We start from the raw sequence: 67,464 nt of genomic DNA, 5'->3' as shown, positions 1-67,464 counted from the left end.
AGTGGGCCAGACGGACATCTAGACATCATGACTACCCTATATGCCCATAGTTTGGTGCCGATTTGGGTGTTTTGGACGCCTGGATCGGTCCGGATAAATTTGATGACTTCTATTGGATGGCTTAAAGTGACTGGGCTCCTCAGTCCGGACATTTACGGGCGATTTGATGATCCACATTGGAATTGCCCTAAGCATTCACCACGTGGCTGCAACACACATGGGCCCACGACCCGCCTCTTTGCATTAATAATTGGCATGCATGTCTTCTACTCATTAACACACATGGGCCAACAAAAACACATGGAGTACATCTTTCGTCTATACTAATCCTTTCTAGTACATCCTTCAAATCATTTGTTCCTGAATACAAGAAAATTATCGCATGGAGGTAGTATTATATTCTTGTTAGTAAAATCCTATTTACTAAGGAACAAAGTACGTGCCCATTTAATTGGCACGTACGAGCTCCATCATTGGTACTTGTGAGATTGCGACTTTAGGTGTGGCATGGGGTGTAACTGTGGCAGAACGAGCTCCATCATTGGTACTTGTGAGATTGCGACTTTAGGTGTTAGCATGGGGTGTAACTGTGATAGAGATATCCTTACCCCTTCCCCCGATCTCATGAATCAAAATCTCCCTCGACTGTAGCTCATCATTCCCACTCAAATATTGTTTTAAATCTGCAATGTTAAATATGGGACTAACCCCAGATTCTATAGGAAGATCAAGCTTATATAAATTATTATTTTTTGCCACCTGAAATGATCCATCCGCACGAGACATTAATTTTGAATTGTGTAATTTCTCAAATGCAATCACACTAAATCACCTGGCTCAAACACGATGCCCTGACTACCAGCAAGTTCATACTTGGCAATCATGTGTCTATATTTTTCTTACTTGTCTCATGTATCTTTAATGCTAACTCAGTGCATTCTTTATGATCAAGATTTACCTTCTCTGAAGATGGAATAGGTAATAAGTCAATAGGCACACGAGGTATAAATCCATAAGCAATCTCATCTAAAAAATGGCATAACTTTGTGGTAGAATGAAAATGATTATAAGCACACTCTACATGAGGTAGACATTTTTTCTAGATCTTTAAATTCTTTTTCAAGACAAGTCTGAGCATATAGTAGACAATGTACGATTAACCACCGCATTTTGACCATATGCTTGAGGATGACATGCAGTACTAAATAAAACCTTATCCCCCAATTTTGTCCACAACACCCTCCGAAAGTGGCTAAAAAATTGGTGTCACGATTAGAAACAATTCTATTTGGCACAAGATGTGAACGAACTACTCTAAAGAACAAATCAGCAATGTGAGTAGCATCTTCACTTTTATGACAAGATATAAAATGTGTCATATTAGAGAAACTATCGGCAACCACAAATATCGTTTCTGTTATCACAAATACACTATCCAACCCTTGTCTTGTCCAAGGCATTCCTAATACAAAGTCCATGGATATATCTTCTCATGAAGAGCTAGGAACAATGAGAGGCATATACAAAGCATGTGGATTTAATCATGACTTAGCTTAGCTTTTTGGCGTGTCGTGCATCGTGCAACATAACTCTCCACATCTGTTCTTATTTTCGACCAAAAGAAGTTATCAACAAGGATGCCTTCTGTCTTCTTGACACCAAAATGTCCCACGATCGAGTCCTCCATGCACCTCCTGTAATAACAAAAGACAAACAAAAATATATGGGATGCATAGCTTATTAACACGAAAAAACTGTCATTAACGACGAAGTTACTCCAAGTTCTATCCTCTCTACAATCGAGTAATATATATTTAAACTGACACTATTAGCATATTGTTGTTTTATAGTTTCAAGTTCAAAAAGATTGAAATCTAATTGTGATAACATGGTATAACGTCTAGACAATGCATTAGGAGTAAGATTTTTTTTCTTCTCTTCCTTTTGGAAATGCAAGGTTGCGTTTCGAGCTTTTACTCTCTGGTCAACATGGAAGAGATGAAACTTATCTGAATTTGAGAGAGCAGTGTTACAATCGAACAAGGCAGCAACTACCTCTCCATGCACTGAACAATGAACAGGTTGTAGATTTGGATGAGCTTTGGTTAAATAATCAAAGTAGATAGCAACAGATAAAGTCAACTGCCTGTGGATACGCATCGTTCATGCGCTGTGCCATGTTCATCTCCTCGCCCGCGTTCAACTGGGAAGAGAGAATGAAAGAGGAAGAGAAGAATGGTTTTAACACCTGAGTTTGACTTCCCGCTAAAAAGAACACCTGAGTTTGACTATCTTCAAATGGATCAGCCCAAAAGAATATGACATTTGCAATTGAAATTAACGCACGTGGTGAAAAAAACGTCACCACCATGTACGTATAATTCTCTTCCAGAACAAGACACGGATAAGAGGACGGTTATATTGGTCTCATTTTTTCAAAAAGGAGGATTACCTGGCCTCTGCATCGATGCACATGGTCATCTTTATTAATTATTCACTAGAGTCTGAAAAAATGGATACAATGATCAACCAGAAGCCATCTTCTAGGTGAACAAAATCGCTACACCTACAAGTATACAGATGTGCCATGTCCGCATAACAGATACAATCTAATCTAGTGGTCTTAATAACATCGGGACTGGGTGTCCCATAACGTGCACCGCCTGCGCATGCTTTAGGATCCGCCGCCATCTTCCGCCATCCCGTCTTTAGGAGGAATCACTGCAAAGATCCTGCAAGTCCCATCTGCCGTCGACGTCACCATGACACCAGACAGCGCCACCAGCCTAAGCGCGTCGATCAAACCGCGTCCAACACTGAGACTCCACTGCTCCACGCCACCGAGACCCACCATCTTCAATGCGGTCGATGTAACACCGCTTCACCTGTTGGCCTCTCCAGTGAACCACTGCTCCAAGACGATGCCCCCAGGAGGGAGAACGGCACCAAAGTCTTCGTCATCATCCGATCCGAGAGATCCAGATCTAGGGTTTTCCCCGGAACAACTGCCACCTGCAGGAAGAGGGGCACGCCATCTGCAACTGTCGGCGTACCCAAGCGGTGCCCACCGCCGCATAGCTCTCACGACGACGCCAAGAGCGTCGTCGCCGCCCTAGGGTTTTCACCCGAGAGACCGTGATGTGGGAAAAGGTGGGGCGGACCCGAACGATGTCTCCAGGAGGAAAAACGGCACCCTCGAGTGTCGTGGCCGACAGGAGCCGACCTGAGAATTATCCCAATCCGGATCCCCACCTCCCGCTCCGTCCCAACCCGGTAACCGGCTAGCAGCACGGCCATGTCCGATAAGACGGAGTGCACGCAACATGGGTTGGAGGAAGGAGTAGGTCAACACCGTTGGCCGTCAGGGCAGCAAGCCACAACACCAACCCACCGGTGAATCGCCGGCCACCCGGTCCGATCGCCGGCAGCCCACCGCCCCGTCGCGCCACCAGATAGGGACGCTAACCCAGGGGCCGCCCTCCTTGATCCAGGGCCCTACGCCATAGATCGGGAAGGGTTGCGCCAGCCCTGCCACGAAGGCCACCACTAGGACGCTGGCTGGCCGCCACGCCGTCATTGTCCATTAGGGCACCTTGCTCCAGGTCGACGCCGCCACGATCCAGATCAGGATCACACCCTCGAGATGGGGCGTCCCGCGCCACCCAAGGACCCGAGAGAGGAGGCAGTACCTCCGCCGCCGGCGTCGGATGCACGGACTTTGCCCAGCTTCGATCACCAACGACGGCGGAGGGGAGGGAGGGGAGGCTGGGAGGACCGGCAGCTGGGGCTGGGGCCCCTCAGTCGTCCGTGCGAGGGGCGACGGAGGGAAGGGGAGGCCTTGGGAGCGTCTTTGTCGACGAAACAAAATGAATGGTCTTTGCTTTGCCTTTTTGGACGAGGCTAAGAACAAAACAAAGAAAAACGCTAAAGCGAGCATTCAAGAGCGAATCTGTGCTCACCATCATGCAAAGTTGTCACATCCATCCTGAAATACAGGGATGAGCATGGATCACGTTGCAATCCATCGTGTGATGCCGCCAGGCCACAGGTTGTCGCAATTCACCCACAGGACTGAAAGTTCAAAACTAGAGGCCCAGATTTACGTTATGTTCCAGGCCGCTATAAAATGCTCATCTATTTTTCGTGGCGTAGCTGTGACGAGTGGGTCTACGTCAGTGGCCCAATCTGACCTCTCATAAACTTTGTCCATTCATTGGTTCACCTTTTCTTTAAAGAGTGGTGCAAGTTTTCCTTTTTGTGGTGGAAAAGGTGGTGCAAGTTGCCATGGAGCTTTGTCCTGAATAAGTAGATGCACTGAAAATGAAATGTATGAAGGATGAGAATAAATCTGTATTCTGAGATACAAGAGATAAACATGCGTAAACTTACCTGCTGCGGCGCTTCCTTGTCAGGACTATCCGGAGGCAGGTTGGTCGCAATGCTGCGGCGGGACACGTGACGTGGGCCCGGCCCGCATCTCCGCCTGGATCTCCGCACGCTGCTCCAGCATGAGCAGCTTGTAGTAGGTTATCTTACTGCGGACCATGGTGGCGTCGGCGTTGGCGAGCCTCCAAGGGGATGAGAATAGTGAGAGGAGGGGGCAACGGTGGCATGGACGAGAGGAATGAGAATGAGACGACTTAGGGTTGTCTTGCCATCTAGCTTAAATAGCTGGACTTGGTCCCTCAAGCGTCATGTCAGAGCAGCGCCACATGGCACAATGAACGCATCCTCGCCTAAAATTGGAGGAGCCGCCCGTCGGACCGATGGGTTTCCGCGTAGGACCCGCCCTCTAGTCTGAGGTGGCGGCCGCATCCAGGCGCGTCCAAACGTCCCTATATCCGCCCCACATATGAGTTGGATATGGGGTGTCGGTCATTTTTGACAGGTTGGGTAGCATTTCCCTGTCTGGGCTGGCCGTCCAGACGTTTGTGGCGGGTATGGGGGCTTCGGTTGTAGATGCTCGGAGAAAAGGGTCTAGTAAGGGCACATCCTTAATTATGTAAAATATTGCTATTTTATAATAAATAAAAACATGACAGAGATGTTGCACAACGAAAATGTCACCACAATTCAAGACACAATCTTATTCCACAAAGCACGTTTAAGAGGACGACTGCCCTCTTTTCTTTGAAAAGAAACGGAGAGTCTTTGTCGACGGAGAGAAATAAATGGCCCTTGCCTTTCTGGATTAGGGAAAAACAAGGATATCCTTTAAACAGCCAAAGGAGCAATCAAGAAAGAACCAATGCTCGTCATTTTTGTCACATCAATGGTGCAAAAGGTAGATAAGAATGGACCAAGTTGCAGTCAAGCGTGTCATGTCACTGGTCGCCATTAACGTACAGGAGCTCCATCACCCATATGCTGAATTGAAACGAGAGGTGCACCTGCCATCTCCATTTCCTTTTCCCCGAATCAGTAGGAAAATGAAAATGAAAGAACATTTATGTGGTGATAGGCGAGCCTGCTAAGTCTCCGTGCCACACTGATTTCTGATTATTTTTTTGCCAAAAAACTTCCAATCTATTTATCTTCAATCATGGTAGTACAACGAACAGTAGAAATAATAAAAATTACATTCAGATCCGTAGACCACCTAGCGATGACTACAAGCACTGAAGCGAGCCGAAGGCGCGCTGCTGTCATCGCCCCTCCCTCACCGGAGCCAGGAAAACCTTGTAGTAGTACAGTCGAGCGCCCCAAACCCACCTCAAACGCCCGGGCGAACAGCCTGGTCACTGATCGGTCACAAAAATTTGACCCAGACGGATGCCTCAAACCGGCCTCAAACACTCGGGCTGATCGACACCCCTCATATCTAGCCCACATAGGGGGCGGATATGAGGCAGCCCATGCACGTCTGGGCGTGACTGGGCACCCCGCTCCAGATCATAGCGGTCCCACCTGCAGCCACCCAAAACTCCTTCCTCTCTTATCTCTGCACCCAAATTTTAGTCTCACCTTGCCGCGAACGCCAACCAGCTTAAATAGCCGCGTGGGCGGATGGCGGCAAGCTTCTCTGTCGTTGCATAGGTCGATCAATTCTCACTATGTAAACGAGGTAGCTTGACACTAGATTACACTTTATCAATTGATGGTTGTTCATAGAGTGTCAAATTCATCTCGTTCATATACCTTGATAGGCCTACGATAATGAAAGAGTAATTTATCTTGTTCGTCGAATTTTATTATTAGCTACACCCAAAAAGAGTTGTGCAAACATCAATATTTCATTTGTGAAGGAGATAGACCATGACTATGAATTTTCTTTGTTAAGCAAAGAAGATTCACAGTGACAATATATCTCCTTAACAAAGAATGCAATGATGATTGAAGCTTTGCTTCTGGACGACTCGGCTGTTTAAGCTGGTCGACTAGCTCCTCGTGCTGGTCGACTAGCTCCTCATGCGGCGAGGTGGGACTAAACATCTGAAACCCGGCTATTTGGTGTTATCACCTGATCAATTCTAGCTAAACAGCCCAGCCATCCCAACATGATCGACATGCATGCGTTTGCATGTATTAGATGTTTTAGATATAGGGTTTGTGGTTGCAAATGACCAAATCCGAGGCCCGCCCGATCACTGTCTGTGGGCTGGATGCTTGATGGCCCAAAATTGCAAGTTGCGGCTGTAGATCTTTTTTGGAGCCAGAGTTGCGGCTGTAGATGCTTTTACGTGGTTCATATTTATATGCTTTAAAAGTGAGAGAGAGAGAAAGCGAACTGAGCCTAGCTCAAAAGGTTTGGTTTTTTAATGGAATCAACCCATCACGATTCAAGTCATAGATTTAGCACTGGTGTCCGTATTTTTCTGGATTTATTCTAGGATTTTCAACGATTCTCGCTTAGTGGGAGGAGACATTCCAGTCAGCCATGGAGGCATTGTGGTGGCTTCACCAGTCACACAATGATTCCCTCGAAGGTACTCATAAGGGCAGTGTCGTGGTTTTGTCACGGCAGATGTCCTAAGGAAAGGACTTAGTCGTGGAGCCATCGCGTGGGTTAGCTTAAAGGGGTTAAAGCGGACAAGGGACGCCGAGAGTTTATACTGGTTCGGCCCCTTGCGGTGAAGGTAAAAGCCTAATCCAGTTGTTGTGGAATTGCTAGGGTTTCGATGACCAGGGAGCGAATACGCTTTGCCTGAGTCTCGAATTGTTGTCTGTTGTCCACAAACCGCCACCGGGTCGTCCCCTTATATACATGGGTTGACGCCCGTCGGTTTACAAAATCCCGAGGCCGGCTCATAAACGTGTCCGGCCCGGTCTCTACTCTTTCTATCTTACAACACAAGTTTACATATCAACGCCGGTTTATGTCTACAGACCTTAAACCGGCTTTTGGGCCCTGGACCTTCATAAAGCGTCACCGTCTTTGTCTTCATGGGCTTCAGATACAGTGAACCATTATGGGGCTAACCCGGCCACTCCTGGCCGGTTTGCGCCCAGTAGTAATATCCCCAACATTAGGCCCCAGATTGATTTGAACTGGTTCATGTCAATCCTCAATATTTAAGAAGAATCTTCTTCAGCACCTTCACATAGTCTTGTAAACCACCGTGACGTCACCTTCCAGGACCATGATAAAATCGCCATGACGTCATCTGTTATTAAAAACTGCGTATAACCCACCTTCATTGATGGTCCTCCGACAATCGAGGCAACAGAGCTGTCACATATCCCATTTTTTCGGGCTCCTTGATTCTCGCGCCTACCTTTTATCCATTCACCTTATAAATAAGGCCGAAGGGTCCCTTTCACTTTCCCCCTCGTGCCTCTTCGCGTCATCTTCTTCCTCGCGCCGACCGACCCTCAAGCTCTGCCGCCGTCATCGTCCTTCGCCTCTGCCTCAACGACGGCCGCTGCATCAACCTGACCGTACCAGAGAAACGCGACGATCCTCCGCTGCTTCCTCAGCACCAGTAAGTTCCTTCTTTCCTCACTCCAGATCTACCATTAGGGTTCGGTGTTCTTCATAGCTCTTCAAAGTTCTTGAAACTGTTCTTCCTTGTTCCTCTTCAGTAATACCAATGGCTAGTTAGATCTGATTTCTCCAGCCCCCTTATGGTTTAAACTCCCTTTTTCTTTGTTAGGGCTTAAAACTCATCTGAACTTGCTGAACTCTTCAAACGCTTGAACTAGGTCAGAATATATTTTGATTTTCCAACACACGGTAGATCTGAAATTACCATGTCTCGTCGTGAAACTTGTTTTTCCTTCACTTACGCACCTTTAGACATATATCTTCAATACCAGATTAGGCGGTTTAACCTCATAGAAAAATGATGACCCAGTAGATACCATTAGTCCCCTGTTGAACCGCCAATGCATTCGTCATTGTACTGTCTCTATTGTCAAACTCCGGTTTACCGACAACAAACCCCTGTTTAACAATATGCTTACGTCCTTGTACTGCTTTTATAGCTGTTCACTGTGTATTTTAAACCGGCAATAATCATGTTTCAGCTTCTCACTGCAATGGCCAAGCAAGTCTATGAATGCAACTAGGTTCCTTCCCGGGTCACGGAAGATCAGTTAAACAGATGCGTCATAACGGGCGCTTTGGCCAAAAAAGATGTCATCCACTGGAGGGCCCCTGGCCCGGAAAATCCTCCTACACCCAAGGATAGAGAGGTAGTCGTTTTTGTTGACCATCTGGGCCGAGGCTTTAGCCCTCCCGGTTCAAAATTCTTCCGAGATGTACTGGCTAATTTTCAACTCCGCCCTCAAGACATCGGTCCAAATTCTGTGACCAACATCTGCCACTTCCAAGTCTTTTGTGAAGCTTATCTGCAAGAGGAACCTATAGTTGAACTGTTTAGGGATTTCTTTCACTTAAACCGTCGCACAGAGTTCACATATGGACCCAATACTGAATTGGGCGGAATGGCGGTTCAGAAAAGGAAGGAAGTCACTTTCCCTCATCCCAAGCTCCACAGTCACCCCAAAGAATGGAACCAGACCTGGTTTTATTGCAAGGATACATCTCCAACTGATGAAAACCCCCTGTCGGGTTACTGCCCTGAACGCCTTAGCAATACACATCCTTTCCCTCAGAGGTTAACAGCAAAGGAAAGGGCCAACTATGCCCCACAGCAGTCGAAGCTTAGAGCCTTTATGGCTAACGGTTTAACAGGTGTTGATTTTGCTCGTTGCTGGATCGGCTGGAGCATCCTACCCTTAAGCTGGCGCCCCGGCTTGATGTGTGAATATACAGGGAGTTTGACCGACCCTCAACGGCACATTAATATTCAACTGACAGAAGCTGAAATTACTGAGGCTATCAAGAAAATGTTAAATGAACCGGAGGCCGTCTGCAGCCAAACCGGACTAAGTCCTTTCTGTACCTTTAACAAACCGCCATCTGTAAGAATTATCTAACTTCCTTACTATAAGTTACCTCTTTTCAGCATATTTCCTGAGAGTTTGTCTGATTTTGACAAGGTGATGATCCGTTCTGAAATAAAAAGCCACAAGACAAACCAGCAAAACCGCAAGACAAACCGGCCAAGCCAGTTCGCCCAAAGACCAAGGTTGTTAAAAAACCTGCCAAGAAAAGGACCACTGCATCCTCCGAGCCAAATGCTGATGACGATGTGGGTAACCCGGAATCAGAGGTAGAACTTGACTCTCTTGGTTCATTTTTCGTACACCTCATTGACAATGATTATTATCAGGACGACGCTGAAGGCAGTCATGCTGATGATGTAGAGGTAATCATTCTTTCCTCCGATTCAAATCCTCTGCCAACATCAAAAATCCGTCGAGCAAACCGAAAAGTAAAATTTTCTCACCCCTTGCTTACTTGGACCCAAACTTTTTTTTGAAGACGCAGCAGCACGAGGCTCGCCGCACAACCCGGCACAGCGGCCAGGTAGTTACCTCCGCCGGTTTACCAAATACTCCGGTTCAGAAACGCCGATCAGAGGTCTCTTATACCCTTGACACTTCATGCCCCAAAGCGGGTTGTTTCCGCCAGCCTCTTAATCCATCTGATTCAAATTATCAGGGTACTTCCCACTCATCTTCTGGCGAGTCATCAGCCACAAAACTTCCACCCCTCAAAACAGTTCTTGGGTGAGCTATACACTTGTTTTTATCCCTGATGTGTTATTTTTATAGACTGTACTGATCCTCATATTTATGTTTCTCAGTGCCAAGCCCAGACCCAGCAATAAGGCTCGGTTGAATAAATCGGCTGATGATAGCGTGGCTGTTGAATCGGAAAAGACTCCAGATCCTGAAGAGACCAATGCTAATGCCATGCTCAATGATCCGCCGCTTCAGGACCAGGACTTGTTTACTGAACAAGTAGAATTGACACCACAAGCCATGCTGAAAATCCGTCCAGCCCGGCCCGACCTGATGATAAACCGGCCAGCCCAGCTAAGGACACTGACAAACCGCCAACTCCCGTGAAAGCTGCTGAAGATAAAGAGGATGATGTTATAGTTACCGGCGTGGGCCACACCGCTCCTGGCAACCCAGTCGCTTTATCCAAACATAGCGCCAAGGACAAGCTTTCTGCTATGGGCAAGGGCAAATGGAGCACCGATTTATCTAGCTACACTCATCTCAGCACCCAAGACATTCACTCTGGCTTCTTGAATCGTCTGTACACCAGTCGTGATCATGAAGCCGGTTTAGTAAATCTGATGAAAGAGCGATATGAGGTAACCATACAACTATGTCTCTTATGTCCATTTTCAAGTATCAACTCCAGTAGCCCCCAAGCGACGGTTTATGATACCAATCTAAACCGGGACTTAGTAACAATCTTTATATTTGCAACACTGCATTTCTTTTTTCACTGGTGTAGCCCCCAAGTGACGGTTTAACTTTTATAAAGATGAACCGGGACTGTAGAAGAATTCGCATATCAGCAGTTATGAGCAAACACACATTAGCCCCCAAGTGCCAAGATTAATACATGTATTGTGCTTGGGACTTGTAGAAATTTCTGATAAGGAGCAAATATGCATTAGCCCCCAAGTATCAAGGGCAGAACTTGTTATGTCCTTGGTACTTCAAACATGTACTGTCAACTCATTATATATCTGTCTCTTTATAGGCTGAGCTGAGCAAGAAGGAAGCTCAAACCGCTGATCTGCAAGAGAACATCAAGTCTCAGCAAGCCGAAACCTCCAAAGCCAGGGAAGAGTTGACTAGCGTTTTAGACGCTATGGAGAAACTGAAAGAGAGCTTCAACAAGGAGCGGGCGGATTGGGAGACAGAAAAATCCGCTTTGCGAAAAAGGGCCGAAGACGCAGAAGCAGCTCTTAAACCGATGGTAGATGAACTGACTGGTGTAAAGCGGCAGATTCATGCCATGACTGTTGCTGTGTTCGTTAAACATCTTTTCCTTATGCTTTCAACATATCTTCCCATGTGTTGCCGGTTTACTGATGTTTACAATGATGCAGGAACTCGCATTAGCCATCTGGGCTCTGATGTTCAAAAGAAGCTGAAGGCTGCCTATACTCTGATAGAGCAGTTGTATACCGGTGCGCAGCGGATCATCTACACCGCTTCACACAATAAGCCTCCCCCCACTTTAATCAAGGAAACCTTAGAAAGGTTATCTATGCTTCCTGCCCGGGTAGAAGAACTTAAAAAGTCTGCTGCAAGAGCAGGCGCTCTGACCGCCCTAACCCGGGCAAAAGCATGGGTACCTGACTTGGATCCAGTGGAAGCGGCCAAAGGCTATCCCAGCTTGAAAGAAGACGGATCAGAATTCGGCAATGATGACCTCCGAGCCATAAACCGGGAAGTACGTCCAATGGCTTGTCAACTGGCTGAAGAGGTGGATCTCTCGTACTATCAGGCGAGTTATGATGACAAGAACAGACGGGTTGTTGCACCAATTCCGGAAGCGCAAAATCTTATCCCACCAATCCGTAGGCACACTTATGCCCCTGACATTGAACCGTCCACGCTTATAAGCGATGAAGCTGTATTCCAAGCCCTAACTGGGATCGACTGGGCAACTGTTGACTTCCAGCCACTGGGTAGAGAGGAGGGAGTTGAACCGATGCAAGATGATCCGCAGCCGTCAGGCCAAGCTGGTGACGAATCCTGATCCGGAGGCCAGTTTAGTCTTCTACATGCCGCAATACTTATTGTGCAACAATTATCCTTTTGGGCACTGAAATGCCTTGTAATAGGCTAGTTAAAACACTTGATCTGATATGCCTTCGTGCATATTTATGTGTGCCTGACATTTGTTGATCCGCCATGCTTGAAGACATATTATGCTCATAACTCATAACGATTTACTCAAGCTATTCCTGCACACAAGAAGTAGATAGTGTCCTGGCGGTGTACCGCCGGACGGGTCATGATGCCCAGATATATAGCTAAGGTGTATAACCGAAGCTGAAAAAAGATGATCAAATATGAAAAATAATTCATACCTGTGACCTTAGGTTATAATGTTGGCTGACCAACTATTGTAATGAGGGTAACAACCCTAATCCGGAGCATTAGTAACTCCTATTATATGATGTCGGTTTACAATAAAATCGTTCCGGGTTGTGATAAACACCGGTTTATTCAATACTGGTGACTTTTAGTCTAAACCAGACCGGGCTGATAGTCTCCGGATTATAATTTGATCATGTACTGACAACTTGGAGTTGACAGCCTAACCGGGTTGATGAACACCGGTTTAAAAACATCACAAATCTTGTCAAAAGAGAGAAAACTTAGCAAAAAGCGAATAAAAACCCTTGTAGTCGAGGCTTTTCATGGGCTGCTAGGCCCCAAATTCGAGGCTTTTCATGGGCTGCCAGGCCACTGAGTTAAACCATTTCACAAAGCCTTTTAAGATGGTCCTCAATCCTTAACCAATCATCGTTTTAACTTGACAAGTTCAGGGTCTTTATTTTAGAGTAACTTGTCAAAGTTCGAAGGGTCATACCAGGTTTACCTGGGCGGAGTGACTTACTTAAATAGGCAGGTTAACCTGGGGTTTTAGGTGTATACACCAGGCTTCCAAGCCATGGCTTGATAGCCTATTACAAGTGTAGATTCTTTGTTCATTTCGACAGCAAAGAATCCCCAAGTAACATTTTGAGCTGTGCTCAGTGGGTGCCCATGTTTGAGTTGTTGTTTTATAACACTCTCTTTGGCCCCGGATTGATTTGGCTTTGAGCCGATCAAGAGGTGTGACTATGGTTCGGATACGACCAAGCCCCCAAGTGATGTAATATAAAGCTTTGAGAAGCTGAATCAAGGGGTAAACCAGATGCCGCTTTATAAACAGAAGCTCCATGTAACCACACATGATGTAAGAAAAACAACAGATACACCGCTTTAGCTGAGGTTCCGATTTATTATATTGATCATAATATATACATTGTCATAATATGTACATAAGCATAGCCTATGGCTCAAGTATAGTAGGGCCGAAGATGAGCAATATTCCACGACCGGTTGGTCTCCTCCTCCGATTTACGTGAGTCTTTGCGCTCTCGAACATCGATTAGGTAGTATGACCCATTGTGCAGATTCTTGCTGACCACAAAGGGTCCTTCCCAAGGGGGGGATAGCTTGTGCATATCCGTCTGATCCTGGATGAGTCGAAGCACCAAATCGCCTTCTTGAAAGGTTCTGGTTCTAACCCGGCGGCTATGATAACGACGCAGATCTTGCTGATAAATCGCCGAACGGGCTGCTGCCATGTCACGCTCCTCATCTAACAAGTCAAGAGCTTCCTGCCATGCCTTCTCGTTGTCAGCTTCAACATATGCCGCTACACGAGGTGAGTCATGACGGATGTCACTAGGAAGAACCGCTTCCGCTCCATAAACCATGAAGAACGGTGTGTACCCTGTCGATCTGTTGGGTGTGGTATTGATGCTCCATAACACAGAAGGTAACTCCTCAACCCAACAACCCGGCGTCCGTTGCAAAGGAACCATAAGCCAAGGATTGATGCCTCTCAAGATCTCTTGATTGGCCCTCTCCGCTTGACCATTGGACTGGGGGTGAGCCACTGATGATACATCAAGCCGGATGTGCTCACGTTGACAGAACTCCTTCATGGCACCCTTTGACAGATTGGTACCATTGTCTGTTATAATGCTGTGTGGAAAGCCAAACCAGAAGATCACCTTTTTGATGAATTGAACCGCCGTAGCTGCATCACACTTACTGACTGGCTCTGCCTCCACCCACTTCTTGAACTTATCAACCGCCACCAAAAGGTGGGTCTTCTTGTCCTTGGATCTCTTGAAGGGCCCAACCATATCCAGCCCCCAAGTTGCAAACGGCCAAGTGATTGGAATCATCCTCAATTCTTGAGCCGGTACATGAGCACGTCGTGAGAATTTTTGACATCCATCACACCTTTTGACCAAGTCCTCGGCATCAGCATGAGCTGTTAACCAATAAAAACCGTGATGAAACGCCTTGGCCACCAAAGACTTTGAACCGGCGTGGTGACCACAATCTCCTTCGTGGATCTCACGCAAAATTTCACGGCCTTCTTCAGGAGACACACAGCGTTGAAACGCCCCTGTCACACTGCAATGATGTAACTCTCCATTGATAATAGTCATGGACTTGGACCGCCGGATTACCTGCCTGGCCAAAGTTTCATCCTCTGGTAACTTGCCCTGGTTCATATACGCCAAATATGGAACCGTCCAATCCGGAATAACTGAGCTTCCGGATCAGGAATAGCCAAATCCTCTTCTCCAGGGAGCTTGACGGACGGATTATGCAACACATCCAGGAAGACATTAGGTGGAACCGGTTTACGTTGGGAACCCAAACGGCTTAAAGCGTCCGCCGCTTCGTTCTTTCGCCGGTCCACATGATCCACCTGATAACCTTTGAAGTGACCTGCAACAATATTGTTGGGGAACGTAGCAGAAATTCAAAATTTTCTACGCATCACCAAGATCAATCTATGGAGTAATCTAGCAACGAGGGGAAGGGGAGTGCATCTACATACCCTTGTAGATCGCGATGCGGAAGCGTTGCAAGAACGCGGATGAAGGAGTCGTACTCGTAGCGATTCAGATCGCGGTTGATTCCGATCTAAGCACCGAAGAACGGTGCCTCCGCGTTCAACACACGTGCAGCCCGGTGACGTCTCCCACGCCTTGATCCAGCAAGGAGAGAGGGAGAGGTTGGGGAAGACTCCATCCAGCAGCAGCACAACGGCGTGGTGGTGGTGGAGGAGCGTGGCAATCCCGCAGGGCTTCGCCAAGCACCGCGGGAGAGGAGGAGGAGGGAGAGGGGTAGGGCTGCGCCGAAAGAGAGACGTTCTCGTGTGTATGGCAGCCCCAAAACCCCAATATATATAGGGGAGGGGGAGGGCTGCGCCCCCATCTAGGGTTCCCCCCCCCAAGGGGTGCGGCCAGCCCTAGATGGGGCTTGGGGGGCGGCCAAGGGGTGGAGAGAGGGGGCGCCCCACTAGATGGGCCTTAGGCCCATCTGAGACTAGGGTTTCCCCCTTTCCCCCCTTTCCTGCGCCCTGGGCCTCTTGTGGGGGGGCGCACCAGCCCACCTGGGGCTGGTCCCCTCCCACACTTGGCCCACGCAGCCCTCTGGGGCCGGTGGCCCCACCTGGTGGACCCCCGGGACCCTCCCGGTGGTCCCGGTACATTACCGATATCACCCGAAACTTTTCCGGTGACCAAAACAGGACTTCCCATATATAAATCTTTACCTCCGGACCATTCTGGAACTCCTCGTGACGTCCGGGATCTCATCCGGGACTCCGAACAACATTCGGTAACCACGTACATACTTTCCCTATAACCCTAGCGTCATCGAACCTTAAGTGTGTAGACCCTACGGGTTCGGGAACCATGCAGACATGACCGAGACGTTCTCCGGTCAATAACCAACAGCGGGATCTGGATACCCATGTTGGCTCCCACATGTTCCACGATGATCTCATCGGATGAACCACGATGTCGGGGATTCAATCAATCCCGTATTCAATTCCCTTTGTCTATCGGTATGTTACTTGCCCGAGATTCGATCGTCGGTATCCCGATACCTTGTTCAATCTCGTTACCGGCAAGTCTCTTTACTCGTTCCGTAACTCACATCATCCCGTGATCAACTCCTTGGTCACATTGTGCACATTATGATGATGTCCTACCGAGTGGGCCCAGAGATACCTCTCCGTTTACACGGAGTGACAAATCCCAGTCTTGATTCGTGCCAACCCAACAGACACTTTCGGAAATACCTGTAGTGCACCTTTATAGCCACCCAGTTACGTTGTGACGTTTGGTACACCCAAAGCATTCCTACGGTATCCGGGAGTTGCACAATCTCATGGTCTAAGGAAATGATACTTGACATTAGAAAAGCTCTGAGCAAACAAACTGCACGATCTTGTGCTAGGCTTAGGATTGGGTCTTGTCCATCACATCATTCTCCTAATGATGTGATCCCGTTATCAACGACATCCAATGTCCATGGTCAGGAAACCGTAACCATCTATTGATCAACGAGCTAGTCAACTAGAGGCTTACTAGGGACATGGTGTTGTCTATGTATCCACACATGTATCTGAGTTTCCTATCAATACAATTCTAGCATGGATAATAAACGATTATCATGAACAAGGAAATATAATAATAACCAATTTATTATTGCCTCTAGGGCATATTTCCAACAAATATCCACCTCATGACGATATGTCGCCATGAGTGGGTCCTTGGAATCCCAAGTGCCGGACACTTATTGAGCCACCAGGTCCAAGTCACCGAAGCACTTAACTCGGCTTAGGTTCATCTCCTTAGCCATCCGAAGACCATGGAGTAAGGCCTCATATTCAGCTGCATTGTTAGTGCAAGGGAACATTAAACGGAGAACATAACAAAACTTATCACCTCGTGGGGAAGTTAATACGACTCCAGCCCCCGAGCCCTCCAATTGACTGGACCCATCAAAATGAATAGTCCAATAAGTATGATCCGGCTTCTCTTCTGGCGCTTGTAGTTCTGTCCAATCATTGATGAAATCCACAAGTGCCTGAGATTTGATCGCCGTTCGGTGTATGTATTTCAACCCGTGAGGCCCAAGCTCGATGGCCCACTTAGCAATCCGGCCAGTTGCTTCCCTGTTCTGGATTATATCCCCCAAAGGAGCAGAGCTGACCACCGTGATGGGATGACCTTAGAAATATTGCTTAAGCTTTCGGCTTGCCATGAAAACTCCATACACCAACTTCTGCCAATGCGGGTACCTCTGCTTGGACTCAATAAGTACCTCACTGATATAGTAAACCGGCCGTTGAACCGGATATTCCTTTCCGGCCTCCTTGCGCTCCACCACAATAGCCACGCTAACAGCCCGGGCATTAGCTGCCACATATAACAACAATGGCTCTTTGTCAACCGGAGCAGCGAGAACCGGCGGATTAGCCAGCTGCCGCTTTAAATCCTCAAATGCTTCATTAGCGGGGTTACTCCGGACGAAGTTATCCGTTTTCTTCAGCATCTGATACAAAGGGATGGCCTTCTCGCCAAGGCGGCTGATAAACCGGCTCAACGCGGCAATCCGGCCAGCCAGCCGTTGAACATCATTGATACACTTCGGTTTGGCCAAAAAAGTAATGGCTTTGATCTTTTCCGGATTAGCTTCAATGCCCCTGTTAGACACCAAAAAACCCAAGAGCTTGCCTGCCGGTACACCAAAAACGCACTTGGCCGGATTAAGCATCATTTTATAAACCCACAGGTTATCAAAGGTCTCCTTCAAGTCATCAATCAATGTCTCCTTCTTCCTTGATTTCACCACAATATCATCTACATATGCATGAACATTGCAGCCGATCTGATCATGAAGACAATTCTGCACACACCGCTGATAGGTCGCCTGGGCACTCTTTAGCCCAAAGGGCATAGACACATAACAGAAGGCTCTAAAAGGAGTTATGAAGGTTGTCTTCTCCTGGTCCTTAACTGCCATTCTGATCTGATGGTAGCCAGAATACGCATCCAGAAAGCTCAAACGCTCGCAACCCGCCGTAGCATCAATGATTTGATTAATACGAGGGAGGGCAAAAGGATCTGCTGGATAGGCTTTGTTGAGATCTGTGTAGTCCACACACATACGCCAAGTGCCATTCTTCTTGAGCACCAGCACCGGATTAGCCAGCCACTCAGGATGAAATACTTCAACGATAAATCCAGCCGCCAAGAGCCTGGCTACTTCTTCACCAATAGCCTTGCGTCTTTCTTCATTGAACCGGCGAAGAAATTGCTTGATCGGTTTATACTTGGGATCAACATTGAGAGTATGCTCAGCGAGTTCTCTCGGTACACCTGGCATGTCAGAAGGCTTCCACGCAAAGATGTCCCGATTCTCACAGATGAACTCGATGAGCGCGCTTTCCTATTTCAGATCCAAGTTAGCGCTGATGCTAAACTGCTTGGACGAATCGCCGGGCACGAAGTCAACAAGCTTAGTCTCATCAGCAGATTTAAACTTCACGGCCGGATCATGCTCTGTAGTTGGTTTCTTTAATGAAGTCATATCTGTCGGATCAACATTGTCCTTATAGAACTTCAATTCCTCAGTTGCACAAACCGACTCAGCGTATGCCGCATCGCCTTCTTCACATTCCAAAGCAATCTTGCGACTCCCGTGCATTGTGATAGTCCCCTTATGACCCGGCATCTTGAGCTGCAGATAAACATAACAGGGCCTTGCCATAAACTTAGCATAAGCCGGTCGTCCAAACAGGGCATGATATGGGCTCTTGATTTTCACCACCTCAAAGGTCAACTTCTCTGATCTTGAATCATGCTCGTCGCCAAAAGCAACCTCCAGAGCTATCTTACCAACGGGATATGCCGATTTACCAGGTACCACACCATGAAAGACCGTGTTGGACGGTTTAAGATTTTTATCTGTTAACCCCATGCGACAGAAGGTTTCATAATAAAGGATATTGATACTACTCCCCCCATCCATGAGTACTTTGGTGAACTTATAACCTCCCACCTGAGGTGCCACCACCAATGCCAGATGACCCGGATTATCAACCCAGGACGGATGATCCTCTCGACTCCACACAATAGGCTGTTCAGACCAGCGTAAGTATCGGGGAACCGCCGGTTCAACGGAATTCACTGCCCTTTTATGAAGCTTCTGATCACGCTTGTCCAGGCTAGTGGTGAAGACATGATACTGCTCGCTATTCAACTGCTTCGGGTTGCTCTGGTAACCCGACTGCTGCTGTTGCTGTTGCTGATTCCCCTGATTATTATAACCACCTTGGTTGCCCTGATTGCCTTGATTACCCTGTCCACTCTGGTTGCCGTGAAAGCCTGAACCGGAACTACCTCCACCGTAACCCGGCCCATGAGATCCGGGGCCTGAACCGCCACCCGGTCCACGATCATACCGAAAAACATCAGAGTTTTTGAACTCTTGCATGATGTAACAATCTTTCCAGAGGTGCGTGGACGGGTTCTCCTTCGTCCCGTGCTTTGGGCAAGGCTGGTTCAACAGATAAGACAGGCGGTCCGGATTAGGACTTGGTCCTCCACCGCGCTGGGGCGGTTTACCTTTACGCCGTTGGCCTTTGTCCTGCGCATTGGTATTAGCCACAAAATCCAAGCTATTATCCACTTTACGCTTACCGTTGTTTCCATGGCCTGCCGGGTTGTGCTACTGCCCCTTGGTATGTCCGCTCTTCTTTCCCTTCCCTGTCTTGTCATCGTCAGACTCGGGGTCCTTGGTACCATCAGAGTCGGCATATTTCACCAGAGCAGCCATGAGAGTCCCCATATCATTGCAGTGGCGTTTGAGCCGTCCCAACTTCAGCTTCAGAGGTGCGAACCGGCAATTGCCTTCCAACGTTAAAACTGTTGTGTCAGCGTTAATGCGGTCCGATGAATGCAAAATCTCCGAAACCCGGTGCACCCAATGGGTTGTTGATTCTCCTTCCTCCTGGACACAGGCAGCTAGGTCCACAATTGACATGGGCTGCTTGCACGTATCCTTGAAGTTCTGGATAAATCGGGCCCTCAGCTCGACCCATGACCCAATGGAGTTAGCTGGTAACTTTTTCAACCAAGTTCGAGCCGTTCCTTCCAACATCATGGTAAATTATTTAGCGCACGCCGCATCGTCCACATCCAGCATCTCCATTGCCATCTCATAGCTTTCCACCCATGACTCGGGGGATAAATCGGCGGTGTAATTTGGCACTTTTCGTGGGCCTTTGAAATCCTTGGGCAGGCGCACGTTGCGCAGTGCTGGGACGAGACACGGTACTCCCAAAGAGGTAGAGGTAACCCCTGGTTCCACCGATGTGGTTGGACGAACCGGAGTAAGTTGGCGGGCCTCATGCTGTGCTGCTAACTCGGCTTCTCGACGAGCTCTAGCGCGATCCACCACATCCTGAGCATCACCACCACCACCCGCCGGGTTATGGCCACGGGCGGATCACGGTTCCGCGCATTGCTTGATACTGCCGGTTCATCCATACGCCTGTTGTAGCTCCGGCTTGGGCGGGGACTAGAATGGATCCTCTCGCGACTATATGAATAAGCCTGCTGCTGAACCAAAGCTGTCTGAAGAAGCTCCCTAGCCCGTCGCGTCTCGACTGCCACCAGAGACTCGTCTTCGATCGGAAGGGCCGCCGGCCGTGAAGCGGCAGCGACAATGTTGTCCATCAGGTTAGAGTAATGACCCGGTGGTGTTGGGACATGCTGTGGCAAAACGTGATTATGGCGAGGCGGATCCACCAATCGTGGCTGAACCGGCGCCCCCGCTCCAGGTGCCTCCGCCCGGTTTACCATCGACGGATTACTGGTCCCTGCTCCTGGGGTTAGGGATGGCAGCTTTGCCCATGGGTATGGGTACCCGCGGGTACCCTACCCGAAAACAACGGGTATGGGCAAGACTGGAAGAGATTTTGTACCCATGGGTAATAGGTATCCATACCCGCAAAATATATGGGTAGGATATGGGTATGACATTGCGCCCATGGGTAACCCAATGGATACCCAGAAACAATTAATAAATGAAAATAACTCCTATGACATGTGGGGTCATCATCCAACTCCTATGGCCCATCCTAAGTCTCGATTCATTAAATTTTCCATAGCTCATAGGCCCGTAATCACCTGCTCGCCACTCCTCATGCGTCCTATGTGACTCGTTGAAAAGTTGAAAGCTTGACTCTTTGCTACCAGACTCCTATCCAACGCTCGATCCAGCGATTCCCCATTCCCAGCACGACCTCCCACTGTACCGGGTTTCTACTAACCGCCCGCTCATACTCCCTTGATGCCTCCAAGAGGCCACCCACCATAGTAGCTCGTGTTAGTGATATACTACTCATCCATGATCACTTGAAGTTTAAACCCATTTCTCTACATTTTGAAATTTTAAATGCTATAACTATTATATCCACTGGATACCCATTGGGTATAGGATACCCGATGGGTATGGGCATGGGTGCCAATTTATGCCCATGGGTATTGAAATGGGTGGGTATAGAAATTTTCTGTGGGTATGGGTTTGGGTAGAAGAAGGTTGTACCCGCACATACCCTACCCATTGCCATCCCTACCTGGGGTGTTAAAGAGGTTCCTGGCCTCATAAACCAGCGGCAGGCGAGATTGGTACCTCCTCTTCAGGACATCATTTGACGCACTCTGATCCAGCATAAGCCGGTAAGCCCGTGCATCCAATGCGGCCCGTTCCGCAGCCATCCTGGTATCCTCAGCTGCCAAGTCGGCTTTGGCCTGGGCGATCTGATCCTTCACCTTCGCGATTTCCGCATTATGTGCATCTTGATCCGCCGGGTTAACCTCCGCCATCAGCGTTGCCAAAGCGTCAAATAAATCAGATAGAACCTGAGCCGACGGTTGCACAGGGCCTCCTGCCCCGGCCGCTGTCGCTGCTGCTGATCCGGAAATCATCGCTGCCGCGGTCAAAGAGTGGAGCGCTGGTTGCGTACCGGCCATGAAGATCGCAGCCCGGTTTGGCAGATCAAAGGGGTCCAGAATACTGTCGCCATCGGAACAGCCCCCAATCCGGCCATCTTGCAACTGATATAACGACTCGGTCTCTCCAGTTGATGACTCGTCGCCGGAATAAACGACGTTTTCACCACCAGATTCCGATCTATCCTCAGATTCCCCTCCGTGGATGACTCCCACGAAGGCACGCTTCATGACAGGCTTAACCCGGGCAGATCTCGCACGCTGAGCCGTTTCGACGAGGTCGGTGCAGATGTCCAGCTCAGGGCCCGGTTCGCCGATCTTGCCAATGAAGACGTGTATGCCACCAAAGGGGACCCGGTACCCGTACTCGATTGAGCCGGCCTCGGGGCCCCAGCCTGCATCGTCGATGTAGAGCTTGCCACGAGAATTCTTGGTCATCCGGCCCACAGCGTAGCCCTTGAGTCCTTCGAAGCTGCCCTCTAAGAACTTGAAACTATCGTGCGATAGCCCCATGGTGGGCGCCAACTGTCGTGGTTTTGTCACGGCAGATGTCCTAAGGAAAGGACTTAGTCATGGAGCCATCGCGCGGGTTAGCTTAAAGGGGTTAAAGCGGACAAGGGACGCAGAGAGTTTATACTGGTTCGGCCCCTTGCGGTGAAGGTAAAAGCCTAATCCAGTTGTTGTGGAATTGCTAGGGTTTCGATGACCAGGGAGCGAATACGCTTTGCCTGAGTCTCGAGTTGTTGTCTGTTGTCCACAAACCGCCGCCGGGTCGTCCCCTTATATACATGGGTTGACGCCCGTCGGTTTACAGAATCCCGAGGCCGGCTCATAAACGTGTCCGGCCCGGTCTCTACTCTTTCTATCTTACAACACAAGTTTACATATCAACGCCGGTTTATGTCTACAGGCCTTAAACCGGCTTTTGGGCCCTGGGCCTTCATAAAGCGTCACCGTCTTTGTCTTCATGGGCTTCAGATACAGTGAACCATTATGGGGCTAACCCGGCCACTCCTGGCCGGTTTACGCCCAGTAGTAATATCCCCAATAGGCAGGGAGTGTGTGCGTGTTTATGGGGATGAATGTATGTGTACGTATATGAGCGTCTGCATCTATACCGTGTTAAATAAAAATGAGAGAAAAAATACCGTGTCAATTTTTTTAGAAACGAAATGATGAACATGCATCAATGCTCAAATAAAAGCCGGTTTATTTTTCAAATTTCGCTCCAAACACCATGCACTGTTTCTTTGATATAAAGGAAAGGTAAAATTGACCTAAAAAAATCTCCGCCGGTACAACTTAGCACAACTAGAAAAACTAAGCTAAAATTGTGTGTTAGGAGTTCCAAAAAATAACAGCTCGTGGGTGCAAATCATTGAGCCCAGATCCTGACCCGCGCCCTCCCTCCCTCCCCGTACCCCCCCCCCCCTGAGCAGGGCGACCGGGGCGGCCCTCCCTCCCCTCGCCGCCCAGCCCCCTCCTCCCACCCCTCCTCCCGCCGCTGGCATGGCCGGGCGTTGCCCGCGCGGCGCCATGGCGAGGTCGGCGGTGGCGGCCCTCTTCCTCTCCCCCTCGCGGTTCCCCGGCTCGGGCGGCGGTTTCCGGCGACGGTGCGCCTCGGCGGGCGGTGCTCCGGTGTAGATCGGGCGCAGATTCGGCGGCGACGCGGCCCTTTGGCGGCTGGCGGCGGGGGTTGGCCGGCGGAGCCCTGCAGGCCCAGATCTGGGCACTTTTGGGCCCGATCTGGGTCAGGGCGGGTTGGTCTGTCCTCCGGCGGGTCTCCTCCGGCTGGGCTGGCGGGATGCGGTCGTTGGGTTCGGCGGCTCTGCGCTGCGTCGGCTGCAGCGCGGCAGCAGGAGCTTAACGGGTCCGATCTGGGCCCGGCTGGGCAGGGGGTCCGGCGTGCTCCTGCGCCTGCGTCCGGTCTGCTACGGCTTGTGCCAGTGGAGGTTGTCCCCTCCCACATGGCTGTGGTGCTCCTGGTCCCTATCGGCGGTGGTCTCGTTTGGTTCGGCCGGCCTCGCAGCGTCTGCGGTGGAGAGACGATGGTGGTGTCCTCGTGACTGTGGTAGCGCAGGTTGGTGGGCGGTTGGCGTGGTGGAGCCGCCGGTTGGTCCTGGGTTGTGGGTATGAGGGGTAGGGCGAAATCCCTCTCGGGTCCGCCCAGCACCGACGCGGTGACGCCTGCGGGCGCCATCAACCTTCTTGAAGGGCGTCGGGAGTACCTCTCGCCCGCTTCCCTCCGTGTACCGGGAGAAATCCTAGGATTCGTCCGGGCAGCAGCGTCGTCGTCATCGCAGTCCTTCTTGAAGGTGTTGCTTGGTTCGCGGCGACTCGATGGCATTGGAGCGTGGTGGATGTTTCCGGTGGGCGCAGCGGTTGCGGGACGCATCAGCTCTCGTTCATCCGGTGCTGCCGGCATTTCTTTCTCTTGCTTTTCTCTTGTTTTTCTTTTGGGCATGATTGTGTTGTTTGCCCCAGCATCGAATTTCTGGCTGTATCGAGTGGTTGCTCTATTAATATAGCGGGGCGCAAGCCTTTTTCGGCAAAATAACAGCTCGTACCCAGGGCACCCAACCGCCAGGGTTTCCCGTACCTCCTCTCTTGTATCCTTAGGGCTATGGAGGCACGATGGATCTTGACCTTTGCCGGTTGGAGGGTTCCCTTTTGTGTTGTTTTTAGTTTTGTTAAATGGTGTCTTGCTCGCCTCTCTTAAGATGTAATAAGGTTCCTCCCGCTTTGACCCCGTCTCAGTGGTGCTTCTAGTGTCATTAGAGGACGTGTGGAGGTTTATCTCCGGCGGATCTCGCGGTGTCCGGTTGGCGTTTCTCTTTGGTGGATCCACGTGGATTCGGTTTTCGTTCGTCTATGTTACCCTGGTCTTGTCGGGCCTTTGAGTCGCTCTAGTGCTTGCAGTCGTCGTTAAGTGTTTGCGGGTCTGGATGTAATTGTTATTTTTTGTTTTCTTTGTACTATTTTGACAGTTAATGAACAAACCAGAAGTCTCTCCCGAAAATAAATAAATCAAAAAGATAAGATAAGCAAGGCTACCCGCGCCACCGGCCTTCTAGGAAAGCATCCATTTTGAAACTGAAATAATAGGAGTGCAATTTATTTCTAAAAAGGGAAAGCCAAGAAAAATCAAAAGCTCAGATTCTCATCTAAACAACGGAAAAGGGGAGGAAATCCGCGCCGCCGCAATACCGCCGCGTGCGCCGGCGCGGAGCCGTGCGCTCGTGATCGCCCGCCTGCTGACTCACCATTTTTCCCTTTTACCAACCAGCCAAGCCACCATCCAATCCCCGCTCCCTGTCTCTTCCTCCTCCCTCCCACTACCCGTCTCTCCCCTCTCCCCCCAAGCGAGACACAACACCGACCAGAGAGGGAGGAAAATTCCCGATCAAACCCTCGAATCCTCCGCGGCCTCGTGGAATCCCAGCCCGCCGCAGCCTCGCCCTCCCCGCGCCGCGGTTCGGGATCAGGAAGGTTCGGACGGCGGATTCCGGTCGCATGGAGCGCGTCTTCTCCGTCGAGGAGATCCCCGACCCCTTCTGGGGCCAGCCGTCGCCGCGGCCGGCGGGGGCGTCGGCCGCTGGCCCCGCGTCTTCCGGAGGGGGCGGCGCGGAGGGCGCGATGAACCGGTGCCCGTCCGAGTGGTACTTCCAGAAGTTCCTCGAGGAGGCCGTGCTCGACAGCCCCGCCGCCGACCCTGGCCCGATGGCCGGTGCTAGCGGGGGCGGAGTGGGGGCCGCGGAGGTGAAGCGGACCGCCGCTGCGGTGGCGCCGGCGCCGGCGGCGACGGGCGCGGTGGTGGACCCGGTGGAGTACAACGCGATGCTCAAGCAGAAGCTCGAGAAGGACCTCGCCGCCGTCGCCATGTGGAGGGTACGACCGTCAGCTCTTACCATCTTATTAGGCGTTTCGAATGCTAGGCCGTGCTCCGAAATGTTTAGCCATTTTATTAGATCGGTCATTGTGGTTACCTTATACTACTAGTAATGTGATCTGCAGAGCTCTGCATTGCCTGCTCCCTTCTAGGAATCTGTATATGGTATATACAATACGACTGCTTCGGTCCCGCCTTGGCTATGATATTGTAGCATCTGCGATCTGGATGGGTTCGGGCAAAATCTGTCTTCATAGTGCATCATCTGTAGTTGTACCCCAAATAACAAAAACAAAGACAAAAACAAAATGGTTTATCCTTATGTGTAGGCATTGGCTAGCATAGAGATCACAGAATGTGTTGCGAGTTTGATGATTCTGTGAATTTCTGACTGTTTGGGAGTCCAATGCGGCCACCATTTGATCACTTTTTGGTGAGTGTTTGGGTGCTCAGTTTGAATCCCTGTCGTAAAGCAGATGTGCTTGTGCTTTAGTTGGCTGATGTCACCTTTATTTGTCTTCTGTCTGTTTCCAGTTGCACGACCAATGATATTAGCTTATTTTGTTATGCTTGGGAATTATATGAGCTGTTGAGTTTTGACTTCAGCACATTAATAATTTGATTTGCTCGTTAATCAGAACTTCTCTCCTTATGTTCCCCCCACTAAAGATGTGCTGTTAAGTTGTGTGTCTTTTCCTCGTACTGTTATGTCATTCCAACTGTAGCCTTTTCAAAGAACTAACCCTAAAACACTCAATCTGTGGGGGGAAGACAGCCCCCGGGGGATTTTTGGAAGGTGAGGAACTCCCTCGAACACTCTCATGTGGGGAGCTGGCACTAAACGTGCCAGTGAGGGGGATTTTGTATGCGGGACCCAGGCTTTGAACCCGGGTCGGCCGCCCCACTATAGGAGGCGTTACCTGGAGCTGAATAACGTGTTCGCTTCTAACTTCTAAGAACTAACTCTATATTTATTGCTTTATTATACACTGCTATTATATTTAAAAGGACAAGTAAGTTCACGTGCTTTTTTTTTATTTTTAATGCATCTCTGTTATTCTGCTCATTTGTAACACTAGCTTGTGTCATTTTCATTTTTAATGCATTTCTGTTATTCTGCTCATTTGTAATACTAGCTCATGTCATTTTCGTCCGCAGGCCTCTGGTGCCATGCCTCCAGAACGTTTTGCAGCTAGTCCGTCATTGCCAAATGCAGATGTTCAGCATATAGGCACTATTAATCCCATAGGAGGTACTTATCTTCTGGTCACATCTTTGAACTAGTTAGGAACCTGCGGTAGGGAATGAACTACTGTGCACCATATTTGCTTAATGGTTCTTAAATCTTTGATTTGTTACATCTTTTTTCTGATTCTCATAAAAATGGAAATATTCTATTTGAAATGAACAGTGTTAAATTGTATTTCTTGGAATCTTGTTAAAACATTTCTTTGCTGGATTGCCTGCTGGCAAGCGTGTTTATGTTTATTCTCTTTCCCCGACCTAGGAGGGCACACTCAGTATCCTGTTTTGAGTTCTCAAAAGAAATCATCCTGTTTTTTCCTTGAGCAGATAGACTTCACAGTTTAACTGAGTAGTGTAAATTATAGTTCCGTGGCATCATGCTATGCCATGTTGTGAAACATAAGCAGAAAAGCATATTCTGTGATGCTGACATGACATGTCTGGCTTTTGGACACATATTAGGTAATGTGGTTCCAGTTCAAAACAAGCTAGCTGGTGGCGCAAGTGGGGTGTCGGGTCCGCATCTGGTACAAAATGCCGATGCCCTTGTAAAGCAAGCTGCTAGCTCTTCTTCGCGGGAGCAGTCAGAAGATGATGATATGGAAGGAGAAGATGAGATCACTGGGAATGGTCCCCCTACTGATCAAAGACTGCGGAGGAGGTAATCACTTTTACCTGCTTGTAATTATATGCACCATCTTGTTGTCTCGTCATGCACGAATGCCCTCAAGTTAGCCCTTTCTTTAGAATTTCCCACTTGCTTAGCTCCGTCAGTTTCCAGCAGTATCATCATCTCTTTGCCATGTTACACAGCAGAGTAATTTGTATGGGTGTTCATATCTTGGCTACAGACATAGGTCATTGCTTCTGTGCTTTATGATTGTTCAATGGACAAGTAAAGGTTAAAAAACGTATCCATATCATATTCGTTAGATGACTTGTCTGATACTGATGGAGTGATTGTATCAAGTAGAATAAAAAAGATATGAATGGTCTGCTTAGTACAGGACTGAAAATGATACCACAGTTAGATACAAGTATGCACAGCGCACTAGGCGTATAGATTGCAGAACGGCATTTCGGTCTTTAGTAATGTCAAACTATTGAACTGTAAATCATGGTATGCTGGTTTGCACTTTAGCATCTTTTTATCGTGAATAGTGTAACTCCTGATGTTGTGCTGGGGTCTCTCTCTATGACGCTATTGAGCGTCCACTTCTTGGATATTATGCTAGCTTCTTGACTGGTTCCAGGAAGCAATCCAATCGGGAATCGGCCAGGCGTTCAAGAAGCAGAAAGGCAGCTCACCTGAATGAGCTAGAAGCACAGGTCTGATAATTTACAATGTCGTTTGTTGATGGACACATGATACTGAAATCTTCGCCTTATGAATTTTTGTTGTGGTTGGCTCGTTACAGGTATCACAGTTAAGAGTTGAGAACTCGTCACTGTTAAGGCGACTTGCTGATGTTAATCAGAAATACAATGGTGCTGCTGTTGACAATAGGGTATTAAAAGCAGATGTTGAAACCTTAAGAGCAAAGGTATGCTCCTTTATTATATGCCTTTTGTGCTATGCATCTGTGTCTCTTGGATCGGCCGCTTAGGCTTGTTCGAAATGACATTTCCACCTCAGACTGCACGATACCCAGTTTTTAGAGAAAGATCCGTTGCCACTGTATCCTATAGTCTTTATGTTGGCCATTGTCTGCTCTGAACATACTTACACACCAAATTTCTCAGGTGAAGATGGCAGAGGACTCGGTGAAGCGGGTGACAGGCATGAGCGCTCTGTTCCCTGCTGGCTCCGACATGTCATCCCTCAGCATGCCCTTCACCGGCTCCCCATCGGAGGCCACCTCCGACGCGGCCGTCCCAGACGACCTTAGCGCTTACTTCTCGACAAGCGAGGCCGGAGGTAACGGGTACATGCCTGAGATGGCTTCCTCTGCGCAAGAAGATGACAATTTCCTCAACGAGGCCATGGATACCGGCAAGATGGGCAGACCTGATTCGCTGCATCGTGTGGCGAGCCTGGAGCACCTCCAGAAGAGGATGTGTGGCGGGCCGGCTTCATCTGGATCGACCTCGTAGGAGCAGCCCGCTCCTTGGGGCCAGGAAGTCCCACGAAATTATTATTGGGCGGACATATCTTGGTGGTGGATGTTGATAATCCTATGCTATTTGTTCTTTGGCTGTGACCTCTAGTGTCCTCGTCGCTATGTTCCTGAAACACAGCAGATAGTAAAACTGTGCGTTGTCATTGCTCATTGCTGCCGGGTACTTTGGATGGACGTCGTTTCTGGCAGCCTGCTTTCAAATATTTTATCTTCTTTTTTTCGACGAACATTAAAAGTGAACGAACGAGAGATCCTGGCTATTAACATCTTCGCCTGTAGAAACTGCAGGAGCCTGAATCAACTCCATAAAATATTTATAAACGGCATTAGAAATTCTTCACTGTTTGAACATTGGCCGGAGATGCACCCTGAACTTGGCAAACGCGGCTGAAGATGGCAGGAACAAAGAGTAGTAGGAAATGAAGAAAACACATAAAATCACCGAGAGAAATAGTCCCCCCACCACCGGAGTGGCGATCGTCGAGATTGCCTTTATGCAGGAACCATCAAAAGTACACTTTGTGTTCACCGACGCATGCAAAGTTGATTGGAAATGACGCTGTAAATGACACTACGTAAGTACACTTTGGAGAAATGCCCAAACCAAGGGATTCCATTGCCCATTACGGCAAAAATGTAAGGTCCATCACAGTCTGTTCAGAAATTATGCCCACTATGGCTTAAGAAAACCAATTCATATATGAGGTTTGTTCGCAAAGCGAACAATAAACAATGAATGAGGCCGTACCTCGTAAGAAAATCCTATGCTACATAAAGCACATAAACATATTCATGTTACAACAAACGCTAAGCGCAAGCACCAGACGCCAAAACTCCCATCTCTTCATCAGCCAAAACGAATCCGAGACGCAGCACAGGGGTTACGGCAACCGTCATCAGCCATAACAGTAGCAAACTATCCTCTTGTTCTTCTATCTCTTTTGGGGATGATATTTTGTACCTCCACTGCCGAAACAAACCCATGTATGTGATCAGTCTGATCTAGGGCGACTGGAGTTCTTGTGAGAGTTCTTGTACAGTGGCAGCACCGAGCGGCTGCCACGTTTCCTTCTAGCAAAGCAACGCCAGTAAAAAAGCCAAAATAATAGCAACAAGGCTATGGGGATGGCCCATCTGCGGACACAAAGGGTGACATATTATTAGAAAAGAAGGCAGCCTGCGAGATAATATATGTTTGCTCTTATATATTTATTACATTACATGGGGACGAAAGACCTACCTGTCCAGATCGAGAAGTGGACTGTACACGATGGTTTCCCAGGATGAAACGATTATGTGCCAAGCTGGATTATAGTAAAGCGATTCTGCTGACCAGAACATTCTTGTATATGTCTCCAGGAAGATAAACATTACCCATGCAGCAATTTCAAGTAGAAAGAACTTGATCACAAAGCGCCCAAGCACGACCATGACCAGAGCGAAGGTCACCAACCAATTGAAGAGCTTGTTATTGTACTCCTTGATGAAAAGAGCACGAGATTTGAGGAGCATCTGCATGCAATACCAAATTGGAGTTCAGTTAGATATTAATCATAAGCTTCAAAAGAATTGAAGCGGCCTGTAGATTTGTGAGTAAAGACAGAACATAACAATTTGCAGAATCTGTGATGCTCTGTTATGTTACGATCCAAATTCAGGTATAATGATAAAGGCTAACTTCTGACAAGCAGAGCGGAGCTCAGGCCGTCGCCGGTAGGCTTGGGCTGGAGCAGAGCGAAGTTAGCCCATGTGGGGCCCCTTTCAGTGACGCCCGCCTGGGGGATGAACAACAGTGCTGTGCATTCGTTGAATTACTTGAAGCAATTTCCAACCCCACTGATTTCCATCATAGCAAAATTTGTATCTTTTGTTTCTGGTGGTTTGGCTGGTGCTCTTATAATTATGGGATTTCTGGGTGAATCCATCCTTGAGGGTCATGCAAGTTCTTTGTCGGCACTTTTTGGCTTCCTGTTACTTGCATCTTATCCACCTTCTATATTTCACATCTATAACTTTTGAAGATTTTCGGAAGGAATCTATTCTGGGATACTATTGTTTTTGGAACAATAGCAGCTATAAGTCGAAAAGTAGTGGCTGATGAACTTCAAGCGATTGACCCAGAAGGGGCTATGTGCCTCGTTGTCCAGCAAACCCATTACATGCCGAAGCGGCGGCGTGGTAAAGAAAGCAATGAACTGGTTCGGAAAGAATTTGAAACACTGTTTCAGGTACCTGAATTCAGCTATAGTGCTGTTGTGATTAAGACAATACTCTTCTGTAGCATTTTGGCTTTTGATAATAATAACAATAGTTAAAGTTCTTTTTCTAGCATGGGACAATTAAATTAGTTAATAGGTGAACATATAAGTGACATTTTCCCCTGATATAGATATGACAATGTTGAGCTTTCAAGTTCTTTTTCCATCTCTTTCAGCTAAAGAGTGATATATCTAAAAAAACAGGTTAGTTTTGGTGTTTCGATTAACAGGACTCAGCAAAGTGGTTAGCTTCCTAGATATCATCTGCCACCGGCATTAGATTTTCATCGTTGGTTGAGATCCAGGATATATCTGTATTGGCTATGTGGTTTGTATTTTCTATATAGCTCTGAGAAGTGTCTTGTTAAATTGTGAATGCAGTATACCATAGTAATGCTATTAGAAGAGATGGTCTCCATTTTCATCACTCCTTACTTGCTCATTTTTGAGGTACCAAAGGTAATGGTCTGAACTAGCTCAATGAATGTGTTCCTCTACAGTTTTGTAACAACTGTGAATTCTTATAAATTTACAGCGTGTGATGACATTCTGCACTTCATCTCGGACTTCACAATTTATGTAGACGGTGTGGGAGATGTAGGCAGGTCAGTTGCTGAAGTTTCTTCTGAATTTATGTTCTGACCATCTATCTTTGTTGAGCCTCTGCAACACTTAACATCATTGCTTTGCTGTGTTTCAATAGTTTAAGCTTGTTTGACTTCAGAAGACACGGTAATAGAAACTATGGTTCTCCATTTGATGCACCTAAAAACCTGAGGAGCTCCCAAGGGAAAATGGAGAAATCATTCTTAAGGTAAATTAGACTTTCAAGTACTTCACACGCTTCTTACTAGCTTGGTGTACTTAAGTAGTTTCCCGCAAAAAAAGGTGTACTCAAGTAGTTATTTTCCTGGAAGTATGTGTATCCATTGTAAGCTGCCGCATGGGATAAGTTGATCAGTTGTAAATCCCCGGCGTTTGTAGCTTCCCCCAATATAGTGAAGAAGATTTGTTGGTTGGCACCCGTGGTTTTTTCCCCTTCGTGTTGGAGGGGTTTTCCATGTTAAATCCTTGTGTCCCTGTGTTTGATTTCGTCTTCATCGTATTCGATTGCATGTCGTATCTCTAACATGCGCCATGATTTTGAAGCATGGCATATCGAAAAGCTGATTCAACATGTCAGTTGTCAGAGTTTAAATGACGGATGCAAAGAGCTGAATCATAAGTTTTATTTTGGGATGTTTCTCAAGACTTAATGTCATGTATCTAGTTCATTAGCCTGCATGGTTCTTTTGCTATTCAAGGAACCAGTAGTGATGATATAAGGTCACAAATATTAGCCTTACCCATGGGAGAAAATGTTACCAATATGGAAATGCCTGAATCTCTAGCACAATAGCTAGATGAGATGAAATATGATACTGGGCAATGAATGAGTGGTAGAAAGAGTTCAATAATTGACCATAAATGTGCATAGGTGCTGCTGTATCCACTTGTCATGCAAAGTATGTTTGGAATAAAAGACAGACCTTTGACATCCTATGATCATATCTTTCCTTCGCAGGCCCCACACATTCCATTACAAAAGTCCGATTGCAGTAAAAAAAGCCTGCATTGAACTTTGCCATGGAAGGAAGTTTCAAGACTTGAAGGTGATCCATTTGATCTTCACATTCCGAAAAACGTGCTTCGCAAAGCTTGGACGATTGATACTCATTAGCTAGAAGGAAGTTTTTGTACACCTACAAGGTACACCCTGTAAGTATGTAAATATATTATCTTGAGTGGAAGTTTATTACAAGGCATGTAAGAAATGGCACAAAAAGCAATGCAAAACAACAAAAAGATTCGAGAATCCACATGAAGATCTGTATCACCATAGTACATATCAAAGGAGCATTTTATAATTCATTTTGAAGTGCATCAAAACAATTAGTACCAATTGGAGACTACGTGCATTTAAATATCCGTTACATTAGAACAACATAGAACTATTAACGAACCTTTGTAATCTCATCTTCAAGCTTGAGGATTGACTGTACAGCATGATGCTTACCAAAGTGCTGTTTATCAAACAGCAATTTGGCTTCGCCATTCGCCACCTCATGAATTTGCTGCAGTTTCTCTACTGGTACAGGTAGACGTAAGCCCTCCAGTTTTTCCTTATATACCTTCAGACAGCGTTCAAGAATAGCCTTGTTGAAAATTTCAACAAGAGATCCGGTTGATGGAATCTCTCCTTTATTCAAAGCTTCAAGTATCTGAAGCATAAGAGGAACAATTATTCTAAGAAACTAATTTATCAGCTATAGGTCAACATCAACCACATCAAGTATCTTTACCTGCTGCAGAAAGGACACAAATTCCTTTCCATTCAGAGTTTTTCCCTGCACAAATTTAGGTTTAATGATGGATCCAACAACCTGCTTCAATTGCTCTCGCCTTGTAACGTATAACGGCTCAAGCTCTTTGTCATCCATGTCGCATAGCTTTGTTCTTTGTAGATGAGGCTGTAAATAACAACCAGCGCCATTGATTTAAAACTAGGATATCAAAAACAAATTTCAGAAAGAGTTGCTAAAATCAAGTTTCCAATGTACTAGGTTTTTAGAAGTTGTACCAAAAGCTCAAAACTGAATTTTCCCAAGCAAGCTTTGCCGAAACCCTCTTGGAAACGGTTTTGTTTTTTAAACAAGCCATGATAAATTATTTTCAAGATTGACTTTGCCTTAAACATATGGTTCAAAAAGAACAATATTCTATCGTTGGAGTATGTTGATAAGTATCACTTTAAATAAATGTTTCGGACCTAAGCTTCTGAAATAACCTTCTACATGACAAATTTGAAAACAGATGTTCAAAATAAAAATATGAAAACAAGCTTATATGAATACTCATTAAAAAAGTTAAGTTCTGAAATAATTTATGAGATTTTCCCTCCAGTTACGCATTTATAAAGGCAAGTTAACAAAATGGTTCTAGAAAAATATTAAGTCTCTAGATGTGTTTAGAATGACTTCTATAAAAAAGTTGAAGCTAAAAATTTTTTAGAGGTAGTTCAGGAATACGGTTTTAGCATATTTTTTACAACTACATTTCAGAAGAGAAACTTTGCAAGCAATCATTCAAAGAATTTGTGCTCTCACTTGTATTTTCTGATGGGAGGTTTTATATGAGAAAATAAGCTTCATAAACAAGAATAGAAGATCTTTAAGGTAGCTAATGGCTATCTTAACTAAAGTTTGAACCTAGGTCAAATTTAGCATATATGTACCTGGGGCAAGCTAAAAGCAGTGCTGTTGTTTCCCATAACTGCCAACGAATCCCTGATTTGATTGACCTAAAAACACATTATGAAAAAGAAATTGTATGAGTTCGGATTTCGATTTCTTTTGTAAGACACTGTAGACTCATAGATAACTGTACCTCGTCAATATATTTGTTCCCTGAAGAAATAGATACAGCAAAAAAGCATGTCAGTTGTACTATACGTAATAACTTTCTCTGCTAAAACATCATTAATTGGACTAACCATTATCATTAGGCACCCGTTGGAGGGCTTCATTGACCATTTGCTGAACTGATTTTCCTTCTGCTCAAAAAATTAAATACTGTCAGAGGACATTTCTATGTGATAATACAAGAGTAGTAAGCAAAATATCAGATAGTTGAGACAGATGGTAAGGAAAGTGCATAACTCAAGTGATCATTCTGACTAACACTAGCGAAAACATCATCTAATACGCAGCAAAATGTTAACAACTAACAGCTTCAATAAAAAACATTGATACCACCACAGTGGTAAATAACCCTAAATAACATGTCATTATGTTGTCGCAAAATTTTAGTGGACATTTCGAAAGGCTCAACTGATCAGCTCTACTTAGATTGTACTGTTTCACAATAAGTCAAGTACAATGTATTGTTTGTCCAAATTAAACATACACAATCTCATAAACAGGCAAAGTATTGGGATACAGGAAGGAAATGAATGATATGTGATTACTCATAGTGGTGCAATAACTGATGTTGCATGAATAACAGCCCATAGTTTGCTGTTCTGTCAATTCTGTCTATCAAACTGGTGTAAGCTATGCTTGTTGAACCCTATTAACACGTTGCTAAAATGGACATATACTTGTATGGGGTTTATCACATGCTGTACAGAATAATGGCCATTAGTCATATACTTGTTAGGTTCAGACACTAGCTCTATTTTTCTCGTCATACTCACAGAACAACTGTTTAATAAGTAACTTACGCAGGAAATCCCTCTGGATAAGCCAGAGAAGCTTTGCTGGCTCAAAAGCAATCTCTTCTCCCTGATGCAATTCAGAACAAGAAGCTCTGTTAATAGTTATACATATTCCTATTGTACTGATATAGATTCAAGAAAACTGAATATTACCTTCACTCTGCTCGCCACAAGTAGCAAACGAAATTTCAAGGGAAAATGTCAGTGTTAGAAAAGATTAAATTGCAAATGAGAACAGAAAGAGGAAACAAACCTTCCATAGAATTCTTCAGCTATTTCAACAGCAAATGAGAGCCTAGATATATCAGCTTCACGCACCTGCAATGTGCAGAGTCACGATAAAATAAAATTATATGTGCACATTGAGAGAGAGAGAGAGAGAGAGAACCGTCTCAGGAAGGTTATAGATAAGCACAGAACTTAAGACTGTCGCCAAAGCAAATATCCTGCCCAAAGAAAAACATTCCAACACAGTATGATTTTCAGTCCTAGAAAAAGATCACAAAAAGGCACACAGCACACATCTGAGCACAAACCTATCATCGTATACATTGGACTTCCCAACACTCTCAAATCCTTCTGTGTCAAGATAAAGGACAGATACTTTGGTGCCATCAACATCCATCTCAACAGGTTTACCCCAAATCCATATACCTGCAATAAGAGAACAGGTATGGTCATAAATTTATAAACTTCCCTCAGCAAATAGAGAATACAGCTACAAGAACATGATCTCGCAACAAAAAAGTCACCTTTAGTTTTAGTATCCCGCATATGACCAACTCCAAAACCTGCCTCATCAAGTTTATTAATTTATTTATTGTTAGTCCTGGAATGCATTTCATTGAATCCATGGCTAATACAAGGAGGAGCCAAGCAGCATCTACCTTTATCACATGATAAGGAGAGAAGTTGGTTCAGAAGAAAAGACTTTCCAGATCGATATGGACCAATGACCTGTGTTGGCCAAACAATCAGCAGACATAAGATGGTGCTTTGGCTTTTTTCAAAAATGAAAATTGAGAAAGGATATAAGATCTTCCAAATAATAATCCAAACTTACACCAACAATAGCGATAGGATTTTCGATCCTCCGAATGGCCTCAAGACCTTGTTCTGACAGACGGAGCTTAGTGTGGCCATAATCTGGCTCCACAATCGGAAACCTGCACAGGCATACCTGGTTAATACTCAACAGGTATCCAATTTGACAGAAGCCTAGCACATACTGAGCACAGCTATGTCTTTCATCATTTTAACAGAATGTTCACAAGCATATTCGTAAATGAAGTTGTCTGCTTCAGGGTTCAATTACTAAGAAAGAAGCCTATCCAGTGCTCTCAATGAACCCTTCAGTGTGGTTTCTCACTCAATATCATACACATTGTGGGTGACTGGGTGTTCAGTGTATCATCATCTAAGAAGGATCATCGTTCACACAAAAGAAAAAAGATGATAACCTTACTAATCTAGCAATGCCCGATGGAGACTACAAGATATCAGGATATAATGCTTCGCATCACTAAATTGAAAGCAGAGAAGTAAACAAAACAAGGAGAAATATTCATTAATCAGCTCTGAAGCAAGCATAATTCATTAAATCAGCCAGTGTCAAACCAAAGCTCAACATTCGATAAAAGTCTAGGACATAATGAGCACGGCTATGTCTTTCATCATTTTCAACTGAATGTTCACAAGCATATTCGTAAATGAAGTAGTCTGCTTCAGGGTTTAATTACTAAGAAAGTAGCCAATCCAGTGCTCTCGATGAGCCCTTTGATGTGGTGCCTCACTAAATACCATACACATTGTGGGTGACTGGGTGTTCAGCGTATCATCATCTAAGAAGAATCGTCATTCACATAAAAGAAAAAAGTAATGACCTTTTTACTAATCTGGCAATGTCCGATGGAGACTACAAGATATCAGGACCTAATGCTTCACATCACTAAAATGGAAGCAGAGAAGTAAACGAAACAAGGAGAAATATTCCTCAATCATCAGCTCTGAAGCAAGCATAATTCATCAAATCAGCCAGTGTCAAACCAAAGCTCAACTTTCAGCGCTGCTCCGAGGTTGCAACTATTTATTCACAAGTATCAGTAACAAAATGACCTTGCCCAGGTAGTGTATGTACCAACCACATATTAGCATGACCTCGTCCATGTACAAGTCACGATGTAGGAGTACCAACCACATATTATTCCTCGACATCTCACCTAACTTTGTATCTAATGAATGGAGACATGAGAAGCAAATGACCTGAAACAAGGTGGGACTGAAGAAGGAAGGGACAGCCAGAATTAGCATTGCAGGAACCGCGGAGCGCTTTCCCATTCTTACTCCCGGACAGGACACCGTAACATCCCGTTGCGTGTATCAGCAAAATCATTCACGGTTCCAGCAAACACCGCGCGTGCATATACAGAATGAGAGAGCTGGCAGCAGACGCGACGCCACATTGCGCAATCCAAAGAACAAAAATAAATAGCATGCCAAATCCGTTTCGACACCCCTGAGCGCAGCACAGGCAGCGCAATCGGCAGCACCGACAGACAGAGCGAGCAAGCAGGCAGGGAAAAAACAGGGCGGAGGGGCGGGACTCACGCGCGCTCGAGCTCGTCGGGATCGGGATCTCCGGCTGCGGCCGCGGCGAGCCAGAGCAGCGCCACCGCGCAGATCCCCGGGGCCCACCGGCGCCCCATCCCCGCCGCCTCCCAGCCGGCCTCAGATCTCTGCGCGCGCGCCCCAATGCGGAGCGGCAATGGCCCGCGGGAGCGGGGGGGGCACCGCCGTCACCTGGACCCCGTCAAGCCGGCTCCGCGCGGCCCGGGACGGGATCCGAGAATGGGCGAAGCGCTGGGCTGGGCTGGGCGGTGGGGATCTGATCCGGGGCTCTCGGCGCACGGGGGGATGGTTGCGTCGGCGAGGGGGAACTGGTTGGTGGTGGTGGCGACGACGAGGTCGCTGGCTGGCTCGATCGAGGGGGGAGGTGGAAGATTTTCGGGGAGAGGGAAGGAAATCAAATGTGATTAATGCCGTCGTTATTAACCCCCGCTTGTTTAAGGCGCGCTCCCTGTCTGTTGATGCCTCGTGCGCGTGACGCTTCCTTTTCCGGGGCCCACGTGTCAGGGGGTCGCGAGCACGGCTCCGGCTACCTCGCGGCACGTTGCGCCGGGCGGGCCCGCGCGGCAGTGACCGTGTAGGAACACGGGGTGCCTGTTAGAGATTCCGGCACGGTCCGTTGACTTGTCTGCCTGATTTTGCAGATAAAGATGCTACGTGCCCCCTTCCGTTAAAAAAATTTGTCGCGTGCCTCTCTATAATTTTTTTTAACACAGTATAATCAAAGTCGCTCACCTACACGAGTATAAACTCGCCCTCTCTACAAAACTTCTCATAAAAGTAGTTTTACACAGGCACGAGAAGTTCTCGGGTCAGTTTTTTTTTTCAATGCACCCCGCCCTATGCTCGGTGAGTTTTCTTTTTCAGTTTACACTACACGTCTTTCCCAGAATATATTTTTCTTTCTGTTTCCCATCAAACAAGTATGCAAATGGTATCAATGTAATAATTGAAACAATGTTATTACAGACACACATGCTTGATAATCATTTCAAAACCATAGTATATGAAATTTTGATTCGAAATTCAAATTCAAATTGAAACAGGACAAATGGTCCAAATCAGTTTGGAGTAGAACATACTACGGACAAGTTTATTGACCGTGAAGCGACCACATATGCTTAACTATATCATCACAGAGTTGTTCATGACTTGCACGGGTTTCCATCCGCCGATGCATTTCAAGAAATTTCTGGAGTCGTCCTTCATCCCTCTGCGGCTAAGCATGTGGTATATAAGTTTGTTCCTCTCATTCTCATAGTTTTCCACTCGTTCTCTATGATCGTATTATGCAAGAGCGCACACACGGTCATGATGCACCAAGAATCATTTTGGTGTCAAAATCGTGCAGGATCACTCACAATGGCAAAAGCGGGCCTGTACAACCTCAAATGCCTGCTCGACATCTTTATACATGTTTATTGACACCTCACAAAGTGAATATTCTTGTTAACTTGAGGGTTTGATATTGTCTTCACAAAGGTAGTTCACGTAGGATATATGCCATCAACAAGATAGTAGCCCATGTTGTATTGACATCCATTGACTTTGAAATTCATCGGTGGTGTCTCTCCAACATAAAGCCTTGGAAATTGAGGATATATTTGCAAAACATTTAGGTCATTGTGAGATCCTGCCGATCCAATATGAATGCCACATCCAAAGGTTCACAATTTCTAGAATTATGGTTGTATCTTTAATTTTTTTTAATTGTCCATGTGATGTTGCAGGACATTTCATCCACTTCCAATGCATGCAAGCAATGCTTCCAAACATACCACGGAAGCCCTTTGGTGCACCCATCTAACGAAGTCTTGCAGTGTCCTCTTCATTTGAAGCTCGAAGATATACATCTCTGAATACCTCAATGATAGACTTCACAATTTTGTTCAAACTCTTAATTCAAGTGATCTCTACCGTTCCAATCTAACCATCAATAGAATTGGTTGGATAGCCATATGCAAGCATGCGCACCACCATTGAAACCTTCTTCAAAGTACCATGATCTTGCTGACTAGTTGCATTTCTTCTCCGCACAAAGTACAAACAATGATTTTACATGATATGAACAATGTGCAAGAATAAACTCTTGACATTCAGAACCTTCTCCTAAAATTTTATAGAAGTTGTCTGCGAAGAGGTAGATGCTCGTCAAACGACCAGTTTCCTGTAGTGTTGCATCAACCATTCCACTTGTTGATGGCACCATTACGAGTTTAGGGTTGCGCTTGATACTAGATGTGGGTATGTCTAATTAATAAACACATATTTTAATCAACCCCACTTTTGAAAATATATTAGCACTTAGCTGATATTCACAATATCTATTTGTATTTTTCTTATTTGCATCATTGCTTAGCTTATGCGCTACTTCATATAGCACCAAGTCATTAGATATTAGTATCGTGTAGAATTTTTGCTTGTTAGTCCAACTTTGTGATATTTTCACATATATGATATGTATTTTTTTATTTTTTTTGTTGGTGTTGGGGCAAAAATACTAAACACTGGTACGCGCCGGTGCTATACAAACAGGTTTTAACCCCTTTCCGCGACGGCATTTGGGACCGTCGCCAAGTGAGTGCGGGCGATAGGGTGTGCTTCCCACACGACCCATAAACCGTCGGGGATATGGAGCAATGATCCAGAGGCCTTCCAAAATGTAATTGTGTGTGATGCGACACACAATAAATTCTTTCGCACGTGTGGTATCGGTGATTAAACGTTTCTAATGACGTAGTGAAACCATACGGTCTGTCGTAATGAACCATTTGGGAAACAATATGTAAGACACATGGGCCAACATATGAACTGTGTGCGATTTGTGCCCCATCGCACACGAGTTTTCTGGTAACCCGTCTGCCATGCAAGACTCCATCGCACACGTTTCCCAACAATTACCGTCTGCGGTAATGTTCTATCACAAACGGTTCAGGAGCCCCTTCGCACACATACAAGTGTTGTAGACCGTTTGTGATTTGTTGGGTATCACCGACGGTTGCCGCAAAAGTGACGTGTGCTTTTCGTTTGGGATCCCACACGTTTCCTGAAAAAATTACGATTGGGATCGTATTTTACATTGGGCGCGGTTTACTCCGAGTTCTCGTGTGCGATAACGCGATATCACAAACGGTTCCGGAGACCCTACGCACACGTAGTAGTGCTGCAAATCGTTTGTGATCTGCTGTGTATCACCGACGGTTTCGCTATGATTGACGTATGTTTTCCGATGTGAATCGCACACACTCCGTTAGTTGAACCGTGTGCGGAGCTATTGCCAGGTTAAAACAAAAATATCCCATTTTGAATCGGCATGCAAAAAGCAAATTCGCCATAATATTCTATTGAACAAAAAAACAAAAATATCCCATTTTGAATCGACACGCAAAAAGCAAATTCGCAACAATATTCAATTGAACAAATAAACAAAAATATCCCATTTTGAATCAGTACGCAAAAAGCAAATTCACCACAATATTTAATTGAACAAATAGTATCCACGGGAAGAACATTCATCAGATTTCGCAACAATTGCAATTGAACATATGGTAGCTAAATTTCAATGATTTGTCCACACATATATGCATTACATAATTAATCATAGTGTACGAAATACGAAGACCTCATCAGATGGAAAACAATATATGTTTAGCGGCTAACTCTTACTCAATGTTGCAGGAGAAGGCATGCTGAAATCTTCATTATCACCAGTGCATTTGATGTAGTGATTCAGGAAGAAGTCGCTGATAAATCTCCGAATCATCAGCAATTCACTAGCCGGAAGCGGTTCAGGGGTCCTCAATTTTAAGATGAGCTGCAGTATTTTTAAGATCAGAATGTGCCATATGAGTGGAGTAGAAGATATTAATTAAGATAGACTTACTGGTACTAATTCGCAAGGATCGTCACGACTATCAAGAGATTTGCAGATGGAGATCATGTGTCTGCAAACATAGTATCCACAAAGGTTGGTCCCTGCTTCTTGCGGAGGACACTGAATTTTTTTGTACAGAATTAGTCATGTATTTGTCCTGTTAGGAACAACCTAACCGGTGTTAGATGTATTATTTTTTCTCTGGACAAAATAGAAAGAGGTTTATTTAGAAGCTTGAACATTTGACTAGCGTAAGAAAAGGTATTTGCAGACTGTTGGATAAATTTTCCGAAAATAACGGATTTCGATGTGTTACCGGAGAAACGATCTCGTGCTGCAGAGGCAGTTCCCTCTTGAACATGTTCCTAGTTTAGTTTTTCACAATGCGAGCACACTACAAATGAAGATGAATTTTGACAACATCAATTATTGAACCAGATATGAATGCAAATTAATTTCAACATCACATAATTCAGTACCTATCCATGAATTGCTGAAGATGCTCAGATCATGAGCGTTTGTTGACTCTCTGAGAGAATCGATGTAGTAAACTATGTTCTTGTTTGGAACAATGAATACCAATATCCAGTGATTGCTACATATTAAGAAAGCCATGAACTTACGAATTATGTCAAAATCTAAAAGACAATCAGTGTATGTGTGGTTGTTTACTTGACTTACCATTCATGATATGGCCAGAGAAATGATTCTGCATGGGACGTGTTTTTGAAGAAACGGACGACCTTGTTAACGGCCCAATCCATAGGTCCTTACCATGTATTGTTGTGCCATTTGCTAATTCAAGATCTATGAAATACATACTCTCCCTTTTTCTTCTCTGGGCGTTCAATCCCCTGAGAGGAATAAAATGCAGTTAGCTGTTTATCATTTACAACCTTGTATGGAGAAGTTGATCAGAGTTTGTTAAGTACTTACAACATCAGGCATCTAACAAGAGTGGCATCGAGCTCGTTGAAGTTGAAGAAGAGATGTAAATCCTCGAAACTCACATTGATGGAACCAACATCGTGTCGGAAATGATCTCTATTGTAGTGGACTAGCAAACCATGATGACCTTCTGACATTAGATCCATGCAATATTCATGTAACTCGCGACAACTAGAGCTGCACTCATCAAAGTATTCGCCAACAAGAAATGGCTGGCCATGGACGTAATAGCGTGCTTGAAGTACGTCTGCTTTACTTTTAGCAAGCAACAAACGTACTTCTTCATCATCCATGTCGTCAGAAATAATATTACTCCCCGATTCGAACAAGCTGCTGTTAATTTGGTTCTGGGCGATGAGTGCTTTAAGTAAGAGGCAATCATTCTCTTTCCTCTTCACTTTCCCGCTGCGCTTCCTCGGGGGTGTATCCTTTTTGGCCACTTCCTTCTTGGTACTTGAAGCATTTCTGGCAGAACGTCTGGTTGCCTGCAAGGTAGACTGCCGAGCAGATGGTGAAGCTTGGACGGACTGCTTAGCAGACGGTTTATCTATGTCGGGCCGCTGAGATGGCGGTGCTGCTGTGACGGACTGCTGGGCTGAAGGAGCAGAGGTATCGGACTGCTGACCATGCATTGAAGCTATGTCGGATTTCTGCGCAGGTGGTGCCAACTTGTCGGTGTGCTGAGGAGGCCGTGCCCACGCGTTGGTTTGCTGAGCAGGAAGTGCTGACGCATTGGTATGCTGATCATGCGACTGCGGACCGACGGACTGATGAGCAATCGGTTCTGGACCTACAGAATGCTTAGCAGGCGGTTCCGAAGCATCAGACTTCTTAGCAGTCCGCTCCACCAGGTTGGTCTGCTGAGCATGTGCTGCAGCTGGGTCTCCCCCCGCTGCTTCAGCGGCCGGCATCTGAATCGGTGGTGCATCTTCAGCAGTTGTAAGCCTTGCCACTGGCTGCTTTGGGGCAGAGGATGACATGGCATGTACGCCACAAAGTCGGGCCGGCTGATCACATGTTGATGCATCAACCCGTGAGAGCTGCTGTGGCAAGGAGAGCGTCACCGGTTGAGGGGCGACAGTGGTTGCTCTTGGCGGGGCTTCAGGGATCTCATCGATGAACTCTATTTCCTTTCGTGGCCACTGGATGTGATGTAACAGTGTTTCTCCCAAGGTCCTTTGCTCATCGAAGTCTCCTAGACATTCTTCAGGGCAAATTCATTGAATCCAGGCTTTACTTCAGTCACGTAGCACTTCACACAGCTCGGCTTCAATGGCATATTGTCCAACAAGAGGCCATCTTCCAAGAAGGGTGGGCAAACCCAAGCTGTTGCATATTTAATGTACCTTCATAATGTGTAAGCACGCCCCTCAGTCTATCTTTCATTCCAGATAGATCAGATATAGCATCATCACGAGCAGCTGCAGTCTCAGTGTCGCCGGGGTCAGCTGATGCACAGCTACTCTTGTGCAGTGTTGTCGCGCAATAAGCAGCATCCTCCATGCTCGCCTCCCCTCCCATCTGCTGGCTATCTGTCAGTGTTAGAGTCTTCTGTATCATCATTGACTCCCCAACATACTTTCGAACAGCCGGATAAATCTCCTTCCTCAACCTTTCATACAATGCATTCTGCTTCAATTCACTCCTCGCTTTTTTCATGCTGAGCCTCCCTTCTTTGTTGAGTGTGAAAGCCCTCTTGTGCGGGACATTAACACCTATACCCCTTGCACGGCCAGGGGGCTCTTTTGTTTCCAGAGCAACAGACAGAATGTCACATGGCCTTGAGTTCTTGTAGAACCTTCCAGAGATCTTGGAAGCCTGTAACATCACTTGATACAGTTCGGCGTCACGTGAGTTTTCAAAGTAATAAGTTCCGTCATCACGCCTCTTTGTGTTGGAAATATGCCCTAGAGGCAATAATAAATTGGTTATTATTATATTTCCTTGTTCATGATAATCGTTTATTATCCATGCTAGAATTGTATTGATAGGAAACTCAGATACATGTGTGGATACATAGACAACACCATGTCCCTAGTAAGCCTCTAGTTGACTAGCTCGTTGATCAATAGATGGTTACGGTTTCCTGACCATGGACATTGGATGTCGTTGATAACGGGGTCACATCATTAGGAGAATGATGTGATGGACAAGACCCAATCCTAAGCCTAGCACAAGATCGTGTAGTTCGTTTGCTAAGAACTTTTCTAATGTCAAGTATCATTTCCTTAGACCATGAGATTGTGCAACTCCCGGATACCGTAGGAATGCTTTGGGTGTACCAAACGTCACAACGTAACTGGGTGGCTATAAAGGTGCACTACAGGTATCTCCGAAAGTGTCTGTTGGGTTGGCACGAATCGAGACTGGGATTTGTCACTCCGTGTAAACGGAGAGGTATCTTTGGGCCCACTCGGTAGGACATCATCATAATGTGCACAATGTGACCAAGGAGTTGATCACGGGATGATGTGTTACGGAACGAGTAAAGAGACTTGCCGGTAACGAGATTGAACAAGGTATCGGGATACCGACGATCGAATCTCGGGCAAGTACTATACCGGTAGACAAAGGGAATTGTATACGGGATTGATTGAATCCTCGACATCGTGGTTCATCCGATGAGATCATCGAGGAGCATGTGGGAGCCAACATGGGTATCCAGATCCCGCTGTTGGTTATTGACCGGAGAGTCGTCTCGGTCATGTCTGCATGTCTCCCGAACCCGTAGGGTCTACACACTTAAGGTTCGGTGACGCTAGGGTTGTAGAGATATTAGTATGCGGTAATCGTAAGTTGTTCGGAGTCTCGGATGAGATCCCGGACGTCACGAGGAGTTCCGGAATGGTCCGGAGGTAAAGATTTATATATGGGAAGTCTTGTTTTGGTCGCCGAAAAAGTTTCGCGCATTATCGGTATTGTACCGGGAGTGCCGAAAGGGGTCCGGGGGTCCACCAAGGGGTCCACCTGCCCCGGGGGGGCACATGGGCTGTGGGGTGTGCGCCTTGGCCTATATGGGCCAAAGGGAACCAGCCCCAAGAGGCCCATGCGCCAAGATATAAGGTAAAGGGAGAGTCCTAAAGGGGGAAGGCACCTCCTAGGTGCCTTGGGGAGGATGGACTCCTCCCTGGCCGCACCCTTCCTTGGAGGAAGGGCCAAGGTTGCGCCCCCCTCTCCCTTGGCCCTATATATAGTGGGGGGAAGGGAGGGCAGCAAACCCAAGCCCTGGCGCCTCCCTCTCCCTCCCGTGACACATCTCCCTCCTCTCGCAGCGCTTGGCGAAGCCCTGTTGGAATCCCGCTACTTCCACCACCACGCCGTCGTGCTGCTGGATCTCCATCAAACTCTCCTTCCCCCTTGCTGGATCAAGAAGGAGGAGACGTCGCTGCTCCGTACGTGTGTTGAACGCGGAGGTGCCGTCCGTTTGGCGCTAGGATTATCGGTGATTTGGATCACGACTCCATCAACCCCGTTCTCTTGAACGCTTCCGCTCGCGATCTACAAGGGTATGTAGATGCACTCCTCTCTCTCGTTGCTAGATGACTCCATAGATTGATCTTGGTGATGCGTAGAAAATTTTGAATTATTACTACGTTCCCCAACAGTGGTATCAGAGCTAGGTCTATGCGTAGTTTCTATGCACGAGTAGAACACAAAGTAGTTGTGGGCGTCGATTTTGTCAATTTACTTGCCGTTACTAGTCTTATCTTGATTCGGCGGCATCGTGGGATGAAGCGGCTCAGACCAACCTTACACGTACTCTTACGTGAGACAGGTTCCACCGACTGACATGCACTAGTTGCATAAGGTGGCTAGCGGGTGTCTGTCTCTCCCACTTTAGTCGGATCGGATTCGATGAAAGGGGTCCTTATGAAGGGTAAATAGAAATTGGCATATCACGTTGTGGCTTTTGCGTAGGTAAGAAACGTTCTTGCTAGAATCCCATAGCAGCCACGTAAAACATGCAACAACAATTAGAGGACGTCTAACTTGTTTTTGCAGGGTATGCTATGTGATGTGATATGGCCAAAAGGATGTGATGAATGATATATGTGATGTATGAGATTGATCATGTTCTTGTAATAGGAATCACGACTTGCATGTCGATGAGTATGACAACCGGCAGGAGCCATAGGAGTTGTCTTAATTTATTGTATGACCTGCGTGTCACTGAAAAACGCCATGTAATTACTTTACTTTATTGCTAACCGTTAGCCATAGTAGTAGAAGTAATAGTTGGCGAGACAACTTCATAAAGACACGATGATGGAGATCATGATGATGGAGATCATGGTGTCATGCCGGTGACGAAGGTGATCATGCCGCGCCTCGAAGATGGAGATCAAAAGGCGCAAGATGATATTGGCCATATCATGTCACTTTATGATTTGCATGTGATGTTTATCATGTTTACATCTTATTTGCTTAGAACGACGGTAGCATAAAAAGGATGATCCCTCACTAAAATTTCAAGAGACGTGTTCCCCCTAACTGTGCACCGTTGCGAAGGTTCGTTGTTTCGAAGCACCACGTGATGATCGGGTGTGATAGATTCTAACGTTCGAATACAACGGGTGTTGACGAGCCTAGCATGTACAGACATGGCCTCGGAACACATGCGAAACACTTAGGTTGACTTGACGAGCCTAGCATGTACATACATGGCCTCGGAACACAAGAGACCGAAAGGTCGAACATGAGTCGTATAGTAGATATGATCAACATGGAGATGTTCACCGATGATGACTAGTCCGTCTCACGTGATGATCGGACACGGGCTAGTTTGACTCGGATCATGTATCACTTAGATGACTAGAGGGATGTCTATCTGAGTGGGAGTTCATAAAATAATCAGATGAACTTAATTATCATGAACATAGTCAAAAGGTCTTTGCAAATTATGTCATAGCTTACGCTTTAGTTCTACTGTTTAAGATATGTTCCTAGAGAAAATTTAGTTGAAAGTTGATAGTAGCAATTATGCGGACTAGGTCCGTAAACTGAGGATTGTCCTCATTGCTGCACAGAAGGCTTATGTCCTTAATGCACCGCTCGGTGTGCTGAACCTCAGCGTCGTCTGTAGATGTTGCGAAACATCTGACATACACGTTTTGATGACTACGTGATAGTTCAGTGCATAATGCTAACGGTTTAGAATTGTGGCACCAAAGACATTTTGAAACGTCACAGAACATATGAGATGTTCCGAAGATTGAAATTGGGATTTCAGACTAGTGCCCACGTCAAGAGGTATGAGACCTCTGACAAGTTTCTTAAGCCTGCAGACTAAGGGAGAAAAGCTCAATCGTTGAGCATGTGCTCAGATTGTCTGAATACCACAATCGCTTGAATCGAGTGGGAGTTAATCTTCCAGATGAGATAGTGATGGTTCTCCATAGTCACTGCCACCAAGCTATTAGAGCTTCGTGGTGAACTATAACATATCAGGGATAGACATGATGATCCTTGAGCAACTCGTGATGTTTGACACCACGAAAGTAGAAATCAAGAAGGAGCATCAATTGTTGATGGTTAGTAAAACCACTAGTTTCTAGAAGGGCAAGGTGTCGGGGATATACCCCGCGGTATGACCCGGCCGGAAGTATGACCCGGCCGGACTTGGCGCTTCACCGTGACCCGCCGGAGGACTGGCGACTCACGGGTCTGGCGGCTCACTGTCAGATGACTCACGAGCCGGACGACTCACGGATGGCCCCGACGACGGGTCAGATAGAAGACTAGGCCCAAGGCCCAGAAGGCTGGCTCATGTGATGATGGGCCGGCTTAAGAAGAAAGGGATGACGAATATTTCCTTTACGAGGAAGCAAGACCCGGACTTGTAATTAACTTGTAAGAGAAGATAGACTAGTCCTAGTCCTACTAGGACTCCACATGTAACCCGCCCCTCTAACTTATATAAGGAGGGGCAGGGCTCCCCAAAGAGGGACGAGCAACAAGAAACAATCTCTAGGGCTAGACACAAAGAGCCGGCTTACCGACGACTCTCTCATAAGCACAATGAGACCTAGCCACAAACAGCATGTAGGGCTGTTACCGGATGATGTTTCCCGGGGCCCGAAGCTGTCTAAACCCTCGTCTTGTGCGTTGATCCGCCCTGCGTCTCTCATCCCAATCAACCCCTCTCAAGCTACTACATAGATGCGTTGGCCTCACGACTAAGTCCTTACACCTAGGACATCTGACGTGTTAATTCCACGACAGTTGGCGCCCACCATGGGGCCCGCGCACGGTGGTGATGAGTTCTTGGAGGGAAACCTTTAGGGATCAATATGTTCGCCATCTAGTTGATGGTTAAAGTTCGCTGGTCAATTTTGGAGCTAGCAGCACGAAATTGAGTTCAAGAAAAACCAGCCTTCGCTGGTCCAAATAAACAGTCAGATCAAGAGTTGCCAACACAATCGTTTTTCACTACAACCTGTTTTCGTCGGCTGGGTAAATCTTGATCTGTAATCATGTGGTCGGAGCTCCATTTGTTCGGTGCTGGTTTACCAGATCAGAAGTGCAGATCAGCAGACGCGATGAGCCGCCGTCGAGTCCCAATCAAGTTATAATCAGACTATGGATCGGACACCGTTTGGGAAGATTGATAAGGAATTGATTGCTAGCTACAGGGAAGGAGATTGTTCTGTTGACCGAGTCTGAAGCGGCATCACGCCGAGTCTAACTCACCCTTGTCTAACGCCAGCGCCTCTTGCTGACCACAATCACGGCTCTGTCGCAATCACCTCAAGCGTGGCACAATTTTGACCCGCCGAGCCATGGTCAATACCTCTACCACTGACCTAGAGCGCCACGACCTCGCTTCGCTTGGCCTGGAGCCACTATATCCAACGACCCAAACGAGGACACGGACGGGGGGATTGGACTCGGACTCTGCGCCTCCGTCAGTCGCCGCTGACGGTCGTCTCTGTTCTGGCTGCGGCTAGCTGAGGCGCCTTGGAGGTTCCAACCCGCCGTCTTCAGCCGCCTCGAGCAACCCTTACTGAGCCACCGTGGTGCCGTCCGCTCTTCGCCGTTGTGACCCAAGGCCTCGAGTTGCCGCCACCTCTGCAGCTCTGCTTGAGCTGCCATACGCAGCGTCGCCGAGCCACTACTTCAAAGCCGGCCATGACCCGGACTCGACCGTCGTCCCCGCCCGCGTCAACGCCTTGAGGCGCCCGCCTCTGCTGAGCCGCTCCGGTCTCCAATCACCTCCGGGCTCGCAGCGCCCGTGGGCCGACTCCGCCTTGCTGCCTGACACGTCGCTTCTCTGGGCGACCCGCCTCCAACCGCGCCCTGAGCCGCCGCCGCCCAGGCCATCTTCTGCGCCGTCGTACTGCTTCTGAGCCGCCCGGGACCCCTCGCCGGCGGGACTAAGTCGGGCCCGCGACTCCGCCCAACTCGAGCTGTCGCCTCCGCCAGAACCGTCACCGCTGCCTGGCCCGCCAAGTCGCCTACCACCGATTCCGTGTGTGTTGACCCGCCGTTTGCGCAACACCGGCCTCACCCCGGGTCACCGCCACCGCCCGGTCGGCCCTGAGCCGCCTGGGTCGTGATTCGACTCCGCCGGTTTACTTCCGCCTCGCTTCGGCCTCTGAGTCGCCGCCTAGGGCTGGCCCCTGTTCTGCTGACCTGCGGACCAGCCCACTGCCGTGGTTTGCCCCGCCGGGTCATCTCGTCCCGCTGTGGCCACGCCCGCGCGTGCTTAAACCGCCAGTCTCGCGCTGAGTTGCGCCATCACTGCCTCCTGCTGAAACCACTGCTGACCTGAATCGCTTCGAGTAAGCCGTGCCACAAGCCTCCTCTACCTGTTATGAGCCGCCCTGTGTGCCTCTGAGCCACCGCCTCCGTCGCTATGCCAAGCAATCTGTCCAGTCCTTGAATCATCCTACTGCTAGACCATCCATCAAGGAAGAAAATATACGCTAGCACTACTGGTCCTAATTAGTGACCAGGACAGGCGATTAATTAATCTATCTAGCCAGCCGGCGCTACCACGGCCTCACTCAGTCTAACCCACGCCCCTGCGTGCTGTCCTTTGCTAATTGCTGTATGAAGAAAAGGAGTGTGGGGAAGTACTACATCAGAACAGTCAAAGTGAGACAGGCTGTGGATTTTTGTCTGACGTTTAACCAGCATTATCTAATGCCTGCATCTGCGTTTATCCGGAAAATAAATCAGGTGCTATCTGTTCCCAGTATTTTTAGCACATATTAATTCTTCTGAGAACAATTACTCTGCCCTGTAATATTCTTACGCAGGGCGACTATTAAAAGAAAAAGGGGTGGTGTTATGTCGCGCGGCTTCACGGACAGGCGTGTCGCGGTCCGGTTTTCATCAACGCGCCGGCCGACTCGCCAGTCCGCGCTGCCTTACAGCGCCACGGACGACTCACCCGTCCGCCCTCGTGGCCGGTTCACGTGTCTGCGCCAGCTTACAACGCCGTGGCCGACTCACTGTCCGCGCCGGCTTATAAAGGTCACGTCCGACTCACCCGTCCACACCGGTTTACCACGCCGCGGCCGGTTCACCCGTGAGCAACTTCCACTTCACCTAGCGATCATCAATTTCATGGCGGATTATTTCCGGCCTGGCACATCAGGTGATATCCATCTAAAATATATTTTATTGGTACATATTATTTTGTCAAAAAGCAGTTTATCTTTGTCTTGGTCTGCAATATTGTTGATGCAGGACAATTGTTCACTACATCAAAATGACGTGGTTAACTCGCCCGACCGCACCAGTTTACAACACCGCGGCCGGTTCATCTGTCTGAGCCGATGCTGAGGTCGTCTTTTCCGTCCGCCTCTCGCGGCCTGGTCTATATCAACATACCGGGCCACACCCGTCTGCGTGAGCTGATTATTGAGTATGAGTAAGTCACTACTTGGGAAGCCCGGTTTTCTTTCAACAAAATGGAGGTAATTATCATATACTATCAACCGCCGTCTGCACCGGATGGCTCAATGGACATGCGCACAAGTCGCCGTCACTACAGTTTGGTTGAACTTCAAACAACCAGTTGGAAGGAACCATTGGCCGAGTTGCTGACACGGCTCATACAGGATCATTTATAACCCGCCGCAGTCACCTCAACCTTCTGTGGATACACATCGTGCTATCAACACCAATGATATACAAGTTATGCCGGTTTATATCACGGTTAAATATGGAGAATCTCAAGCCAACTCCTCGAGTCATCTTGAGACTCGGGGGCTACAGTGACATGACTGACATGACTCGGGAACCCCGAGTCGTTGGAGGGAATGATAACCCGGTTCCGGAGGTTGCTACCATATTGATGAAAATTTAAAGGCTGTCAGAAAATTGCGGTTCAAAATAAAGATTCCGGTTTAAAATCCGGTTCAAGAGAAATTTATCTGCCACAAAGCTTTGAAGCTCCCAATCCGGTTCAAAATCCGGTTCAAGGAAAAATTAAAGGGACTAAAGAGTCTGTTACAAAGCACAACTCAAACATAGGTAAATGTCCATTGGGAGCTGATCGTATTCGAATTTAGCTTAACCCTTTTGGTGTGACCCTGATCGTATTTGAATCAGAGTCGATAAATATTCTCATGATCACTTGGGGGCTTCCTGTTCAAACATAGGTCGTATTCGAACCAAAGAGAACATAGCTGTCGATGCCCACTTGACTGGCACACTGCCGAGCTCATTGGGGAGTTTCTTGGTCATATTTGAACCATAGCTCAACCCCCTTTGGGAACCGACGTGGATCGTATTCGAATCAGCGTCGTTAAACAACTCTCAAGGTCATTTGGGGGCTTCCTGTTCAAACATAGGTCGTATTCGAACCAAAGAGAACATAGCTGTCGGTACCCTCTTGATCGGCAACGCCAAAGCCACTGGGGGCTATATGATCGTATTCGAATCTTAGCTTAACCCCTTTGGGACGGTTTTCTGATCGTATTCGAATCAGAAGCCTCAAAAATTTTGAAGTCTCTTTTTGCAAACAATTTTTGGATTTTATTTGAAGCTCTTTTTCATATCTAAAGTGTATATGAGTGGTTGTTATTTAACCCGGCTTGATTTTCAATGGTAAATCGCCAGCTTATGACAATCATCATCTATGTGGAAGCATTGGCTTCTGAGGATTGGGTTATCGCCCTTACTACACAGGTCATGTAAACCGGCAGTACAAATTCAATATCATAGTGGTTATATGTGAGATATTATGACATGCCTTGCGGTAAACCGCCAAGGGATCTTGCGATATACTTGTGTGCAGGATAAGACTACATTTGGGTGGTTACCCGCCCTGGCTTTTGATATTAAGTCGCCAGGGCGTATGTTGTTTAAAACTCTGTGCAGGATTTGCAGAACTGTGACTTATACAAATGCTTAAGTTCAAGCTCATCATTAAAATTGATGCTTCAAAATGATTATCTGTTCTGGATTTTCTCCAAGGATATAAGCCACCGGGTTCTAAAAATTCCGGCTTACAATGGAGGCGTATTAAATCGCCATCGGCCAAGAGCCGTCGGGTATTTAAACTCCTGATTTACTTATCAACAGATGAGGTATTCAAAGTCGCTTTGGCGCAATGGCTATTATTTTATCAATGGATATGATTTATTCTACAATGGAAGGAATAGTCCCGAGTCGCTGCAGGCTTACGACCCGGCACTTGGGGGCTACATTATTCAAATTGATATTACATCAAATATGCAAGTCCCATGTCACTGCCAGCATGCACCATGGCACTTGGGGGCTAATGCAAAGTCATTTTTTGCTCAACTTATTGAAGACCCGACTCATCACATTCTAAATGAGCCGGCCCTTAGGGGCTACCAATTGCTCCTGTCGAAAATTCAAGGTACACAAGCCTTAATCCATTATATTGAAAGATCCACTATTCAGTTGGTAGAGTACAAAGCTCTTAACCTTGTGGACGTGGGTTCAAGCCCCATGGTGGAGATTACATCATATGATGTTATTATCAATGAATCATATTTACAAAGTCCCTGCTCATTATTGCATAATGACTCGGCCCTTGGGGGCTACACGTTACTGCTCAAATTTACATCATCATATTTACAAAGTCCCTGCTCATTATTACATAATGACCCGACACTTGGGGGCTAATGTATATTGCTCTCTGCTGAAGACAATTCTAGGATGACCCGGCTGCACTACTATGACTATAGCCGACTCATGGGGGCTACACAACTAGATTTTATTTAAAGCCATGGTGATAAGTCCCGGCTTATTCATGCTGATTAAACCGACCCTTGGGGGCTACAGGTAATATGGATATAAGGGAGAAATATCTTCAAATTCTCAGCTTTGAGTAAATCAGATTGACCTGGTGTCTGCAAAAATCATAAACCGGCGTCGGTGACAATTATGACTTGGCATCATCTATTTATAACCCGGCAATTTTGGTACTCATAAACCGGCAAGTTTTATATCTTTAAGCCGACTGAATATAAGTTGAATATGTGAAGACCAATATTTTTGTCAAGTCAGAGCATTGAAAGCCGACTCAAGTGGATTATCTCTTACAATATTTCTCAACAAGAGACCAATGTCAGCAAATTGACTCTGAAGCTGGCCTGTTGACCCGGATTTTTCAAAGGAAGTATCTGGATTTTTTGCATTGGCAAAATTTGAACATATCTGCTAAAGAGATTTGCTATGAGATTATGGATACATATCAAGAAGGAAGATGACAAGGAAATAAGGATGATCATGTGCCGGCTTACAAAGAATATTTAACCCGGAACACAACCTGTCAAATTTGTTCTTGTGTTTATATTGCAGATTAGTTTAACATGGATAAATCCAAATTAAACTGGGGGCTAATGTCGGGGATATACCCCGTGGTATGACCCGGCCGGAAGTATGACCCGGCCGGACTTGGCGCTTCACCGTGACCCGCCGGAGGACTGGCGACTCACGGGTCTGGCGGCTCACTGTCAGATGACTCACGAGCCGGACGACTCACGGATGGCCCCGACGACGGGTCAGATAGAAGACTAGGCCCAAGGCCCGGAAGGCTGGCTCATGTGATGATGGGCCGGCTTAAGAAGAAAGGGATGACGAATATTTCCTTTGCGAGGAAGCAAGACCCGGACTTGTAATTAACTTGTAAGAGAAGATAGATTAGTCCTAGTCCTACTAGGACTCCACATGTAACCCGCCCCTCTAACTTATATAAGGAGGGGCAGGGCTCCCCAAAGAGGGACGAGCAACAAGAAACAATCTCTAGGGCTAGACACAAAGAGCCGGCTTACCGGCGAATCTCTCATAAGCATAATGAGACCTAGCCACAAACAGCATGTAGGGTTGTTACCGGATGATGTTTCCCGGGGCCCGAAGCTGTCTAAACCCTCGTCTTGTGCGTTGATCCGCCCTGCGTATCTCATCCCAATCAACCCCTCTCAATCTACTACATAGATGCGTTGGCCTCATGACTAAGTCCTTACACCTAGGACATCTGACGTGTTAATTCCACGACACAAGGGCAAAAGGGATACTTCATGAAACAGCAAATCATTTGCTGCTCTAGTGGAGAATCCAAGGTTGAACCCAAACCCGAGACTAAGTGCTTCTGTAATGAGGGGAACGGTCACTGAAGCAGAACTACCCTAGATACTTGGTAGATGAGAAGGCAGGCAAGGTCGACAGAAGTATATTGGATATACATTATATGAATGTGTACTTTACTAGTACTCCTAGAAGCACAAGGGTATTAGATACCGGTGCGGTTGCTAAGTGTTAGTAACTCGAAATAAAAGCTGCGGAATAAACGGAGACTAGCTAAAGGTGAGATGACGATATGTGTTGGAAGTGTTTCCAAGGTTGATGCGATCAAGCATCGCATGCTCCCTCTACCATCGAGATTGGTGTCAAACCTAAATAATTGTTATTTGGTGTTTGCGTTGAGCATAAACATGATTGGATTATGTTTATCGCAATACGGTTATTCATTTAAGGAGAATAATGTTTACTCTGTTTATTTGAATAATACCTTCAATGGTCTTGCACCTAAAATGAATCTCAATCGTAGTGATACACATGTTCGTGCCAAAAGATATAAAATAGTAATGATAGTACCACATACTTGTGGCACTGCCATTTGAGTCATATTGGTATAGAACGCATGAAGAAGCTCCATGTAGATGGATCTTTGGACTCACTCATTTTTTAAAGATTGAGACATGCAAACCATGTCTATTGGTATATATGCATGAAGAAACTCCATGCAGATGGATCGTTTGCACTCACTTGATTTTGAATCACTTGAGACATGCAAATCATACCACATGGGCAAGATGACTGAAAGGCCTCGTTTTCAGTAAGATGGAACAAGAAAGCAACTTGTTGGAAGTAACACGTTTTGATGTGTGCAGTCCAATGAGTGCTGAGGCATGCAGTGAATATCATTATGCTCTTACTTCACAGATGATTTGAGTAGATGCTAAGTATGTTTACTTGATGAAACACAAGTCTGAATTATTGAAAGGTTCAAGTAATTTCAGAGTGAAGTTGAAGATCGTCGTGACAAGAGGATAAAATGTTTGTGATATGATCATAGAGATGAATATCTGAGTTACGAGTTTGGCACACAATTAAGAAATTGTGGAAATTGTTTCACGACTAATACCGCTTGGAACACTATAGTGTGATGGTGTGTCCGAACATCATAACTGCACCCTATTGAATATGGTGCATACCATGATGTCTCTTATCGAATTACCACTATCGTTTATGGGTTAGGCATTAGAGACAACCGCATTCACTTTAAATAGGGCACCATGCAATTCCGTTGAGACGACACCGTTTAGAGAAACCTAAGTTGTCGTTTCTTAAAAGTTTGGGGCTGCGACGCTTATGTGAAAAAGTTTCAGGCTGATAAGCTCGAACCCAAAGCGGATAAATGCATCTTCATAAGAATACCCAAAATAGTTGGGTATACCTCCTATTTCAGATCTGGAAGCAAAAGTAATTGCTTCTAGAAACGGTTCCTTTCTCGAGGAAAAGTTTCTCTCGAAAGAATTGAGTGGGAGGATGGTGGAGACTTGATAAGGTTATTGAACCGTCACTTCAACTAGTGTGTAGCAGGGCACAGGAAGTTGTTCCTGTGGCACCTACACCAATTGAACTGGAAGCTTATGATAGTGATCATGAAACTTCGGATCAAGTCACTACCAAACCTCGTAGGTCGACAAGGATATGTACTACTCCTGAGTGGTACGGTAATCCTGTCTTAGATATCATGTTGTTAGACAATACTGAACCTACGAGCTATGGAGAAGCAAAGGTGGGCCCATATTCCGACAAATGGTTAGAAGCCATGAAATCCGAGATAGGATCCATGTATCAGAACAAAGCATGGACTTTGGTGAACTTGCCCGATGATCGGCAAGCCATTGAGATAAATGGATCTTTAAGAAGAACACGGACATGGACGGTAATGTTACCGTCTATGAAGCTCGACTTGTGGCAAAGAGTATTTTCACAAGTTCAAGGAGTTGACTACGATGAGATTTTCTCATCCGTAGCGATGCTTAAGTCCGTCGGAATCATGTTAGCATTAGCTGCATTTATGAAATCTGGCAGATGGATGTCAAAACAAGTTTCCTTACCAGTTTTCGTAAGGAAAGGTTGTATGTGATACAATCAGAAAGGTTTTGTCCATCCTAAGGATGCTAAAAGGTATGCTAGCTCCAGCGATCCTTCCATGGATTAGAGCAAGCATCTCGGAGTCAGAATATACGCTTTGATGGAGTGATCAAAGTTTTTGGGTTTATACAAAGTTTCTTAGAAACTTGTATTTACAATAAAGTGAGTGGGAGCGCTACAACATTTCTGATAAGTATATGTGAATAACATATTGTTGATCCGAAATGATGTAGAATTTCTGGAAAGCATAAAGGGTTGTTTGAAAGGAGTTTTTCAAAGGAAGACCTGGATAAAGCTGCTTACATATTGGGCATCAAGATCTATAGAGATAGATCAAGACGCCTGATGATACTTTCAAAGAACGCACACCTTGACATGATTTTGAAAGAGTTCAAAATAGATCAGCAAAGAAGGAGTTCTTGGTTGTGTTACAAGGTGTGAGTATTGAGTAAGACTCAAGACCTGACCACAGCAGAAGAGAGAGAAAGGACGAAGGTCGTCCCTATGCTTTAGACGTAGGGTCTACAGTATGCTATGCTGTGTACCACACATGAAGTGTGCCTTGCCATGAGTTGGTCAAGGGGTACAATAGTGATCCGGGAATGGATCACATGACAGCGGTCGAACTTATCCTCAGTATCTAGTGGACTAAGGAATTTTCTCGATTATGGAGGTGAAAAGGAGTTCGTCGTAAAGGGTTACGTCGATGCGAACTTTGACACTAATCCGGATGACTCTGAGTAGTAAACCGGATTCGTATAGTAGAGCAGTTATTTGAAATGGCTCCAAGTAGCTCGTGGTAGCATCCACAAGATGACATAGATATTCGTAAAGCACACACGGATCTGAAAGGTTCAGACCCGTTGACTAATAACCTCTCTCACAAGCATAACATGATCAAACCAGAACTCATTGAGTGTTAATCACATAGTGATGTGAACTAGATTGTTGACTCTAGTAAACTCTTTGGATGTTGGTCACATGGTGATGTGACCTGTGAGTGTTAATCACATGGTGATGTGAACTAGATTATTGACTCTAGTGCAAGTGGGAGATTGTTGGAAATATGCCCTAGAGGCAATAATAAATTGGTTATTATTATATTTCCTTGTTCATGATAATCGTTTATTATCCATGCTAGAATTGTATTGATAGGAAACTCAGATACATGTGTGGATACATAGACAACACCATGTCCCTAGTAAGCCTCTAGTTGACTAGCTCGTTGATCAATAGATGGTTACGGTTTCCTGACCATGGATATTGGATGTCGTTGATAACGGGATCACATCATTAGGAGAATGATGTGATGGACAAGACCCAATCCTAAGCCTAGCACAAGATCGTGTAGTTCGTTTGCTAAGAGCTTTTCTAATGTCAAGTATCATTTCCTTAGACCATGGGATTGTGCAACTCCCGGATACCGTAGGAATGCTTTGGGTGTACCAAACGTCACAACGTAACTGGGTGGCTATAAAGGTGCACTACAGTATCTCCGAAAGTGTCTGTTGGGTTGGCACGAATCGAGACTGGGATTTGTCACTCCGTGTAAACGAAGAGGTATCTCTGGGCCCACTCGGTAGGACATCATCATAATGTGCACAATGTGACCAAGGATTTGATCACGGGATGATGTGTTACGGAACGAGTAAAGAGACTTGCCGGTAAAGAGATTGAACAAGGTATCGGGATACCGACGATCGAATCTCGGGCAAGTACTATACCGGTAGACAAAGGGAATTGTATACGGGATTGATTGAATCCTCGACATCGTGGTTCATCCGATGAGATCATCGAGGAGCATGTGGGAGCCAACATGGGTATCCAGATCCCGCTGTTGGTTATTGACCGGAGAGTCGTCTCGGTCATGTCTGCGTGTCTCCCGAACCCGTAGGGTCTACACACTTAAGGTTCGGTGACGCTAGGGTTGTAGAGATATTAGTATGCGGTAACCCGAAAGTTGTTCGGAGTCCCGGATGAGATCCCGGACGTCACGAGGAGTTCTGGAATGGTCCGGAGGTAAAGATTTATATATGGGAAGTCTTGTTTTGGTCGCCGGAAAAGTTTCGCGCATTATCGGTATTGTACCGGGAGTGCCGAAAGGGGTCCGGGGGTCCACCAAGGGGTCCACCTGCCCCGGGGGGACGACATGGGCTGTGGGGTGTGCGCCTTGGCCTATATGGGCCAAGGGAACCAGCCCCAAGAGGCCCATGCGCCAAGAGATAAGGTAAATGGGGAGTCCTAAAGGGGGAAGGCACCTCCTAGGTGCCTTGGGGAGGATGGACTCCTCCCTGGCCGCACCCTTCCTTGGAGGAAGGGCCAAGGCTGCGCCCCCCCTCTCCCTTGGCCCTATATATAGTGGGGGGAAGGGAGGGCAGCAAACCCAAGCCCTGGCGCCTCCCTCTCCCTCCCGTGACACATCTCCCTCCTCCCGCAGCGCTTGGCGAAGCCCTGTTGGAATCCCGCTACTTCCACCACCACGCCGTCGTGCTGCTGGATCTCCATCAACCTCTCCTTCCCCCTTGCTGGATCAAGAAGGAGGAGACGTCACTGCTTCGTACGTGTGTTGAACGCGGAGGTGCCGTCCGTTCGGCGCTAGGATCATCGGTGATTTGGATCACGACGAGTACGACTCCATCAACCCCGTTCTCTTGAACGCTTCCGCTCGCGATCTACAAGGGTATGTAGATGCACTCCTCTCTCTCGTTGCTAGATGACTCCATAGATTAATCTTGGTGATGCGTAGAAAATTTTGAATTATTGCTACGTTCCCCAACACTTTGCACGTGGCCGCAAGTAGTCTCTGGTGCGTTGGCCCCTGATTTCACTAAAGGCTGGATTCCCACCCGCCGCTACTGCTTCTTTGTCCTCCTGGTCCCATATCAGTTTCACGCCGTAGTATCCTGCCACACCCATACGGTGGGGGTGTATCACTACAAAAAAATACACTTCCGTGATGATACGTGTTTGTCACAGTAGGTCGCGTTTTTTGTCATGCATGTACATCCATGACAAATTTATGACAGAATCAAGATAGTCATACCTGTGCCGTCGTAGAAGTGTTCCATGACATTACCAAAATTATCATCACGGAAGTGTCCACTTCCATGATGATAAATCGCGCGTCACAGAAGTGCTTTTGTCAAGGGTGACCAACACGTGTCATCCACCGTAACGGAACGCCGTTAAGCTATCGGGTCAGGTTTTGGATCCGATAACCCGTTAACAGCCCCGACCAATGGGGATTTTCCACGTGTAAAATCATCATTGGCTAGAGGAAACACGTGTCGGCTCATCGTTGGGACAGATGTCATCCACTCACTGGACAGAAGGCGCCTATGATACGTCGACACGTGGCACGGCCCAACAGTGGCCCATTCCTGTGAAAAGGCCGGCCCATTTGACTTGGTCAAAAGCTGGTGGGCCGGCCCATGGAAAGCCTGTTAACGGCCTGTTCGCATATAGCCCATTTACAGCCTGCTAACCCAAGGCCCGTTACGCCCTATCCGAATTAGGCCCAGTAGCGTCATCTGGGCCATCCAATATGATTCCATCCCGTTTTCACTTCTCGCCCATGTATAGCCCATGACGTCTTTCGGCCCATATGAGGCCCTTTGTAACTCTTGGCCCATTAGCGGCCCGTGCTGAAACTGACCTGTAATGAACAGTGTATTACTTTACACCCATTAACGGCCCGTGGTGAAACTGGCCCGTAATGAACAGTGTATCACTTTATACACATTAACAGCCCATTATTCCGTTGGGCCGTTTCCAGCCCAAGTTAACTTTCGGCCTTCTGAGGTCCCATTTATTCTTGGGCTCATTTGCAGCATTCGGTTACTTACGGCCCGTTACTATCATTTTCTGCTTGTGGGCCAAATTCAGCCCGTCGTTACAGTCGGCCCGTTTGTGGACCGTTAGTCTGTTGGGCCATTTTCATAGCATCACCAAATACGGCCTATTAACGATGGCCCGTTATGGTCGGCCCATGAACGGACGATTCCAACTATAGCCCGTTTACGGCCATAATGCGGTATGTTTGGCCAATCGATCATACGACCCGTATAAGGCCCATTGATGATACGGCCCGCAAAAGGCCCATTGTTTCTACGGCCCGTAGAAGGCCCATTGTTTCTACGGCCCATAGAAGGCCCACTGTTTCTACGGCCAGTAGGAGGCCCAGTGTCACTACAGTAAATATTAGCCCATGGTTATTGTGGCCTAGTTTTAAAAAATAGGTTATTGCAGCCACTAGCTAACCGTGGAAAAAGAAGTGCAATGACTACAAGCAAACAAATAAACAAGACAACATGGAAATAAATAAGCAAGCAACTAATGCTAGGCTATCACGGCTATTACACATATTACATCCACTGGGCATCAAAGTTCGCCACCATTGCAAATATAGGGAACAAAGCAGCATATCATATACACTGGTTGTCAAAGTTGGCGACCAGCGCAAATAAACGCCGCAGCAAAACAAATCCAGAACTGAAACCACTTCAGAAGATCTCAAGAAACAATATCCTGGGTACCCATAGTGCTGGCAAGATGCTTAGCAAGCTTATTAACTTTCTCTTGTTTGGCGCTTAAATCCTCCAGCGCTTGCTGTTGCACCAGAAAATATGCATCTGAATTCTGCAGGGACTTCCTTAGTCCTTCAGCTTCCTGTCGCAGCACATTTGATCGATGTCTTTCAACTTGAAGTTGAGACTCAAGAAGACGAACTGATTCTGGCAGCGAGTTCGAAGAGCTTGTGCCAGCAGTAGTGCCTAGTAACTCGAACACTACATCAAGACATGACTTTTGGGTTCCCTCACTGTCATCAAGATAGTTTTTATCAGCTTTCTTGGAGAGCAACAGGGATGTCTCACTATCTTGAACCTTATCTGCATTACTTCCTTTACCATTGGATAACGCGGTACTGTTCTCCAATATTTTGTCCGCATTCTAAAAGAGAAACAAGCAGACACATCACATGTTTACCATGTTGTATATGAAACACATTTTGGTAAATGAGTTCAGTAGTAAAGTGGACAGGATAACAACAGGAAACAAACATATATCTATGTACCACGGTCACTTTATGGTCTATATCATTCTAGTTTTTGTTGCCAAATCAAGATAGAGACAAAGCAGAATAGACAGAATATAAGTGTGGGTAACTATAGAGCAATAACAACACTTGTAATGTGCATGACATGAGAACATAACTGTTTATTCAATTGAAATTGAAATCAACATAGAGCAGGTTACAACAGCAAACCAGTTAAAGAAACAGGTTTAAAACATACCTGTTGCGCCATTGGAGTTTCTATTCCATCCTTCAAATTTGAAAATAGTTGGTATGAGTAAATACAGTAATGCAAGAGCAAAGGAGTATGAACCATAGCTACAGAACCTGACCTGAGAACAAATCTTCTTCTCCTGTAAGCGTTGAGTTGGGATTCGGAGTGGTGGTCCTCGTGCTTTGGGCATTGCAGTTCCCTTACTAACTGCTAGTGTTTGGGTGCTCTGTGGTGGAGACGGTGCTGTGTCAACTGGAACTGGGTTACTATCTGCCGGGGTTGGGGTTAGAAGGGGTGTAGCTGCTTCTCTGTCCAACAGGGTAGGGGTACAATCTGCGAGAGTCTGGGTTATGTGTGGTGGATCTGGTCATTGGGCAAGTACAACCGTGGTTCTATCTGCATCAACTGGTAGCACTATCTTTTCTGAAGACCGTGTTGTTACTCCCTTAGATGCTGCCATCACGCTCTCCAATTCAAATGGCTGATAAACAAGAAAAGTAATTGAAAGTATAGACATTGTATGATAGACAGGTGCAATGGATAGTGGGGAATAAAAAAGGGCATGAAATAATTCATATTTATGTTGTCTAACCAAACAGGATAGCATGACACAATTTCACATATATGATGGCTAACTAAACAGGATAGCATGACACAATTTCACATTATGATGGCTAACTAAAAAAGATGGAAAGACATAGTTCAAAATATGAGACTATGTAAACAGGATGACATGACATAACTATATAATGTGTTTATTAAATAGGTTGGCATGCCATAATTCACATACATTCACGGATAGAATGCCAGAATTCAAAATATGATGACTGTAAACACTAAACAGGATGAGATGATATAACTATATGATGTCTTTATTAAATGGGTTGCCATGCCATAATTCAGATAGATGATGTGTATGTACTATGTAAACATGATGGCATGATATAATTCAAATATATGATTTATATAGTAAGCAAGTAAGCAGATGGCAATCCATATATGATGTAAAAACTAAGCAATGCAAGACAACATGCATGACATGGGTAATATAACCCTACCAAGTTTGAGCATAGACCTCAGGGGGGAAATAGGACTGGTCATCAGTCTCTGAATCCTCCTCTGAGGAGCTCTCTGTAACCAACAAGATGTCTGCTTCAGCAGGTAGCATTGTCTGCTCTGAATACCTTGTTTTCACTCCAGATACTTGAAGGAAATATGCCCTAGAGGCAATAATAAAGTTATTATTTATTTCCTTATATCATGATAAATGTTTATTATTCATGCTAGAATTGTATTAACCGGAAACTTGATACATGTGTGAATACATAGACAAACAGAGTGTCACTAGTATGCCTCTACTTGACTAGCTCGTTGATCAAAGATGGTTATGTTTCCTAGCCATTGACATGAGTTGTCATTTGATTAATGGGATCACATCATTAGGAGAATGATGTGATTGACTTGACTCATTCCGTTAGCTTAGCACTCGATCGTTTAGTATGTTGCTATTGCTTTCTTCATGACTTATACATGTTCCTATGACTATGAGATTATGCAACTCCCGTTTACCGGAGGAACACTTTGTGTGCTACCAAACGTCACAACGTAACTGGGTGATTATAAAGGTGCTCTACAGGTGCTTCCAAAGGTACTTGTTGGGTTGGCGTATTTCGAGATTAGGATTTGTCACTCCGATTGTCGGAGAGGTATCTCTGGGCCCACTCGGTAATGCACATCACTATAAGCCTTGCAAGCATTGCAACTAATGAGCTAGTTGCGGGATGATGTATTACGGAACGAGTAAAGAGACTTGCCGGTAACGATATTGAACTAGGTATTGAGATACCGACGATCGAATCTCGGGCAAGTAACATACCGATGACAAAGGGAACAACGTATGTTGTTATGCGGTCTGACCGATAAAGATCTTCGTAGAATATGTGGGAGCCAATATGAGCATCCAGGTTCCGCTATTGGTTATTGACCGGAGAGGTGTCTCGGTCATGTCTACATAGTTCTCGAACCCGTAGGGTCCGCACGCTTAACGTTACGATGACGGTTATATTATGAGTTTATGTGTTTTGATGTACCGAAGGAGTTCGGAGTCCCGGATGAGATCGGGGACATGACGAGGAGTCTCGAAATGGCCGAGACGTAAAGATCGATATATTGGACGACTATATTCGGACTTCGGAGAGGTTCCGAGTGATTGGGGTATTTTTCGGAGTACCGGAGAGTTACGGGAATTCGTATTGGGCCTTAATGGGCTATACGGGAAAGGAGAGAAAGACCCCAAAGGGTGGCCGCACCCCTCCCCATGGACTAGTCCGAATTAGACTAGGGAGGGGGGGGGCGCCCCCTTCCTTCTTTCTCCTTCTCCCTTCCCTTCTCCTATTCCAACAAGGAAAGGAGGAGTCCTACTCCCGGTGGGAGTAGGACTCCCCCCTTGGCGCGCCCTCCTCCTTGGCCGGCGGCCTCCCCCTTGCTCCTTTATATACGGGGGCAGGGGGGCACCCCAAAGACACAACAATTGATCATTGATCTCTTAGCCGTGTGCGGTGCCCCCCTCCACCATATTACACCTCGATAATATCGTAGCGGTGCTTAGGCGAAGCCCTGCGTCGGTAGAACATCATCATCGTCACCACGCCGTCGTGCTGACGAAACTCTCCCTCAACACTCGGTTGGATCGGAGTTCGAGGGACGTCATCGAGCTGAACGTGTGCTGAACTCGGAGGTGCCGCGCGTTCGGTACTTGATCGGTCGGATCGTGAAGACGTACGACTACATCAACCGCGTTGTGTTAACGCTTCCGCTTTCGGTCTACGAGGGTACGTGGACAACACTCTCCCCTCTCGTTGCTATGCATCACTATGATCTTGCGTGTGCGTAGAATTTTTTTTAAATTACTACGTTACCCAACAATACTTCCATCACCGCTTCAAATGGCTGATGCACAGGAAGAGTAGTTGAATATGCAAACGTTGTCGACAAATGGAACACATAATACAAAAAAATGATAGCATGATATAATTCACATACATGATGATTGGCTAAACAGCATGGCATTGCATAATTCACATATATAATGCCTTTGCAACAAGATAGCATTGTATAATTCACATATATAATGTCTTGCAACAAGATGGCAATGCATAATTCACATATATGGTAATTCGACACTGAACAGGTGGCATTCACACAAAGCATGTCTAAACTAATCAAATGACATAGCAATGCGAGACACGATACGCACGATATGAGCAACATAACCCTGCCAAGTTAGAGGCATACACCTCGGGGGAATAGGACTGGTCATCTGTCTCTAAATCCTCCTCTGAGGAGCTATCCGTAACCAGCGAGATATGCACTTCGTCAGATAGCATAGTCTGCTTTGAAGACCTTGTTTTCACTCCAGAATTTGCCATGACCGTGTCAAATGGCTGATGCACATGAAGAGCAGTTGAATGTACTAACATTGTTGACAAATGTAATATGTAACGAAAAAAAAGGATGGCCTGATATAATTTACATATAAGATGACTGGCTAAGCAGGATGGCATTGCAAAATTCACATATATGATGCCTGGCTAAACAAGATGGCGTTGCATAATTCACATAAAAGATGAATAAACTAAACAGATGGCATTCGCACAAAGGATGTCTAAACTAAGCAGATGACATATTTGATGTATAAAGTAAGCAATGCAAGACACCATATGCATGATATAACCAACATCAGCATGCCAAGTTAGAGCGAAGACCTCAGGGGGTAAATAGGAGTTGTCTTCTCCTTCTGAATCCCCCTCAGAACAGATATCTTCCTCTCGATTACAATCCGAAATGCGTGGAAGGGGGGCTGCCTTTGCGCCTACCATGGAGCGACGTCTGCATGAAATTTTATTGCCACGCAAGGCTCGTCTCTTTTGCTCTACATGTTCAGTTCCATTGTTTACAATAACTGTCATGCATAGGAATAAAACATAGTGAGATTATGTAAGGAGTGCATGCAGAAATCCAGAGTGATGGTAGCAACCCGTGGATAGACCCAAAACCAATAATAGCAGGCAGATAATGGCTTCTTTACTGTTTGTTTCCCACCCAACATGAAACTCATAGTAGACACCGGAGATTAACCAGATAGTAGATAGATACTATTGATAGCGGCCCCGATATGTACCCCACAACCATTTAAAAACTCAAGTTTGACCATTAGTTTGGAGCTGACTCAGAGTCTAATCGGTGAACAGGACGATAAAGTAGCATGTAATATTAAGCGATGCATAACGTAAGCAGACACGAAAGAGTGCGACCTCTCTTGCGAACCCGTGTAGTCCTCGAGGTCATCTGCTCGGTTGATGATGGTAATGCAGTTTTC

General features: G+C 46.4%; 2 protein-coding genes across 4 annotated transcripts; one reads left to right on the top strand and one right to left on the bottom strand.

Annotated features, from left to right (window-relative positions):
• Positions 1-25,229: 25,229 nt before the first annotated feature.
• Positions 25,230-29,363, top strand: LOC123123208 (bZIP transcription factor RISBZ2). 2 transcript variants are annotated; one of them, XM_044543673.1, is made up of 6 exons: positions 25,230-25,823; positions 26,983-27,076; positions 27,532-27,730; positions 28,305-28,398; positions 28,488-28,613; positions 28,813-29,363. In XM_044543673.1, exons 1-6 carry the CDS (start codon positions 25,449-25,451, stop codon positions 29,161-29,163), a joined length of 1,239 nt encoding a protein of 412 aa, XP_044399608.1. In that variant the 5' UTR covers positions 25,230-25,448; the 3' UTR covers positions 29,164-29,363. The 2 variants fall into 2 exon arrangements, with proteins under 2 accessions (XP_044399608.1, XP_044399610.1); XM_044543675.1 differs by having other exon boundaries at positions 25,231-25,823; positions 28,323-28,398.
• A 480-nt stretch (positions 29,364-29,843) lies between these two features.
• LOC123123207 (guanylate-binding protein 4) lies at positions 29,844-38,746 on the bottom strand. Of its 2 annotated transcripts, XM_044543672.1 has the most exons (17): positions 38,310-38,741; positions 36,766-36,868; positions 36,590-36,659; positions 36,455-36,493; positions 36,239-36,356; positions 36,091-36,148; positions 35,956-36,020; positions 35,856-35,862; positions 35,709-35,769; positions 34,980-35,039; positions 34,874-34,893; positions 34,722-34,787; positions 33,790-33,957; positions 33,451-33,708; positions 32,977-33,189; positions 30,430-30,701; positions 29,844-30,323 (listed from the first exon to the last, which is right to left on the bottom strand). In XM_044543672.1, exons 1-17 carry the CDS (start codon positions 38,405-38,407, stop codon positions 30,182-30,184), a joined length of 1,818 nt encoding a protein of 605 aa, XP_044399607.1. In that variant the 5' UTR covers positions 38,408-38,741; the 3' UTR covers positions 29,844-30,181. The 2 variants fall into 2 exon arrangements, 1 of the variants encoding a protein (XP_044399607.1); XR_006460562.1 differs by lacking the exon at positions 29,844-30,323 and having other exon boundaries at positions 32,977-33,203; positions 38,310-38,746.
• Positions 38,747-67,464: the final 28,718 nt, after the last annotated feature.

The sequence above is a fragment of the Triticum aestivum genome, chromosome 5D (assembly GCF_018294505.1).
Source record: "Triticum aestivum cultivar Chinese Spring chromosome 5D, IWGSC CS RefSeq v2.1, whole genome shotgun sequence".
Classification (NCBI taxonomy): Eukaryota; Viridiplantae; Streptophyta; class Magnoliopsida; order Poales; family Poaceae; genus Triticum; species Triticum aestivum.
This window is presented reverse-complemented; position numbering and strand designations above follow the sequence as displayed.

Coding starts and splice junctions, on each gene's coding strand:
- LOC123123207 (XM_044543672.1), bottom strand. CDS start 38,407: ATGGGGCGCCGGTGGGCCCCGGGGATCTGCGCGGTGGCGCTGCTCTGG. Junction 34,788..34,873: donor GGAACAAATATATTGACGAG/GTACAGTTATCT, acceptor ATGTGTTTTTAG/GTCAATCAAATCAGGGATTC. Junction 33,709..33,789: donor TTGTGTCCTTTCTGCAGCAG/GTAAAGATACTT, acceptor CTTATGCTTCAG/ATACTTGAAGCTTTGAATAA.
- LOC123123208 (XM_044543673.1), top strand. CDS start 25,449: ATGGAGCGCGTCTTCTCCGTCGAGGAGATCCCCGACCCCTTCTGGGGC. Junction 25,824..26,982: donor CCGCCGTCGCCATGTGGAGG/GTACGACCGTCA, acceptor TTTCGTCCGCAG/GCCTCTGGTGCCATGCCTCC. Junction 27,077..27,531: donor CACTATTAATCCCATAGGAG/GTACTTATCTTC, acceptor GACACATATTAG/GTAATGTGGTTCCAGTTCAA.